This window comes from Vicia villosa, linkage group LG2 (assembly GCF_029867415.1).
Source record: "Vicia villosa cultivar HV-30 ecotype Madison, WI linkage group LG2, Vvil1.0, whole genome shotgun sequence".
NCBI classification, from domain to species: Eukaryota; Viridiplantae; Streptophyta; class Magnoliopsida; order Fabales; family Fabaceae; genus Vicia; species Vicia villosa.
Genome location: NC_081181.1, coordinates 138,782,826 through 138,847,728, shown reverse-complemented (window position 1 = coordinate 138,847,728; position 64,903 = coordinate 138,782,826). Strand labels below are relative to the sequence as shown.

Genomic DNA, 64,903 nt, shown 5'->3' with positions numbered 1-64,903 from the left:
AACCATATTCCTTGCTTTCTCTTTCTCTTCTCATGCTTATTGTTTTTCAAAGTTCTTTGGCAAGAAGAATCGTTTTCTTCAAACCAGAGCTTATCTTTGGAAAGTAAGCATTCTAACATCTCAAGGGAGATCATTTGAGGTGATCCAAGCACCTGGATCACTTCTGTAAGTGGAGGAACGCCATTGTTGCTCTCACTTTGGAGCTGTTGCAGTTGGAGGTCCATAGAGCAATTCAGAAGGTTTCCAACAAAGCCAAGCATCCAGGCACGTTCCATAGGAGGTAGTGAAGCTGTTCAGATGGCTGCAGCTCATCTATAACTCAAGAATCATCACTCTCCATGTTCACTTGAAGCTCAAATCGAGGGAGGTCCATAGAACAATTCAGGAGGATTGAGGTTACAATAAACATTCAGTTAGCATCACTGAGTCCCAAGGAAGCTTTTGGGATCATTCATACAAGCCCAGTTGCTCTCTATCATCCTCACGACCTCCATTTTCAGAGGTAAGTTTCTGAACTCCACCTCTTTAATTTAAGCACTCTTTGTGATAAAGCTCGATTCTATCTTGTTCAGCATCATCAGAGGATTGAAAACCCTCTATCATCATTCATTTATCTTTCAGTATAGTCATTTAATTTGATTTTCAAATTTTAGGGTTCTTCACGTTTTCTAGTAAATTAGTTAGATGTAGTTAATATAAATTCATATTAGTTACATATTTAGAATCGTGAGTGAATTTAGAGCAAGTTTGGTCTTTACATCTTCGCAAATGGTTGAGATTTGAGAGAATCAGAATTTCAAAAATGTTGGAGCTTGAGGTTGAAGACGAAGATGGAGGGTGGCGCCATTTTTCAAATCTCTGAGCAAAGTTTATTTTATTTTTAATGATAGGCGTTTCATAAACGACTGAATAACTTGCCCCAGTGGCCACACATGCGCTCTTAGTCTCCTCATGCCCAAAGTCTGGGGTTCGAATCCCCCTCGCCCCAGACTTTTTGTTTCTTTTATTTTTCCATGATTTAACACTTGTCTGAAAATATAATGTGTTGGATGTGTATCATAAACACCAAGCGCGCGTTGGCCCAGTGGTGTTGTTTTGAGTTGTTGACTTCAATGGCGTGGGTTCAAACCATGGTGAGGCCAAAATGTTATTTTTTATCACTTTTCCCTTTCATTTTCTTTACAACTTCACACCAATAATTCACCTATCAAATTAAATCATTTTCACTCCATTTTTCACACACTTGTTATTTAATATACTTATTTTATGAATAATCAAAAAATCATAAAAAAATATTATTTATTTCATGTATTTTAATTAGGTTTAAAATAGTATGTTTTAAATGTTTTCTTAAATACTTTAAAATATATATTTTTATCTTGTTACCTTTGTGAATAATTTTATGATAAAACCCTAATTGTTTAGGTCTTAATTAGGCATAGATCTTTATCTTTACCTTAATTAAGTTGACTTTTGTCAATTTTCAAAGCTGTTATCAGTCTCCGATTAAACGGATGATTAAGGTTTTCAAACAACAAAACCTTATATCATTTCAAATCATTTTCAAACTGCTTTTATAGCCAGTACTGTAAAGTACTGGGCCTCTAATAGAGTGTAAGTCCCAAACACCTTCTCTTCTTAGCTTGTTTTCAAAACTGTATTTTCAAAATCTTCTTTCTGTTTTCAAAACATTCTTCTGGTATTTGAAGGGCATTATTCCCGGTGAAACTCTTCAGATACATATGTGACCTTTGTCCATCTTCACTTCTTCTGTTTTCAAAAAAACCATTAACTGTTTATCATATATATTCAACTGTTATCCACCAATTACTGTTGAGGCTCTGTACATACTTCTTAAAAGGCCTCCACTCCATCCAGGTTAGGCTTTACAAGCTTTCAATTTACAGTCTTTATTTAAATTACTGTCAAACATAAACTGTGCATATATATTAGTTTAGAACTACGTTTGAGTATAAACCTTAGGACAGTTAAACTATATATATATATATATATTATAGGAATATGGCCTAGGATTGAGAATGTCTTCCCGGTGAAGGCTCTTTCCTAATTAGAGATCTGTAGTTCAAACCCCCAAGATGAATTATTCCCGGTGAAACATCTTGGCAAAAACCTTAGAATCCAAAAATATAGGACACATCCACCCAAAGAGGAATTATTCCCGGTGAAACCTCTTACCCATTTGCTTAGAGCCAAAATAAGTTCAAAACTACATAGCTTTCTCTTGTGCTATAACAAGGACCCTCGATTAGCCTCCTCTTGGGCTTTGTACAAGGACCCACAGGCTTCTTAAAAGCATTTCCAGCTTCCTCCTGAGCTTGTATACAAGGACCCATCAGGTTTCTTATAAACATAGGAACAGGTCTTTAGTCACCTTTTAGCCTACCCTGGTGAGTTTCTTCCAATTTAAACCAGACTTTAAACCAGCTAAGTTTGTCTCAATTTTACATTGAGTACATTTTTGGAATGAGAGACATGGACAGTCTCTGTCACCCTTATCTTCATCAATCTTCCTTAGCAGAGTCTAGGATCCTTATTTGCTTATCCTCAGTAAGTGTCAGCCTTCATCTTGGGCTTTAAACAAGAAGTCTCCACTAGATAATCTTTCTGCCAATCATTTCAATAAAAACCCTGGAAAGGGTTAGCCTCCACACATTCTTTCATTTTAACAAAAACCCCTGGAAAGGGTTAGCCTCCACACATTCCTTCATTTCAATAAAAACCCCTGGAAAGGGTTAGCCTCCAAAATCAGATCTTCATTTTAACAAAAATCCCTGGAAAGGGTTAGCTTCCAACATCAGTCTTTCAAAACCAAAGATTCATTCTCTTAGGAGATAATTTCCCCAAAAAGAGTCAAAACCCCTGGAAAGGGTCAGCCTCTAAAAACATGATAAAATCAGTCTTTTAACAGACAAATTCACCAGCTGAGTCAAAATCCCTGGAAAGGGTTAGCTTCCAAAGAAAAAAACAGTCTTTTAATAAATAAACTCTCCAGTAGAGTCAAAACCAACAAAAACAGTTAGCCTCAACCTTGGGCTTCATACAAGGCACCAAACAATAAAACTCCCCTGTCAAGAGTCATCCTCAACCTTGGGCATTGTACAAGGCAGATAATAGAGTCTCCCCAGTGAGTTCTTCATCATTCAGTAGCCACAACCTTGGGCTTTGTACAAGGCAGATTAAACCATATTTTCATGTGTCAAAGATTCCTAACACCTAGGATCTTTTCCCCATAGAGTCATCCATACTCAGTTTATTTAAGAGTCAGCCACAACCTTGGGCTTTGTACAAGGCAGAAAATAATGTTTTCCCTAGCTAGAGTCAGCCTCAATTCTGGGCTTTGTACAGAATACCAAATAAAAATCCATCAAATAAACACTCTCCAAATAGAGTCAGCCTCAATTCTGGGCTTTGTACAGAACACAAAAATACCCTGTAATTAATCCTCAGTGGAGTCATCTCCCAGAGTCAATAAATATATTAATAAATCAATCAAAAAGCCTTAAGCTTGGGCCTCATGCAAGCCAGCTAAAGTCAAATCTTTTATACAGTAGATAGACATAGCTTATCTCTATAGAGAGATATTTTTACTACTCTACCATATTCAAACAAACAAACATTTCAATTTCAATTTCAATTTTAATCAAGTCTCCCATTTAGGATTTTGAAAGGCATGAGCTGGCAGTAAAACCCAGACATGTGGTAACTTTCCCTAATTTGGATGAGCATCTTTCTTTCATTTAAGAGGCATTTGACTGGTATACTTGCACATACACAAGTAAGGTCCCCCTCTTGAATGAAATGAATTCAGTTATTCTGTCACTCCTTTAAATGTTTGTGGTAGAATAGTACAAATACCTCTCTGTAAAGATGATTTCATGTCTCTTTACTGTAAACAGAGATTTAATTCAAGCTTCAACCTTGAGCTTCAAGCAAGGCACCAAAAATAATTAATTTCCCTAGTTAGTTCCCCGAACTACATTAAGCTCTGACTTCCACTAGGGATATGTAGGCATGAGGTTCACAAGGAATCTCAGCGAGCTAATAAAATACCAAAAATAGTCAGTTTGTTTGTCTGTCTGTCTTTTAAAATCAATTCATTTCCTTCTCCTAACACAAAGGAGAAACTTTCCCAATCATTAGCAATAAACACAATCACAATGACATAGAGAAGGTTCCTGTAGAGTACTACAGATATGTAGGGTGTTTAAACACTTCCCTATGTATAACCGACCCCCCGGACTCCAGAATTTCTAGTCTAGGTGAAATCCCCACACTTAGCAAACTCTTAGGGTTTAGTTGAGATCTTTTTTTTCCCTTTCCTACTCGTAGGACAATAAGAAATTTCGTGTGATATCGTAGGAAGAACTGAAATAAAATTCATCCCACCACGGGCGCATTCTCCTTCCAAATTTCGCGTGAAGGGTCTAGCGTGCCGTCCTCCCAAGTGAAATGGGGAGGTAAAAAAAACGACACCACATATACCACCAAGAGAAAAAAAAACAGTTTAACTATTAGCACAATATGATAACATATAATTACAATTATAAAGAATCATTAATGTAATCACATAGATGAATTACATTTCAACAACATATATTGATAATTATGAACATGAAAGCAATCCTGCTAACTATTGTGCAACAATAACGTATTATAATAGTAAATTAGTAATAACTATCCAAACTGGATTCAAAACCAAAGGCCACGAGAAAAAATAGTAAAAAGGATGAAGCGAGCATAAGCATGCATCAACCAAGCTGGTAGACAATGATCTCGAAATAAAGAAGTATTACGTATTGATGTCAAGATCGACAATCTAGGTTTCAGGCGGAGGGAAGAAGACAATATCGGCGATATAGCTTTCAGGCAGAAAGCAATAAGATAAGATCGGCGATCTAGCTTTCAGGCGGAGAGGAATAAGACAAGATCGGAGATCTCGCTTTCAGGCGGAGAGAAAGAACACAAGATCGGAGATCTAGCTTCCAGACGGAGAGGTGGAAGACTTCGGACGGAGAGGTAGAAGACTTCGGACGGAGAGGTAGAAGACAAGATCGGCGCTCTATGGGTTTGCATCCCAAGGGTTCAGATCACTCCGTTCGTTTCCCCTCCGTTAGTCCCGTTCTTTCATTGATCTCTGCCACGTGGAAATTAAAATTTTAATGGTTCATTTGTGAACTTAACTTTGAAAAATAAAAACATTACAAAATAGAAGCACTTTTTCTTAACCAAAAATCCATTTAGCTTTGGGTTACTCTCCGAGTTGAGTATTAGATTTGGATGTCTTGAAAACTAGTGTTTTAAAAATTAGACCAGTCAGAACCGGTTAAAATTGGTGTGAACCGGTAAAATCGAAAAAAATCAAAGGTTTTTTTAATCGTAGTTTAATTGTATTTTAAGTTTTTTTATTTAAAAAATTAAATTTTGATTATTTTAATGAAAAATTAAATTAATAAATTAAAAAGTAAAAATAAAGATGTTGCGGGCGGTTGATTTTGTTGCAGATGGTTTTGTTTTTGCTATTTGCAGATGGTTTTGATATTGAAGAAGGAGATCTCAACATTGAAATAATTTTTTCCCTTAAAATTAAACTTAATAGATAATGAACTATTTTGTTATTTATTATTCAAGTTGATTGTGTTGCAATTAAACTTTGTTTGCAGTTACACTTTGTAATTTTGTACTATTTTATTATGTGTGATATCCATGTTTAAAATTTGAATTTAAATTATAAACTTGTAAATTTAATTAAAATATGATATTTTCAAAAAATTTAAGTGCTAGTTATATTTTATAGAGACTAAATCATCTGGTTTGACATGTTTTATACCTATATAATTTTGTTATAACGGCCGGTCTATTGAACCGAGTTATCCGGTTTAGTCATGCGTGTTATACCCCAATTTTTTACCACTGAGATCCCACCCCATTTCAAATAGTAGGATCATCATCATCATTATCATCATACATATATCATTTGCTAACCAAAATACCAAAAATATTGTTGCTTGTTGCTAGTGTTATAAAACAGGAGATTGGTCACGAGGAGACTGAGCAAATTAGGGTTTTGAGGACCACAAGGAAGTTCAAACATTCTCACATGTTCAAAGGATTTTATAATCAATATCAAGGTCCAAGGATGGGTCAATGCAAAATCAATCACTTTCAAGTTCATCAGAAACTCAAATTAGGGTTTTTGACTTAATTACAATAGAGAGTTGACTTTTAATCAGGACATGGCTCCAAGACTCAAACCATGATTCAAGGGCATCCAAATCAACATTATAATCCATTAACATCATTCATTTGAAGAGGTGACCTTGATTCATTTGGAAATCACAAAATTGCAGTTCATTTGAAAAAAGTCAATTGTACAAGTCAACCTTTGACTTTTGAGAAAAATGGTCAACTATGGACTTTTAAGAATCCAAATCATCATCATATGATTATTGAAGAAATTTGGCTAAAGAAAATCAAGAAAATTCACCAAGAATCAAAAAGTCAACAAAAGTCAAAATTATGGTTTTTAAGTTTGATCTAATTTTTGGAACTCCAAATTTTGCCTACAAACTCAAAAATCTCCATACATGAAAGTTGTAGAGCTTGAAAAAATAAACAACTTATCACAATGTAACTTTTGGCTAAAAGTGATTATTTTGAGAGACTTTGGATTAAGAAGGTTTATGTCTAAAAGACTTAGAAAAATTCTAAGTGTTTTCACCTAGTTTTTTCTTAACTTTAAGCCCTTTTTTCTCCATGATCCAAAAGGATTTTGAGGAAACTTTCAACAAGTGAATTGAAGTATGTATCAAGGGCTTTCCAAAGAGATCAATGGCATGAAAATCTATGGCTTGAGCTAGGAGATATGATTTTGTCAATATGGCTCCATGAAAACTTGAAAATGAGGAAGAACTTGACAAAGTTATGAACCAAAACCTTTTCAAATGCAAAGATTCTTTTCTTGCAGCCAACATAACTTGTTCCAAACACTATAAGAAGATTACACGCTCTTTTGAGCCATTACCCAAGTGTTTCAAGCTTTGTCCAAATATCCATTCCATTTCAAGACTAACGTGATGACTTCCATTTTTAAAAAGAAGCTTTATACACTAAGTCAACTCTCCTTGAGCCTCTCCCATATCTATTATGCACTAAAAGCAATCCAAACACCACAAGCAAGCTTTTATGATGCAGAGAAAAGTTATTGCCAACATGCTTGGACTTGTACTTCACCATGGGAACCATAACTTTCTCATTTTTTTACAAAGAAACAAGATGGCACAACTATCACATGTGAACATCTTTTGATCTGATTTTTCCCTCCATAAACCACAAATTATGCCTATAAATAGAGGTTTCTGCTTCTGAAATCAAAAACACCAGAATTCTCTAAGTCACCTATCACTTGAAATTCTCACTTTTCTTATCTTTGCATTTTCATAGTGATTTTGAGTTCCACAAGTTATGGGTGTCAACCAAAGGTTTAGACAACTTCTAAATACCATTTAGAAGGTGCCATACCTTCCACAACCTCTCAAAGGTCCCCTAACCAAAAATCACATTTTTACTTCCATTAAAGCTTCTTTCAAGCTCATAACTTACCAAATACCAAACCAAACACTTCCAAACTAAATTAGCCTTTCAAATAGCTTCTATATCACATATAGAAACCCTACAAAACCATAAAACCCTACCAAACTCATCAAACAGAAATTCATCATCTCACCACCATTAAAAAAACTCATAGAACCATAACTTGGCATCTTTGTTGATGTTTTTATTGGCTGATTAGCACCTATGTTTGGCTAAAACATAATAGCAGCAAAATATAATACAGTATATAAATCTTGCAAATATAAAAGAACAAAACAGGTACAAGCAAGATGTTATATGGAATGTCATGACATCAACTCATGACATCGCGCCTGTAGAATTGGAATGAAGATTCAGTTTGATTCTCAACAGATACAAAATATTCTATGAATATTATGTAATCCAATGTGGCGCAGATTTAAAGGTCAATAAAATCAAGTCAGAATATTAAAAAATCAAATCAGAATATTGAAAATTCAGCAGTTTCTAATTTAGGAGATAAATTAGGAAACTTGTGATTGAAGACCTTTCTTTTAGCAGAAGATATCTGGAGATTTGTAACAGCCAGGAGTGTTGCGATTTGTAAGCCCAAGTCCAATTGGGAATATGTTATAAATAGAAACCTTTGTAACCTAGTTTAAGCGACGAATGTAAGAAAACCTTGTATTGGAAATATGTATTCATTAGAGTTTGTATAGGTAGACCACTCAGGCCGTGGGATGGCTGCCATGTCCTTCTCAAAACCTATAGGAAAGAGAATTTAGTGTTCTCACTCGAAACTTGTAGGTAAAAGTTGAGTATTATGTTTTTGATTGAAGCTTTGAAGCAAGATAAAGTTAGTGTTCATTGTTAATTGTTTAAATAGTTGTTGCAGGGTTGTAACAGTTAGGTATCACTAGGGAGTGAGAAGAGGTTCTCTTGTCTTAGATGGAGTTCTAAAATAAAGGTTGCATTGGGTAGTGACTAGGTAAACTAGAGGTTGTTTATCTGTAAACCAGAGGTTGTTTACATAAAATAGTACTACTGATAGTGAAATCTTCTTCCTAGCTTGGTAGCCCCCAGAGTAGGTAGTTAAACCGAACTGCGTTAACAATGCACTGTTATTTATCTTCTGCATTGTATTGCCTGTTCAGTCTTGGATGTTGTAACATCGTGTATAACATCAGGTTCAGGTTTGATAGTTGTTCCTTGTACAGAACCAATAAATATTACAATCTAATTATGTTGACTAAACATACATGATCCCAGTACTCATGGACTCCTTATTAGGGGTAGTTAAAATCGGGGATCTTTCTGTCATACCAGAATTTCAATCTTCATTTTTGCCCGTGCATTTTGAGGCCTTTTGGTTCAAATACCTTCTATATTGTATATGGAAGCTATTCAAATGCTTAACCTTGATCTGTAACACCTAGAACATTTAGTTCTAGGCATAACTTTTTCTGTGTGTAGGTGGATTCGTGTTTGAAAAAGGAGAAGTGCTCATTCCAATCTGGTTGTCCAAAAAGCATCCTTAGGGATCATTGAAGCTACTTAAATCAAAAGGAACCTTCTGGAACAGCCTGAGGCACAATTTAGAGCTCCATTTTCAGAGGTAAGAAACTTGAATTCGAACTCTAATATTTAGGAATCAAATGTTACATTTCTTGTTACCAATCTTCTTAAATTTTGTAGGGAATAAAAGCCCTAAGCTTTTGGGGCCTAATTACTTAATATGAGAATTTAATTTGAAAATGTGTTTTTAGGGTTCATCACTGAATCTCAGAAATTCTCACGTTTGATTCTGTTTTAGTTGTTGTTAATTACATGGTTGAGTTTGTGTTTAAAAATGGATCAGAATGCATATTTATTTCGTTGAATTTGATTAAGTCTTAAGAAAGTTTGAAACTCATCCATGGCATTGTTGTTAGTTTGTTCCAACGAAGAAGATGAAGGCTCCGCGCAATTCATCCATTTTAAAAAATGAGTTTTTAATATAACAAATTGGAAACGAGTGTTAAGTGACTACATCATTTCATGACAATTGGTTACTAGCGCGCGCTTAAGTCTCTCTTCCCTTAGGGCGTGGGTTTGACCCCCCCTTTTGCCATTTTATTTTTCTTCATATTTTCACCATTTATTTTCATATATGTTGAACTGGGCGCAGCTGACTTGGTGTTAGTTTTGGTTAGTAAGCCAAGGGGTGTGGGTTCAAACCCCATTGTCCATACTTTCTTTATTTTTAATAACTTGTTTTTTTAGTTTTTTATTAAAACTTTGAAAAATCATAAAAAATAGGAAAATTAATCTTTTTGACTTGTTTTTTTATGTAGTTTATTTAACTTGGGTATTTTCATATCATGTTTAAAAAACTCAAAAATATTTAATATTTCATCATTTAAAAATTAATCAAAAACATGTCTTTTTATGTATTAAAAAATCAACCAAAATATCATTTTATTTTGAATATTTCTTCAAGATAGCTTTGTAAATTTTTGTGAATATTTGTTTAGGGTTAGGATAAATGTCTTTGACTTTTCCATGTACCCTTAGACCAATTTTCTTTTAGAATTTGGTATTTAATCATTAAAAAAATCAATTAGGTTTAGGTGTGATTTCAAAACCCTAATTTCAAACCCTAATGCAAAAATATCTTGTTCCTTGTTTATCCATGTTAAATGTGACTTATTTATCTTGATCATTGTCATTTGTTTATGTACATATACTTGTTGATTTTCATCCTTATATTTTGTACTTGTGATCCATTGTATTATCATTGAATATACTTTTTTTACTAACCCACATGCATGAGATTCATATCCATCATCCATCATATTCATTCATACATGAATTAATCCAAAGTATCAAAACATCTTTTACCTATTATCATTTGAGTTTGCATTGATCTTCTTTGTTATACTTACTTGCTTGTTTTTTATGTTATCACACACACACACACACACACACACACACACACACACACTTGAGGTATCCATTGATTAATTGCTTAAAGTTGTTTGTTGAAAATCCAAAAGAATGAGAATGGTATTGACTAAAATTTTCAAGGTACTCAAACTCTCTTCCAATCTCTTTTATTTTGTATTAAAATATTGTTAAATTTCAACTAAACCCCTTTGTTTTTTAAACCTTCGTACTAAGAGGAGAATTATTCCCGGCGAAACTACTCTTAGTCCATTGACCTTGTTTTGTTAAAACTCAACCACCCGTTTGTTTTGAAATCTTGGTACTAAGAGGAGAATTATTCCCGGTGAAACTGAAGGTTGAGAAAACACTTAGAAGGGGGTTGAATAAGTTTTTCGTTTCTGCTCAGAAATTAAAATGACACAAAGGATTTTTATCTTGGTTCACCTTCTCAATAAGGTTACCTCTAGTACACCCACCACCGGATGATTTGACTCTCTCAACCGAGGACTTAATCCACTATAATCAGAACCTGATTACACCCGCACGACCCACTGTTGTGACTCACAATACAATGCACGATCCAAACTGCTGGTGACTAACTTTCCTGCACAACCAAACTACTATGACTAACAAAACTTCTAAGACTTAACTAGTCCTAGACTCCCTTGAGACTTTTGACCCACTGGTCTCTCAAGAATTCAGTTACAATGTGTATAGAAGTTGCTTCTAAAAAGTTGTAATCACTGACGTGATATTTCACACATGTTAAATACAGTATATGAACTAAGACTTAAGAATATATGAGATTTTGCTTTTGTGAGTTTTCTTCACACTTGATGATTTCTCAGAGTTGTTATATTCTCGTGTGTGATTGTTGTTTTTGCTTCAAAATGATCATGATTATATATAGTTTGAGAATTTTTTACCGTTATCTTCAACATTTGCATGTAGCATTGAATGCTTTGTGTGTTCTTCTTGCTTTGCTTTCTCCAAGGATTTTGCATGTGGATAGCTTCTTACAACCAACCTTGGTAATTGTGCTTTTGGGGTGCAGCCGTTTTGCTAATGATTATGTTTGTAACGATATTGTTTCTGCTTTTGACTTCATGAATCTTCTATTCAGCCTTTGGATTCATCTCCTGTTCTTGTTTTCATCTTCTGATCGCGTTTTTATCTTCTGATCTCAGTCAGCTTCGCATCTTCTGTTTGGATATGCCTTGCAGCGTTTTGGTGCTATATCAGAAGTTGCTTTGAATATCTCTTTCTTTTTCCTAGCCTTGCTTGAAGCTCAAGGTTGAAGCTTGAATTAAATCTCTTTTTACGGTAAAGAGACATGAAATCTCCTTTACAGAGAGGTATTTCTACTATTCCACCACAAACATTTAAAAGTGACAGAAAAGTTAAGTTTGTTTCATTAAGAGGGGAACCTTACTTGGTTGTGTACAAGTATGCTAGTCACGTGTCTCTTGAATGAAAGATTATCGACCAAATTAGGGAAAGTTGTACAAGTCTGGGGATGTGCTAGAGCATGCCTTTCACGAGTCCTAAATGGGAGAATGTTTGAAATGATTGTTTGTTTGTTTGTTTGAAATGATTGTTTGTTTGTGGTGAGATAAGAGAAATATCTCCTTATAGAGATAAGCTATGTATATCTACTGTTTGAAAGATTTGATTTTTTAGCTGGCTTGTATGAGGCCCAAGCTTGAGGCTTTTTGATTAATTTTATTGACTCTGGGAGATGACTCCACTGGAAATTTGACTTAAACTAAAGGAAATTTGTGTTTTGTACAAAGCCCAGAATTGAGGCTGACTCTAGCTGGAGAGTTTTTATTTTATGGATTGAAGTATTTATTTTAGTGTTTTGTACAAAGCCCAAAATTGTGGCTGACTCTACCTAGGGAGACACTATTTTATGCCTTGTATGAAGCCCAAGGTTGTGGCTGACTCATAGCTAGGGAAGACATTATTTTCTGCCTTGTATGAAGCCCAAGGTTGTGGCTGACTGTTGAGGAAAACTGGGTATGGATGACTCTCTGGGGAAAAGATCCTAAAGGTTAGGAATCTATTGACACAGGAAATGTTGTTTATCTTCCTTGTACAAAGCCCAAGGTTGTGGCTACTTGATGGTGAAGGACTCACTGGGGAGACTCTATTATTTGCCTTGTACAAAGCCCAAGGTTGTGGCTGATTCTGGATATGGGAACACCTATGAGTAAGGTTTTGACTCTAAGAGGAGTATGTGCCTTGTACAAAGCCCAAGGTTGAGGCTGACTTTTTTAAATGGGGAAAAGATCTACCAGTGTGGGATCTTTTGACTCAGAGGGGATTTTTGACTCTGTTGAGGATTATCCTATTGTTTAAGAACTAAAGGTTGACCCTACCGAGGATTGTGCTTTTGTTAAGCAGGGATTGATGAATGAAAGACCCAGGTTTGAAGATTGACTCTACTGGGGAATTTGTTTGAGTGATTGACCTAGACTTTATTGGGGAGTTTTGAAGGTCTGAAAGATGATTTTGGAAGCTAACCCTTTCCAGGGAATTTGGATTTGAAGGATTGATTTTGGAGGATGACCCTTTCCAGGGTTTTTGGATTCAAAGGAGTGATTTTGGAGGCTAACCCTTTCCAGGGGTTTTGACTCAACTAGTGAGATTATTTTTAAAAGTTGAATTTTTGGAAGCTAACCCTTTCTAGGGAATTATGACTTTAGAGGACTGGTTTTGGAGGCTAACCCTTGCCAGGGGTTTTTGAATGATGGAAGAATGATTAATTATTTGAGACTTCTTGTTTAAAGCCTAAGATTAAGGTTGACTCTGACTAAGGATAGACAGATATGGAACCTAGACTCTGCTAAGGAGGAAAACTATTGGAGATAAAGGTGATAAAGACTGTCCATGTCTCTAATTCCAAAAGGTAAACTCAATACTGAGATTGATACATTCTTAGCTTGTGTAAAGTCTGGTTTTAAGAATAGAATAAACTCACTAGGGTAGGCTAAAAGGTGACTAAAGACTTGTTCCTATGTTTATAAGAAACCTGATGGGTCCTTGTATACAAGCTCAAGAGTAAGCTGGGAATATGCTTTTAAGAAGCCTGTGGGTCCTTGTATTGTAAGCCCAAGAGGAGGCTAATCGAGGGTCCTTGTTATAGCACAAGAGAAAGTTATGTGGTTTTGAACTTATTTTGGCTCTAAGCAAATGGGTAAGAGGTTTCACCGGGAATAATTCCTCTTGGATGGATGTGTCATATTTTGGTTCTAAGGCTTTTTTCAAGATGTTTCACCGGGAATAATTCATCTTGAGGTTTGAACTAAAGATATATAATTAGGAAAGAGCCTTCACCGGGAAGACATTCTCAATCCTAGGCCATAGTCCTATAATATATATATATATATATATATATATATATATATATATATATATATATATATATATATATATATATATATATATATATATATATATATATATATATATATATATAGTTTATCTGTCCTAAGGTTGTACTCAGACGTAGTTCTAAACAATATATATATACAGTTTATATTTGGCTGTAATTTAAATGAAAGCTTGTAAAGCCTAACCTGGATGGAGTGGAGGCCTTTGAAAGATGTATGTACAAAGTCTTACCAGTAGCTTGGTTGGTTATTGATAACAGTTGAATGTTTATTGATAACAGTTGAATGTTTATTAAAACTAATTAAATGTTTTTGAAAACAGAAGAAGTGAAGATGGACACTAGGTCACATAGGTATCTGAAGAGTTTCATCGGGAATAATGCCCTTCAAATACCAGAAGGATGTTTTGAAAACAGAGAGAAGATTTTGTAAATACAATTTTTTAAAACAAACTATGAAAAGAAAAAGGTGTTGGGTCTTACACTCTATTAGAGACCCATTGAAAATGATTTACTGTTTATGAAAAACAGTTGAAGAGATTTGAGATGATACAAGGTTTTGTTATCTGAAAAAACCGCAACCGTCTATTTAATAAGAGTTTGAAAAAAATTTGAAATTTGGCAGAAGTCAACTTAATTAGGGTAAAGACAAAATCTATACCTAATTAAGACCTAAGTGATTTAGGGTTTTATTACAAAAATATGTACAAGTGATTAGGTTTTGAAAATCAAGAGAAAACTATATTTTAAAGTATTAAAACATACTTAAAACATATGATTTTAAACCTAATTAAAACATATTAAAATAATATATTTTTTATGATTTTTTTTATATTATCAAAATAGATATATTAAATGAGAAGTGTATGAAAAATCAAGTGAAAATGATTTAATTTGATAGGTGAAATAATTATATGAAGTTGTGAGGAAATTAGTTGAGAAAAGTGGTAAAAAATTAGGTTTTGTCTCCACCAAGGTTTGAACACACGCTCTCAAGGTCACCGGCTCAAAATAACACCACTAGGTCAAGCCCCATTTGGTGATTATAACGCGCGTTCATTTGGTTATGTTTCAAAACAAGTAGTGAATTATTGAAAAATAAAAGGATCAACAAGTCTAGGGCGAGGGGGATTCGAACCCCAAACTTGAGGCATGAGAGGGCTAAGAGCGCATGTGAGGTCACTAGGGAAAACGATGAATTCGTTTATAAAACGCATACCATTCAAAATAAAATAATCTTTGCCCAGAGATTTGAATTTTGCACGCCACAGCCATGGTCGTCTTCAACCTCAAGCTTAGAAAATTTGAATTTTTTAACTTGCTCAATTCTCAACCAAACAGATGATGTAAACATCAAACTTGTTCTAAATTCACTCACGATTCCAAATATGTAACTAATATAAATTTATATTAACTACATCTATTGAATTATCTAAAATATGTGAAGAACCCTAAAAACTAAAAATGAAATTAAATGGCTATACTGAAGAATAAATGGATGATGATAGAGGGTTTTTAGTCCTCTGATGATAATGAATGAATTAGTGTTGAGTTTTAACACAAAGAGTACATGAATTAAAGGGGTGGAGTTGATAAACTTACCTTTGAAACTGAAGGTCGTGATGATGATAGAAAGCTTCTGGCTTTGAGTGAATGATTGCAAAAGCTTCCTGGACCTTGTTGATGCTATCTGGGCACTTAGATTGCTTTGAAAACCTCTGAAATGATCTACTCGACCCCTCTTGCTTGAGCTTCAAGTAGAAAATGAAGATGATGATTCTGCACTTACAGATGAGCTGCGAACATCTGGATAGCTTCACTACACCCTAAGGAATGTGTATGAATGCTTAGATTAGTTTGACACCCTCTGAATTGATCTACAGACCTCCAACTGACTTTGCTCCAAATTGAAAGTGAAGATGGTGTTGTTGCACTTACAGAAGTGTTCCAGGTGCTTGGATCACTTCTAATGAACCTCCTTGAGATGTAATAAGGCTTACTTTCAAAAGAAGAGCTCTGGTTTGAAGAATTTAATTCTTCTTGCCAAAGAACTTTTGAAAACCATAAGCATGAGAGAAAGGAGGAGAAAGCAAGAATTTGAGTTGCTTTGGTGTGTCTAATACTGAGGTATGCACTTGTATTTATAGGCAAAGAGTTCAATGTAATTGCAGAGGAGTGAGCTTGCTTAGTGAAGTCATTTTGGTTTCTTGGCCATGAAGAAATTCAAGGAATCCCCAAAATGCAATGATGGTGTTTTCAAGCTAGCTCCCCATACATTGATCTTTTCTGATCTTAGGGGACATACTTGAAGTGTAGAGCTCTCTAATTGGCTTAGAAAAGATTCCACTTGATGAATCACCATTTGCCATAAATTCACAAATGTAATGATTACATAATCACACATTTTGGTTTTGGAATATTCTCTTCAAATATTTGTCCAATGATGCAAATAATTCCATCCTATCCCTCACAATGTTTCTGAAGTTTAGAGGCATCTAGTGTAGGCATTTGCATAATTTGGCCAAAACCAAAGTTGGTCATGTCTTGAATTTTCACTCCATGGGCCTGACTTTGGACAATCATAACTCCTAGCTCAAAATGAATTTGGAGAAGGTTGAGCATAATCTGGAAATCCCTGAACATGTACTTCAATTCATTAATTTGGAGTTTCTTCAAAATCATTTGGGAAGATTGTGTAAAATGGGCCCAAAGTTTGAAGAAAACTAGGTTAAAAACACTTGGAATTTTTCTAAGTTTTTATGACCTATAACTTCCAAAGCTCATATCTTTTAAATGATTGATCTCTTGAAAAAAGTTCCAGAGTGAGAAGTTGTTTTATTTTTTGAGATCTACAACTTTCATGTTGGAAGTTTTTTAAGGTGTGTAGGTGAAATTTTGAGATCCATGAACTAGGTCAAAATGCACTAGTTTGACTTTTTGATCCTTGGTGAATTTTCTTGATTTTATTTGGTCAAAAGACTTTAATAATCACATATTTATGATATTGATCCTTAAAAGTCATGGTTTGACCCAAAAATCCTAAAAGTCAAAGGTGATCTTGTACAGTTGACTTTTTCCAAATGAAGTGAAATCTTGGACTTTTGTGATGAATCAAACTCTCCTTCTCAGATGAATGGTATGAATGGATTATATTGAGGTAATTGAAGTCCTTGAGCCATGTTTTGAGTTGTGGATCCATGTCCTGATTAAAAGTCAACTGTCCAGGTGAATTAGGGCTGAAACCCTAATTGTAGATCAGATGAAATTGATGACTGTAGATCTTGAATTGAGGTACAATGCCCAGTGGATATTGTTATATGGATCATTTAAAGATGATTGAACCCTTTGAGTGATGTCTTAGAGCTTTTAGGGTTTCCCAAATGTGGTCCCTGATTTTAGTCCTTGATGGGCTCAAAACCCTAGTCTGGTGAACTGAGCAAACCTGAGTCTTGATGACTGGTGTCTAATCAATCATAGGTGAATGAATAAGTCATTTGAGTCTTGTGATTGTATTAGAGGTTATTCTTATATTGATTGGTCCTTTGCTTGAACTCTTTTGTCCTTGAGCACCCTCGATGGAGTACTAGATGAACAAGCGACTGCTCTGAGTACCTGTCTTGAATCTGATGAAATGTCTGGAGGTGTGATATCTCAGGGGGGTCAAAATTAGGGTATGAAAGATGCCAATCAGCCAATAAAAACATCAACAAAAACGAAAAGAGAGAGCAAGAAATATACTTGAGCAAATGATCGGTTTCGCGTTTATTTCGCGATTCAAGCGTACACAGGGAGCAAAGATTCTCCTCTCTGGTCTTCTCATAGCTTGGTGCGTATCCTTCAAACAGGTAAGTCCCATCTTCTTTAATCTCTAATCAATTGCGGATTTTGTCAATTTTTGATCGAAGGAGAGATTGAGAGACGAAAGGATTTAGGAGGGAGGTATCAAATGAGAGTTGAGAAGATGAAGTGATGATGTCGGTTCACAGTGGTGAGGGTGTCGTTTCGCCGGAGACAGTGAACATTGCAACGACGTCGCGAGTCGTTGAGAGAAAGAGACGAGAGGGAAGGTTGAGTTGGTGAGAGCTGAAGTCGGATGGCCACATTTCATGAACCCTAATTCCCTTTTCACTGTTGTTATTAACGTTATCTCATTAATTGATTAATTATTGTTAATTATGTTGATTAAGTGGTATAAAATATGGATTTAATTTGATTAATTAATTTTGATGCATTAATTAATGTGATTAATTGGATCTTATAATAACCTGAAACCATGGGCCATACAAATTCACTTGGTACACCTCCCCTAAGGCCCGTTAGCATTTTTTTGGCTGAAAGCCTTTCCAACAAAAACCCTCCTTCTGGGCCTCCTTTGAATGGGCCTTGCGCCAGTTACTTGTTCATAAACCCATTTTCAGTATACACCCCCTGGGTTCACTTAGTTTCTTCTTTAGAATTAGGTTTTTAGACATATAATCACACCAATAAAAAATATATTAGTTTTAGGCTTCTCAATTTAGATTTTTGCTTGAATATAGAATTCATTTTCTTCCATAAAAACTCATGAAAAATCGTAGTATTTTTAATTAATTTTTTACCATATTTTGATGTGCTTTACTTGTATACCAATGTTTGTATTATCATGTTACTTACTTTTTGACCTATAATTATGATCTTCCTTTTGTAAATTCCCTTTCAAAATCCTATAACTTTAGGTAGAATCATTAACATAACGAATTAGGTTAGAAATACCCTTTTGTTCAATTAGACTAGATTCCCTTCCTTTTTCTTTTTCAACTTTAAAATACTTAATAAATGGCGATGCGAATCATACTAGTACTTCCTTTTATAGTGGGAAATAAATGATTGGGGTGTAGACCCCAGTGAATTTCTTTCCTACTTAGTGGGAGAGAAGTGATTGAGGTGTAGACCTCGGTTTATTTCTCGACTGCTACTTAATGAAATGATTGGGGTGTAGACCCCAGTCTATTTTCACTAACTTCTCAAACTTTTTTTGGTATGATTCAAATCACAAATAAATCTCCCCATAAGAAACACCCAATCAATAAAACACTTCAAAATGCTTAATAAAGGCTCTGACTTAAAACAAAGTAAAGAAGTGATGCGGAGCCCTGTAATAAGTTGTGTCCATCATGGAATTACAACTAAAAGATACAAACCAATTCTCTTCTCTCTCTCTCTCTCTCTCTCTCTCTCTCTCTCTCTCTCTCTCTCTCTCTCTCTCTCTCTCTCTCTCTCTCTCTCTCTCTCTCTCTCGCCTTCAGGGCATTCTTTCTCTTAATCGGACATATTGACAAGAGGAGGAAAGATTTGGAATTCCAAGCTGGTGATCATGTATTCTTGAGAGTTACGCCGGTTACCGGTGTAGGAAGAGCCTTGAAGTCGAAGAAGCTAACTCCTCGTTTTATTGGACCGTATCAGATTTCAGAGAGGGTTGGTAATGTGGCGTATAGGGTGGCTTTACCGCCTATTCTTTCGAATTTGCATGACGTGTTTCATGTGTCGCAACTTCGAAAGTATGTTTCGGATCCTTCGCATGTGATTCATATGGACGATGTGCAAGTGCGGGATAATCTCACGGTGGAGACTATGCCTATAAGGATTGAGGATCGCGAGACGAAGACGCTTAGAGGCAAAGAGATTGCTTTGGTGAAGGTCGTTTGGTCGGGGACTACCGGCGAAAGTATGACGTGGGAATTGGAGAGCAAGATGCGCGAGTCGTATCCTGAGTTATTCGATTGAGGTAATTTTAGAGGCCGAAAATATTCTAAGTGGGGGAGAGTTGTAACGACCGTTTTTCTTTAATTATTTATTTATGTGAGTTAAGTGAATTAATTGTGAATTATGTGTTAATGATATGCTTAATTGATTTTATGTTGTTTTATTTTGGAATTGTTAGTATATAATATAAGATAGTAAGTATTGTTGATTATTGGGCCTAAGTTGATATTAGTAAGTGAGGGGTGTCAATTAAAGCCCATTAGTAATTTAAGATAGTAAGGGTTTAACAAAACAAGCGTTTTAGGGGTTTTAGACTTAGAAGCTCATTTTGACAAAGTTGTGAAAGAAGAGAAGAGTAGAGTGAAGAGAAAGAGGGGAATCTCATATTGAAGATAGAGTTGTCTTCAATCCAAACCTAAGGTAAGGGTGGGATTCTTTCATGCTAAAGGGATGTATGATGATGTTTTGGGTGGGGTTTTGATTGTATGTTGTTATCCATGATTGTGTAGAAGTTGAATAGAGATTGTTAGGTTTTATGTTAGACTTCTATGAAATTGTGAATCTAAGCATGAGTGAAGATGTATTGATGTTAGAAGACCCGTAATAGGTGTTATAATTGTGTCTATAACATGCATTCTATTGATATTCGTGATGCTTGGTGTTTTTCCAACTTGATTGGGTTGAGTTTGGGGTTTTTTGGATGAGTTTCGTATGCTGTTTTCTGTGTTTGGGGTTTTCTGAAATCGCCAGTTCGCGCCGCGAACCCCTTGTTGGCGCCGTGAACCTCTTGGCAGAAACTTGGGAAGTTCTGGTTCACTCAGTTCGCGCCGCGACCCCTTGTTGGCGCCGCGAACTGCTTGGCAAAAAGTTGGGGATTTTTGGATTCGCTCAGTTCGCGCCGCGACCCCTGTTGGTGCCGGGAACCCTGTTTTGCAGAATTTTGTCTAAACTTTGAAATGCTGTATCTTTTGAACCGTAACTCCTTTTTAAGTGCCGTTTGGACCTACGTGAAGTCCTAATTGATGTCTTTCTATTGAATATGCTTAGTATGTCTTTGGAAACTCTTGGAATCTCCTTGAATTGGATATCCGGAATTGATTATGTCGTTTAAGTTGATCATGTCGTATACGTATATTATACTGTTTGAGTCGATTATGTCGTTAAGTGTGATTGCGAATGTGCATCATTGAGTCACATTCATTGCATTGTTTGAGACGACCCTAGTGGCAATTGTTTGAGACGGCCCTTGTGGCGAATGTTTCAGACGGCCCAATGGCAATTGTTTGAGACGAGAGTTTTACTCCAATGGTACCACATGCATTTGCATTGTTCGAGTTGCATAAGTAAAGTCGTGTGTTGAGTCGTATTTGAATAATTGTGCGTGCATAACATGAATGTTATCTTATGTCGATTTGATGGTTGTGTCGTTGAGCATATGTGCTAAATTCCTATGTATGCCTTAATTGGGGTTGATATTATTGTTGTGAATGATGTGAATATGAGTAAGTGATATATGTGGAGAAGTGGTGACCGATGTATGATTATTTCTCCGCTTTGAATATTATCATACGCTTCTTTATAATGAATGATATCTCACCCCTTCTGTTTGAATGTTGCCCTTCGTTGGTAACGTGCAGGTAATGACGCGGAGTAGTCGTGTACCTATAACTCGAGTCGGTGTGTGTCAATGCTCTGATACGTAGCACTCGGGGAACGTTGGATTACTTGTTTACGTCTTATTTCTTGAGTTTATCCTTGTTGAACTTTGTCCTTATGTTATGCTAAGACTTGTTAGATGTATTGTGCCGTGTTTGGCCTTGACATTATGAGTTGTATGGTTGTTGACTTGTGATTTTCCGCTGCGATGCAAGTACTTGATTTGATGGCAAAGACTAATGACTTCGATATTGTTCTCCTACACGTGTACTATGTATCTAAGTGATTGAGCAGGATATATGTATGCGATGTTTGTTGTTTAAAATGTGACGCTCTGAATCGTTATGTTCTAATTGCTTGAGATTTTGTACTCTGATATTCCTGTTTATTGCGGGGTAGATTTGGGGTGTTACAGTGTTTGGTAGTGGGAAAGGTGAATTGAATATGGAAGTTGAAGTATGTTCGTGTATCTCGAATGAAGGGAATCGATTAGGAGTAATTTGATTTGTGTGGGAAGAATCATCAATTTTAATGATCGCAAATTTCTCACTCCAACTCTCAATGCGACCTTTCACTACTCAATGCATTGAAAAAAGTGAAAGGTCCATTGAGGCAAGAGATTATTTATGGACAATCAAGAAAGAGATAAATAAATTTGAATTTGAAAATGAAAAAAATGCCTTTACAACCTCTTTCTACGTGAAATAAACTCTCAACTTCACACATCAACCACGTTTATTGCCAAAACTCTATTATTCAAACTTGGTGTATTAAGACCGTAGTACCCTTAAGATTAAGTTAATTTAAGCATAATTTAAGAAATGTTTAGTGATAAATTCAACCATCTTTTGTTTCAGTTTTTATAAAATTATTTTTCATTAATGTTTTAGTCCTTTGACAGAGAATAAAATTACGTGCATTAAATAAATACTAAAAATCAAATTTAATAATTTTGTAGAGACTAAAATATATTTAATCATAAATATTAAATCTAACTATTGTCCTTTTGAACTATAGTAGAATCATTCATATTCACTCATCATGTCTTGTCATAAGATCAAAGGTTTGGCTTTCAAGTATGTGAACGATCAAGAGTAATATATATATATATATATATATATATATATATATATATATATATATATATATATATATATATATATATATATATATATTTAAATTTATAAATTATAAAAAATAATATTTTTCTATAATTAAAAAACTCTAAATAATTTTAATTTTCTTTAAAAAATCATAAATTCTATTATATATTTTAGATAAACAAAATAAAAGTATGCATATATAATATGTAAATGTCAAAACTATCCAAGAAATTACATTTAATTTAATAAAAAATAAAATTAGTATTTATAATTATAAAATTTTAATAATTATTTTATTTTTAAATATATTAATTTATTAGTTTTTAATTTTTTATATTATATACAGTTAAAAGATCACCCAAATGACAATCATACATCTTTTTTAAAAATTATTTATTAATTTTTAATTTAATATTAAATAAATTTTTATTTATATTTTGTAATATTTAATTTTATTATTTTAAATTATAAAGATAAATTAATAAATTAAATTTTTTATCCTATCCTGTTGGATTCTAACTCAACTCATATTTAGGATAACAATTTGAGATAGTGAGACAAGATATGATACGTTCAAGATTAATATCATATCCTGTTGTGTCATCAAACACTGAATTGAGATAGGATATGATACTATCCTGTGTACCAAACGAGCCATTTGTGTATTCAATTTTTTAATTCAAGTTAGCATTAATATTAAGTGAAAAAAATAATTAATTAAGAGTATTTATTAGATGATACAATTGAAAAATTAAATATAACATTGCATTAGTAATTTAAATTTAAAGTGACAATTATTTTTTCAAAATCTGACAATTATTTTGCGTGACATTCAAATTACTAATATATATAATGGGCTTTAACCCAACAGACACATAAATAGGTGAATAGTAACATCAACAAGAAAGTAATCGAAGATACGACCGTGACGGCTAGGGCAGAAGAAGACATGAAATTCTCCAAATCAACGATGGTAACTGCAAATCGTTTCACTCCTCCCCTTCCAATCGTGCTGTAATCGATTTCGCTTCATGTGCATATCAATCACAACAAAATAGATCTCAACAAAATCACATACTTCAAATCCTTTTAGTATTGGTGTTTGCCTTCTTCTGTTTCATTTGTACAGAGTCTGAGGAAGGGAAAGAGGTGAGTAAATAACCTTGAGCTTTTGTAGTTTCAGATTATTGCTAGAGTATGCTTTTTATTTTCATTTCAAATCTACCGACCATATTAGATTAGGAGATTAGTATGTGTCATTGATTATTAATATAATTATTTTCTGTGTTTCATACTTTATTATTCAAGCAGGATCACCAACAATGGGAAGAATGGTAACTAGAAGCCAGCGACTTAAATTATTAAATCATGATTCACACTCCAACGACAACTCAAATACTAGTAGTAAGAGATGTAAAGTCATTTCAGACTCCAACAACTCAAATACTAGTAGTAAGAGATGTGAAGTGATTTCAAAGGTGCTGCTCCCTCAAGACTTGATGCTTCATATACTTACTTTTGTTCATGTCAAATGTCTTATTAACTCTGCAAGGTATGTTTGCAAATCCTGGGCCACTACTATTCGAACCTCCCAATTTGCTCTAGCATGCCTATCACATTCTAAACCCGGTATTTATGTTGATGATCGTGACTCTAGAAGTAAATCTTATTTCTTGGATATCAAAAGTTATGTGAATGGTCAGTTTGAATTTGAAAGGACTAGTAATTTCAGAACACCTTCAAGAACAGGAACTGTTATTGCCAGCTGTAATGGCATATTGCTGCTGTTTCGTCAGCGCAACCGCCCTACACGGACACAGATTTTTCTTTTCAATCCTGTCATCAAGTGTTGCCTTAGAACTCCTCCTTTACCCCTGCAACTTGACAAAACTCCTCCTCCTCATTTTCCCGGTTTACATGATCGACTACAACTTGTGTGTCAGTTTACTCTAGTGTATGTTCCTCACACTGCTAAATTCAAGCTGTTCTTCGCAGACAGCGTAGAGGTTGTTTCAGGTGCTTTTTATTATGTTTTCTATGTGCTAACAATTGGAATAGATGACTCGTGGAGAGTGATAGATAGAAAAGAAGCTCCCATTCAACTGCGTGGTATTTGGAAACCACTTTATGATGGAAGCAATTATCTTTACTGGACAAATATACATCGGGGAATAATTGTTGTGGATGTTGAGAAAGAGATTACTGTTGGAAATTTTTCACTTCCCCCTGTGCTAATACGTCCTAGTCTCACATTCTTATATGCGGCAAATCAGCTTTCATTCCTATGGATGGGAAATCTGCTTTCTTGTGTTGTGCGTAAACATGTTGATGACGGCGAAGCATATCATATCTACATTTTGGATTTTGATTCCGGAAAATGGTCTCTTTATCATGAGATGGAACCTTTTGATTTTGTGACTACTTCCGGCCGTAAGCTTTGTATTGTAAGTCTTTTATTTCGTTTCTGGATCCACGATCAAGTCATCTTTAGAGTAACTACACTGCATTTTAACAATGAAAACTTGCCTGAAGGAAGGTGCACCGTGCATTTTAGTTACAGTGTCAAGACTAGAAAACTCACAAAGATTGAGGCCATTGCCATGGCCAATAATGAGGTATGGCTTCACACCAACAGTCTAATTGCATTGCCGAGTAGGAGTACTCCAACATAGTTAGAAGTATTTATCTTTCTATTTAGTTATGAATGTTGGCTTTGCCAAACAAAAGATGAATTTGTAAGATGGTTAGTTTATTTTATTTATCAAACTTGGAGATGGAAACATTTGATGTGTGTTTGCCGAGTTAATCTACTTATTCTGTTTTGACGATGACTTAGTCTTGCGACAAATCTTGTGTTTTATATTTCTTTAATTTTCAATATTTTATTTATCAAACTTGTAGGTGGAAACAATTGATGTCTGTTTGCTGAGTTAGTCTACTTATTCTGTTTGATGATGATGACTGTCTTGCGACAAATCTTGTGTTCTATATTTCTTTTATTTTCTGTGTCTGCCAGTCTACTTATTATGTTTGTTGATGGCTTGATTCAAAATGTTGAGATTGGACTTATTATGTTTGTTGATGGCTTGATTCAAAATGTTGAGATTGGTATATGCACCAGGTTATTTTTATCAATTTTCCTCATAAGCATATAATACAACTGAAGTGGCAAACACGTTTAGATCATAGTTTTAAAACCCAGACCGTTCCGGCTGGTCGGACCGATTAGACCGTAAACGGGAGGGTAGAACGGTCCGATAAAGTTATAGAACCATTGTGGCAATTGTCTCTTTGAAAACCGGTAATTCGGCCGGTTCATGATTAGATCAGTGAACCGATAGGTTTCTTGATCTTGATCCGGTGGGTGACAACTGAACCCAAACCCAAATTCAAATCCAGTCAACTCGGATTTTTACCCGTTGACTCGGGTTCGAGTGAGTCTTGGGGGTTTGAGTCTTCCTTCCATCCCTAACAGATCTTAAGAAACCTACAAATATATAGTTTGTTTAAAAAAAAAATTAAATATCTATAACAATATATAAAGAGAATATTTTATTCTGGTATAGCCTATTTTTTAAAAATCATTCTTACTTTTACAATATTACAATATTGTATAATTTACACAATAACTTCCATTAAACCACTATTATTAATTTCCACATAACTCCTCACCCTACTATCAAATTTAAATAAAAAATATCGTTTATATTTTCACAGAAGCGCAATAAAAAAGCAGACAAACTGACTCGTAGTTTATAATAAATTCAAGGGTTAAATATATTTTTATGTACATAGTTTTAGTCTCTATTGTTAAACTAATGTGTATTTTTAAATGATTATTTTGCAGAAATTTTTAGAACGTTTTAGAAAGTTCGTTGAAAAAAAATCTCAAAATTTGATTTCTAAGTCGAGATTTTTATTATTATCTTTTAAAATTTTAAAAATTCATATTTAATTTTTCTCATTTTAAATTTTTTTAAAGTTTGTTAAATATTTTACAGTATTCTAAATGGTGAATTCTAATATGAGGGCTTAATTAAGTCCCTCATTGGTGGACCAGAAATTACCCACCTTTAGATTTGTTGAATGGTGTAGATTTGTTAAAAGTATAATTGAAAATACCTATACACTCCAACACAGGATAATCATTTCAGTTTTTTTATTTATTTACGATACTCTCTCTAGATCATGTTACATGGATGATGGAATGAATTAATGGAAGAAAAAAAAACTTCCTTTTTCTATCTTTAAACTTCCCTCGGCCCTCGGACATTAGTTTGATCTTTAAAAACTAATAACAATAATCATCTATAATTTTTTAAGAGTTCTCCAGTAATGCTTTTCCATCCATGAAGGAAATAGTAGAATTGAAAAAAAAAAACTATGTAAATATGCTTGTCAATGGTGAAAAGAGAAAAACTTTGAACAGAAAAGAGTGATAAAGTTTTTAAGAAGCTTTCAGCAATAGTAATAGAGAAAGTTCCAGATATTTCATTTTTCACACTATATCAAGCATTTCCATGAAACAAATGTGTAAGTCATTATCGTCATGTTATCTTCAATGTTCAATCCAACATCTCAGAAGTTCAACCTCTCCTCACTAATATGATTTTGACTGAATTCCATTTGATATCTTTGAGTTCTCGATTAATATTATCGAGGCATTTTCATCCTAGGTTTTAATTTCACAAACAAAACAAATTAATTTCTTACTTATGTGAGGATCTATAATATCCCTAAATAAAATTCACCATAAAAGAACATTGCTAAAACGAAAAATTATGTTACGGCAACCATATAGATTGGAATAAAGGTAGACATGATTGAGTGTGGAAAAGTTTACTGTTAGAACAAGATTTGTTCTGATCAATATTCTTAATTTTGATGATAACAAGGATATGAATTTTGTGTGAGATAATGTGGTACTCTAATACATTGCAATTTCCATTTCAGGAAATATATATAGAGTATGCACAAATCAGCGCTCAGAAGCTTTGTCTCAGAAGGTTCAGCATGCAACATCAGAACATGGTCTGGCAAGACATCAGAAGATGGTCAAGGCAGAATCAGAACATGGGTCTATGAAAGCATCAGAAGAACTTGGGATCAGAAGCAGAAGCACTGAAGTTCTCATGGTATCACGCTCAGAAGCACTTCAAGGTCAGAAGACAAGAAGATGCTATGCACCAAGCTGTTTGACTCTGATGATATTCAAATATTATATTCACAAACATCAGATCAGAAGAAAGTACAGGTGGCAGGCTACGCTGACTGACAAAAGGAACGTTGAAAGCTATTAAAGGCAACGTCAGTAGACACAGCGTGAACAAGGCTCGAGGTAGTTGACAAAAGCGTGAAACATTAAATGCAAAGCTGTACGGAACACGCAAAGCATTAAATGCGTTCAACGGTCATCTTCTCAAACGCCTATAAATATGAAGTTCTGATGAGAAGCAAGGTTGACGATTTGCTAACAATTAACTTGCTGAAACGCTGATCAAATCCAAAGCTCAGAAACTTCATCTTCATCAAAGCTCACTACATTGCTGTTGTAATATATTAGTGAGATTAAGCTTAAACGCTAAGAGAAATATCACTGTTGTGATTATAGCTTTTAAGAAGCATTGTAAAACTCTTATCTCACACCCCCCCTTTCTAAGTGTTTTTCTATCCTTCAATTGGCATCAGAGCGCCGGTTCTAAGGTGCAAGCACTTAACCGTGTTTAGAAAAGATTCAGGAAGAGAAAAACGCTTCAGTAAAAGATGGCTGGTGAATCTCAAGTAAATCCAACTCCATCTACATCTGGCTCTGCTGAGCAATACAATGGTAACAATGGTTATACTAGACCACCAATATTCGATGGTGAAAACTTTGAATATTGGAAAGACAAACTGGAAAGTTACTTTCTTGGTCTAGATGCTGATCTATGGGATCTTCTGTTGGATGGTTACAAACATCCTGTTAAAGCTACTGGTGTAAGGCTCATGAGAAGCGAAATGAATGATGATCAAAAGAAAGATTTCAAGAATCATCACAAATGCAGGACTGTTTTGCTGAATGCTATCTCTCATGCTGAGTATGAGAAGATATCTAACAGGGAAACGGCCCATGACATATATGAGTCCTTGAAGATGACTCATGAAGGAAATGCTCAAGTCAAGGAGACCAAAGCTCTTGCATTAATCCAGAAGTATGAAGCCTTCAAGATGGAGGATGATGAAGACATTGAAAAGATGTTTTCAAGATTTCAAACTCTGACTGCTGGATTGAGAGTTCTCGACAAAGGCTACACCAAGGCTGATCATGTAAAGAAGATTATCAGAAGCTTACCCAGAAGATGGGGCCCAATGGTGACTGCATTCAAGATTGTGAAGAATCTGAATGAAGTTTCTTTGGAAGAGCTGATCAGTGCCCTGAGGAGTCATGAGATTGAACTTGACGCTAATGAACCTCAGAAGAAAGGTAAGTCTGTTGCATTAAAATCTAATATTAAAAAATGCACTAACGCTTTTCAGGCTAGAGAACAAGATCCTGAAGAATCAGAATCTGAAGAAGAAGATGAACTGTCCATGATCTCCAGAAGGGTGAACCAACTCTGGTAGAGCAAGCAAAGGAAGTTCAGAGGCTTCAGAAGTTCAAAGAGATTTGAACGTGGAGAATCTTCTGGTGACAGAAGATCTGACAAGAAGAAGGCTGTCTGCTATGAGTGCAATGAGCCAGGACATTACAAGAATGAGTGTCCGAAACTTCAGAAGGAGAATCCCAAGAAGAAGTTTCATAAGAAGAAAGGTCTTATGGCAACATGGGATGATTCTGAATCAGAATCAGGATCAGGCTCTGAAGGAGAGCAGGCAAACTTTGCGCTGATGGCGACAGAAGATGATGGATCAGAATCTACATCAGAATCAGATTCTGAAGAGGTATTTTCTGAACTATCTAGAGAAGAGTTAGTTTCCAGTCTAACAGAGCTTCTTGAATTAAAAGCCCATCTTAGTATCAAATACAAAAAGCTGAAAAAGCAATTTGAATTTGAAACTAAGAAGCTTGAGTTGGAAAATTCTGAATTAAAAGAAAAAGTTTTAAAATTATCCAATAATGTTGGATCTCCTTCTGATTCAGAAAAATCCATTCCCAGTCTGAATCATATTCTGAAAGAGTATGATTTAAGTTTCAGGAAGTTCTTATCTAGAAGTATTGGCAGAAGTCAGCTAGCTTCTATGATATATGCTGTGTCTGGGAACAAGAGAGTTGGCATTGGTTATGAGGGTGAAATCCCATACAAGCTTGAATCTGTGGATGATATGAAAATATCATACAAGCCTCTGTATAACCAATTTAAATTTGGCCACTCCCATGATATTAATCACACATCACATGCACAAAGTTTTCACATAACACACACCAAGAAGCATGTGACACAACCTAAGAAATATCATGGAACTCAGAATAAGAAATATCATGCTGTTCCTCCTGTTAAATATTTTGCTAAACCCAAGTTCAATCAGAACTTGAGGAGAACTAACAAGAAAGGACCCAAGAAATTGTGGGTACCTAAGGAAAAGATTATTCCTATTGCAGATATCCTTGGTGGAAAAGAGGACAAGAAGCAAAATGTCATGGTACGTGGACTCTGGGTGCTCGCGACACATGACGGGAAGAAGGTCTACATTCCAAGACCTGGTGCTTAAACCAGGTGGAGAAGTCAAGTTTGGAGGAGATCAGAAGGGCAAAATCATTGGCTCTGGAACCATAAGTCTTGGTAACTCTCCTTCCATAACTAATGTACTTCTTGTAGAAGGATTAACGCATAACTTATTGTCCATAAGTCAATTAAGTGACAATGGTTATGATATAATCTTCAATCAAAAGTCTTGCAAGGCTGTAAGTCAGAAGGATGGCTCAATCCTATTTGCAGGCAAGAGGAAGAACAACATTTATAAGATTGATCTTTCTGATCTTGAGAAGCAGAAGGTGACTTGTCTTATGTCTGTTTCTGAAGAGCAATGGGTCTGGCACAGAAGATTAGGGCATGCTAGTTTGAGAAAGATTTCTCAGATTAACAAACTAAATCTGGTCAGAGGACTCCCAAATCTGAAATTCAAATCAGATGCTCTTTGTGAAGCATGTCAGAAGGGCAAGTTCTCCAGACCTGCATTCAAGTCTAAGAATGTTGTTTCTACCTCAAGGCCGTTAGATCTCTTGCACATTGATCTGTTTGGCCCAGTCAAAACAGCATCTGTCAGAGGGAAGAAATATGGATTAGTCATCGTTGATGATTATAGCCGCTGGACATGGGTAAAGTTCTTGAAACACAAGGATGAGTCTCATTCAGTGTTCTTTGATTTCTGCACTCAGATTCAATCTGAGAAAGAGTGTAAAATCATAAAGGTCAGAAGTGATCATGGTGGTGAATTTGAGAACAGACTCTTTGAGGAGTTCTTCAAAGAAAATGGTATTGCCCATGATTTCTCTTGCCCTAGAACTCCACAGCAAAATGGAGTTGTAGAGCGAAAGAATAGGACTCTACAAGAAATGGCCAGAACCATGATCAATGAAACCAATATGGCTAAGCATTTCTGGGCAGAAGCAATAAACACTGCGTGTTATATTCAGAATAGAATCTCTATTAGACCTATTCTAAATAAGACTCCTTATGAATTGTGGAAGAACAGAAAGCCCAACATTTCATATTTCCATCCTTTTGGATGTGTATGTTTTATTCTGAATACTAAAGATCATCTTGGTAAGTTTGATTCTAAAGCACAAAAGTGTTTCCTTCTTGGATATTCTGAACGCTCTAAAGGCTACAGAGTATACAATACTGAAACATTGATTGTAGAAGAATCAATCAATATAAGATTTGATGATAAGCTTGGTCTTGAAAAACTAAAGCAGTTTGAGAATTTTGCAGATTTTGATATTGATATATCAGAAGTTGAAGAACCAAGAAGCAAAGCTGCAGAAGCTGGCAGTCTCAGAAGCAATGGATCAGAAGATCAAGTTGCTGCATCTTTAGAGAATCTGAGAATTTCTGAAGAACCTACAGTCAGAAGATCACCTAGACTTGCTTCAGCTCATTCAGAAGATGTGATCCTTGGAAAGAAAGATGATCCCATCAGAACAAGGGCATTCCTTAAGAACAATGCAAAATGTCAATTAGGTCTTGTTTCTTTGATCGAGCCAACTTCTGTTGATCAAGCTCTAGAAGATCCAGACTGGATAATTGCCATGCAAGAAGAACTAAATCAGTTTACAAGGAATGATGTATGGGACTTGGTTCCTAGACCAAAAGGATTTAACATCATCGGTACTAAGTGGGTTTTCAGAAACAAGCTAAGTGAGAAAGGTGAAGTGGTAAGAAACAAAGCCAGACTGGTTGCTCAGGGTTATAGTCAGCAAGAAGGGATTGACTACACAGAAACCTTTGCACCAGTGGCCAGGTTAGAATCTATTCGTCTATTAATTTCCTTTGCCACTCAACACAACATCACTCTTTATCAGATGGATGTTAAGAGTGCCTTCTTAAATGGTTATATAGATGAAGAAGTTTATGTTCACCAACCTCCTGGTTTTGAAGACTCCATGTCTCCAAATCATGTTTTTAAATTAAAGAAATCATTATACGGATTGAAACAAGCTCCCAGAGCTTGGTATGAACGTTTGCGTTCTTTCCTTCTGGAAAATGGTTTCACTAGAGGAAAAGTGGACACTACTCTCTTTTGTAAAACATTTAAAAAGGATATTTTAATTTGTCAAATATATGTTGATGATATTATCTTTGGAACATCTAATGCTACACTTGGAAAGGAGTTTGCTGAGTCTATGCAGGCTGAATTTGAAATGAGCATGATGGGAGAACTCAAGTACTTCCTTGGGATTCAAATCAACCAAACTTCCGATGGAACCTATGTTCATCAAACGAAGTATGTGAAAGAACTTCTGAAGAAGTTTAATCTTTCTGAAAGCAAAGAAGCCAAAACTCCTATGCATCCAACATGTGTACTGGGTAAGGATGAGGTAAGTAAGAAGGTATATCAGAAGTTGTACAGAGGTATGATTGGATCTCTTCTATATCTAACTGCTTCTAGACCTGACATTCTCTTTAGTGTTTGCTTGTGTGCTCGATTCCAATCAGATCCAAGAGAATCTCATTTAACAGCGGTTAAGAGAATTCTAAGGTATCTGAAAGGTACTACTAATGTTGGTTTAGTTTACAGAAGATCTAAAGAATACAACTTAGTAGGATTCTGTGATGCTGATTATGCTGGAGATAGAATAGAAAGAAAGAGCACTTCTGGAAGTTGTCAATTTCTTGGAAGTCATCTGATCTCATGGTACAGCAAGAAGCAAGCTACTATTTCCCTCTCAACAACAGAAGCAGAATATGTTGCTGCTGCTGGTTGTAGCACACAAATGCTCTGGATGAGAAGTCAGCTGGAAGATTACCAGATATATGAGAGTAACATTCCTATTTTATGTGATAATACTTCTGCTATATGTTTATCTAAGAATCCTATTTTACATTCAAAAGCTAAACATATTGAGATTAAACATCATTTCATAAGGGACTATGTTCAGAAGGGTGTTATATCTTTAAACTTTGTGGATACAGACCATCAATGGGCTGATATCTTTACAAAACCCCTTGCTGAAGATAGGTTTAAGTTCATTCTGAAGAATATCAGTATGGATTTATGCCCAGAATGAGAAGATGAGAAGATCTTATGTATGAGTATCTTCTGAAATGAAATTGGATTATTTTTTTTAAGAAGTTCTGATTAAAATCAATTAGAAATTGTGATTCAGTTATTACTAACGTTTCATTGTCTAAGTTGATTCAGAATCTCTTTAAAAGCAAACAGCTGTAACTGGCTATCCAGATGGTAAACACGTGTTCACTATTTCTGGACAAGCGTTCGTGCAGTTGAGGGGACGTCTACTTAGGTAACTGTGCAAATCACGTCTTTTGTCATTATTATCTCTCCTCACGTCAAATAACATTAAATGCCTCTCATCATTTCTTTTATTGTCCTTCTTTTCTTTTTATATTCCTCGAACGTTTCCCTCTTCTCTTTCCCTCTATTTATTCCTTCATTTCGTTGCATCTTTTCATTAAGTCTTGGCTCTCTTTCTCTTTCCTTTTTCTCTCTTGTCCAACAAAGTTTTTCTTTGGCATAAACCCTAGTTCATTCATCTTCAACCTAGCGTTCATCATGAATCCTTTCAACTCAATAAGAACGGATGGAAGGGTTAATCAGTTACAGGATGTGAAGCATATCTTGGGATGGCTCTCCAAGTCTCTTTCAAGACAGATCTCTTCTTCAATGCTGTTATCAACATTTATCCAAAGGAAGAAGACCTTCTTGAGTGCCTGGAGCCCGTTTGCAACATTAGCTCTCTGTCTATGAACTGTCCCTCACTTCCTCTTTGGTCTCTTGGATCTCTCCTACAGTGGAGGTTCTAGTCTGGACAGGCATGAAGAGCTTTCAAGCTTCCATGGCTGAACAAACTGAAGACCAGAGGGTTCTTGAGTTGTTTGCGCAGTCTTTGCGTAGGATAGAGTCTTAGTTTTTGAGTCTTTGTAGCTTTCTTTCCTTGTTGCATCTGTTTTCCTGCATTCCTCTTTTGTAATCTTTCTTGTTGAAATCAATGAAAAATTATTTATGTTTCTTTCCTTTTGTCTCTTGCTTTACATCTGAATCTTTTTATGCTTTTTGATGTTATGACCAAAAGGGGGAGAAAATATATGATAAATGATCTGATTAATATTATCAGTTACCGAGTAAAAAGGCCCCACATTTACTAACAGAAGCTGCAAGCTTCATATGTTTTTAAGTTGTGTTGTTGCAGGAATCAAAGATTCAAGATCAACATAAGAATCAACAAGATGAATCAAGCTCTTGGATTCTTGAAGCAAGCTGAGTGCTAGGAAGCTTCAGAATCAGAAGCAAGAAGGAAGAATGATCAGAAATTCTGATAATAGAATATGATCCAAATCAGTGTCCATTTGCTCTGATACATTGTCTATTGGATCTGATATATTCTATATGGCCTATATGGCTCTGATACATATTTTGTGTTCTGATACACATTTTATGGCTATGATACATATTTTGTGTTCTGATACACATTTTATGTTCTAACTCATTCATGCTGACTTTTGTCATTTAGTTTTGTTCTGTAACATTTCAGGATGTAGAGAAGCTCTGATGATGCTCTGGTACATTCAACAATGTTCTGATACAATCTAGCATGAAGTGATGTAAGAAGAAATTCAAAGCTCTGAAGCTATCCGAGGGAAGCAGAAATCAGAAGCTGTGAATGTTCTAAAGATCCAGAAAACTCAAGTTCTGAAGCTGTCCTAAATGGAAGCAGAAATCAGAAGCTGTGAATGTTCTGAAGATCAAAGAAATTCAAGTTCTGAAGCTGTCCTAAATGGAAGCAGGAATCAAAAGCTGTGAATGTTCTGAAGATCAAAGAAATTCAAGTTCTGAAGCTGTCCTAAAAGGAAGCAGGAATCAGAAGCTGTGAGTGTTCTAGGGATCTAAAGAAATTCAAAGTTCTGAAGCTGTCCAATGGAAGCAGAAGTCAGAAGCTATGAATTATCAGAAGATAGAAGCTTATGTGATCGTCTCTACCGAAATAATTAGGGAAGTCTTTTATTATTAAAGTTCTTCGAGTATTTATTTCAGGGGGAGATTATTCATCTCAGGGGGAGATTGTTAATCTTAGGGGGAGACATATTCACATGCTTATGCTATAGCTGTGTAATTTGTCTTTAGCCGTCTGCTCTTTCTGATCGCAAATTCATATCATTTATATATGTTTTTGTCATCATCAAAAAGGGGGAGATTGTTAGAACAAGATTTGTTCTGATCAATATTCTTAGTTTTGATGATAACAAGGATATGAATTTTGTGTGAGATAATGTGGTACTCTAATACATTGCAATTTCCCTTTCAGGAAATATATATAGAGTATGCACAAATCAGCACTCAGAAGCTTTGTGTCATACCCCAAAATTTGCCCTCTTAAATTTTATCTGGCGTATGTTTATCATTTCATTTTGCATCATTTTAAAATTTCAAAAATAAAAATAAAAATAAATGTATATATATATATATATATATATATATATATATATATATATATATATATATATATATATATATATATCATTCTATTTTTTCCACTTGCATTTTGGTTTTTATCCATTACTTATTTATTTATTGTTACTAAATTTTCATTTTCCTTTTGTTATTATTATTATTATCATTGTTTTTTTGATCATGTCCAAAATAAAATAAAAAAAGAGCGAATTTGCATGGGACCACTAATTGAAAGACTCACGTTTTGCGGTTACGGAATCACAATCCCATTCTTCCTAATTTGCACCAATCATTCATCAATCAAATTATTCTCATTGATTTAACCTACAAATCCATCTATAAAAGGACATGAGAAATTCATCAGAAAGGATTCTTTTTTCTCGGCTGCAAAAGAACACTACTGAACTTTGAAGAAAACCGTGAACGAAGTGGAAATATCAGACCAAGTGGTGGATCGATTCACGCCATTCTAAGTGTAGCACGATAATCCTCGATCGCCCTTGAAGCTTTCCAGATCAATACCAGTCGCTAACACGTCCAAGAACTCTGCCCTGCAGTTTACGGTTTGGTCAAAAAATCTTAGATTCTAATTCATCCATACACACATGATAAATCGAATTTGATTACATATTTGTGCTCATAATCTTATTTGCAAACTATCTGTGATGTTTAATTTGAGTTTAGTTTCAGGTACTATGAATCACCATAGTTAGGGCTCACGTTTGTGATTTTGGGGAAAGCGGGTTAGAGCCAAAATTGGACGAAACCAATAGCGCGGTTGAATTCAGGGGTCGATTTCACATTGATTCATGATTTTATCTTGAAGTTATGCGTGGTATTTTTCTGGTTTTGATTTGCACAGGTCTACAGCAACATGAAGCAACTGTGGACGAAAGTTACAGTCTTCACGAAGAAGACAAAGTCTGGGCTTTTTTTTTAATTCATTCACGTCATTTAATGGATTATATTAATCTCGGACCAAATCAATATCAGCAATCATAACTGGCTCAGTTGGCAGCGCATTGTCTCCAAAGGCCTTCATACGCAAGTGCAGGGGTTCGATCCCTGCCACGCGCATATGGCGCGCTCTTCTCCCAACAACCATTGGATCATCTCATTATCCAATCCAACGCATCTAAGCACGCCGGTCCATCATAGACGTCACCAACGAGCAACACAGGATCAGCTAAGCATTTTCTTAATTTTTTTTAATTACGTAAATGCTTTTGTTTATTTTCTTTTTAGTTTTTCACTATTATTATTTATTCTAATTATCTACTTCATAACTATTTGTTCATGTATTGATTATTTCTTATAAAATTCCTTTTAAATATATTTTTTAATCAAACTTTTTTTATTGTTGATAAAATTTATTTTTAGAATTAAATAATTAATCATTAATAATGGTTTTTTATTTGGCTTAAATAATTAAATGTTTAATTTAATTTAATTGCTCAATTGTTTAAATAGTTTAATATTTTTATCAATGGATTAAAATACTTATTAGGATTAGATATTTAATCAAAACTCGATTTTCACCGACTTAATTAATTAGTTGAAAACCAACAATGAATTTATTCTATTACCTATGGTTAACTTGTGCCCTAATCAGGGTTTACGAAGATCGTGCGTGCACTAAAAATATTTCTTTGTTTACGAAGATCGTGCGTGCACTAAAAATATTTCTTTGTGTATGCAGGGTAATCATGAGATACCTCCCAACTACGCGCCATGCCTTTTACGAAGCTAAGTTCTAACTTTTCTTAATTAAATATTTATTTATCTTTTATTTTATTAAGGTTTAATTCCCTTTCCAATGGAACTCCTCCTACACTTACTTTTTTTCCTTTTATTCTTTTGCCAATTATTTAATGGTCAGGGTCAATGCTTCATGCTCAAGGCAAATCTTTACCCATCAACCTTCGTTAATCGAAGCTAAGTATTTTACCCTTTTTCTCGTATTTTTACTTTTTATTGATTAGGGTTAACCCTAATTGATCACTGAACCGATAATGCACTCACCCTACTATTTGTTTCTTATTTTTCCCACATTTTCAGGGTTTTCCCATTGCCAAAGCGTCGAATAGTCGGTAACCCTAAACCCTAAACTCTAATATCTTTTGTTATTTATTATCCCGCTGGTTTCAATTCCCCTCTCCCTCCGCTGGTTTCAATTTCCCTCTCCCGTTATTGCTTTAATTATAAATTGTTGTGGTTAGTAATTTTAGGGAGTGATAACCTTGAATTGAATCTAGAATCATTAATTTTACAAGATAAATGTCATCGAAGTTAACCACGTGATTGTTGCACCCACGCACACTTTTGGGGTAACCTCTCTGTTGCCTGTTGCCTTGTTGCCTGTTGCCTTTGTGTTTTTTTGCAGAATAGCCATGTCCCTCGAATACGAGGATACCTCAGCCATGCTGCCTCGATACAAATAACGGTCATAAGTCCCTAATGATGCTGCCATGCTGCCTCGATACAAATAACGGTCATAAGTCCCTAATGATGCTGCCTTCGATACACTAATATGACCTCGACCCTCGGAAGTTGCCTACGAAAAGGCTGAGGTATCCTCTGGCTGCCTACGAAAGGCTATTTTGATCCTTCCCTTTAGACTACCTGCCTTCTCTATGGCATGGGTCAGTCTTAAGGCGAATGATAACTCGATGACCCTTCAACCTCCAAACGAAAGGCTTCCTGCCCTCTATGGCATGGATAGACCCTTTCACCCTGAAAGGCTAAAAGAACTCTTCTTTCAAATTATAAGGTAATTGCCCCTAATTGCCTTGCTCTGACTAAAATGTCTTTTATCAACTTTTTCTTAAACAAACACTCTCAAGGCTACGCTCATTTACGAGCTAAAGCCCTTGTTTCTTCATCTTCTATACATTTCTAAACTTTTGGTTTCAAAATGAGCAAAGCAATTAAGAGCCCATGAAAAACCATGGATGCAAAGGGTGCCTTACACCTTCCCTTTGCATAATTACCCCCCGAACCCTATTTTATTTAAAAGGTTTTTTTCTGTTTCTTTTAGCCTTTCTAACTTGTTTGGATAAAATAAAAGTCGGTGGCGACTCTTGCTTACCGCGACATTTCAAATAAAGTCAGTTCACCGTGTAAAGGTTCAGCATGCAACATCAGAACATGGTCTGGCAAGACATTAGAAGATGGTCAAGGCAGAATCAGAACATGAGTCTATGAAAGCATCAGAAGAACTTGGGATCAGAAGCAGAAGCACTGAAGTTCTCATGGTATCACGCTCAGAAGCACTTCAAGGTCAGAAGACAAGAAGATGCTATGCACCAAGCTGTTTGACTCTGATGATATTCAAATATTATATTCACAAACATCAAATCAGAAGAAAGTACAGGTGGCAGGCTACGCTGACTGACAAAAGAAACGTTGGAAGCTATTAAAGGCAACGTCAGTAGACACAGCGTGAACAAGGCTCGAGGTAGTTGACAAAAGCGTGAAACATTAAATGCAAAGCTGTACGGAACACGCAACGCATTAAATGCGTTCAACGGTCATCTTCTCAAACGCCTATAAATATGAAGTTCTGATGAGAAGCAAGGTTGACGATTTGCTAACAATTAACTTGCTGAAACGCTGATCAAATCCAAAGCTCAGAAACTTCATCTTCATCAAAGCTCACTACATTGCTGTTGTAATATATTAGTGAGATTAAGCTTAAACGCTAAGAGAAATATCACTGTTGTGATTATAGCTTTTAAGAAGCATTGTAAAACTCTTATTTGATTACATTAAGTTGTAAGGAACTAGAGTGATCAAGTGTTGATCAGGATACTCTAGGAAGTCTTAGCTTGTGTCTAAGCAGTTGTAATTAGAGTGATCACGTGGTGGTCAGGATACTCTAAGAAAGTCTTAGCTTGTGTCTAAGCAATTGTTCCTGGAGTGATCAGGTTGTGATTAGGATACTCTGGAAGACTTAGTCGCGGACTAAGTGGAAAACCATTGTAATCTGTTGCGATTAGTGGATTAAATCCTCAGGTGAGGTAAATCACTCCGTGGGGGTGGACTGGAGTAGTTTAGTTAACAACGAACCAGGATAAAAATAACTGTGCAATTTATTTTTATCGCTCAAGTTTTTAAGACTACACTTATTTAAACCCCCCTTTCTAAGTGTTTTTCTATCCTTCATTTACATGTTACCAATTTAATTTAAAGTAATCTAAACCGTCAATTAAATCTAATGATGAAATTTTTATGTTCCACCGGTGAGAGACTTAATTAAACCCTCACCTTAGACACCACCATTCTAAATATATATAAAAATAATTAGTCATAAATTTAAAAGTTAAAGATTAATTAAACAATTTTTAAATTTTTTAAAATTAATAAAAAATAAAACTGAATGTATAAAAAAGTTTTAGAGAGTAAAATATATTATTTTTTAATAGAAATTAAAAATAAAATTAAAAACATTTATAAAGAGAAAAATATATTTAACCCTAAATTCAATAATAATTCTCTCACTTTTCTTATACAAAATTAAAAGAATATGTATTTGACCTTAAATTTAATGCAAATGTGAAGACGACTTTGGGAAATTACGGCATAAAAAAAATGAGATGATTCAAAGAGATTTACTTACTGAAATTGCATATACGGTAAACCCTTTGGAGATCCTGCAACTACTTTTCAACCAATAGCATCTGCGCCGATCCGATCCCATTTGAAACCGATGGAGGCACCACCAGCAGTAGCCGGCGGAAACCCCGCCCCCGACGACGTTTCCCAGGCGGAAACAGCGATATTACGATTGAAATTGGCGGTTTGGCAGCAATTTCAACACGTGCTCGACAAAACCACCCCGCACGTGCTACGGCGTTGGATAGGGTTTTCGGTTCTGGCTTTCCTCTACGTCGTCCGCGTCTACTTCTTGCAAGGCTTCTACGTCGTTTCATACGCTCTTGGCATTTATATCCTCAATCTCCTCATCGGTTTTCTCTCTCCTCAGGAAGATCCCGCCCTCGCCGCCGATGGTCCTACTCTTCCGACCAGAGCTTCCGATGAGTTCCGGCCGTTTGTTCGCCGACTCCCTGAATTCAAGTTCTGGTAATTACTTCACTGCTCTACATCAATTCATGCGATTACGGTCATAGTTTTGTTATGATCATTCATATTGTGAATAATTACTGTGATGTCTTAATCTGATTAGTTGTGATGATGGCGATATCATAAACCTTGATATTGCAATCTAGATTGTGGGGGCGGCAATAGTTTCATATGATCTAGAAAACAATCTTGTAGTTAATTGTATGAAGTTCTTTGTAGCAGCACTTACACCGCTGAAAAAAAGGCTGTTAGTGTCGGTGTCCGAACCCAACACAGACATTTGTTATTATATTTAATTTATTCACTTTTTTCTAATTCTTACTGGTATAGTGTGTCAGTGTGATATAGTGTTGGTGTCGTGTTAATAGATGAAGTTAGTGTCAAATTACTCAATTAAGTTAGTTATAACTTATGTTAGATAGTTGTTTGTTGGTTATGTTAAATATCAGCTAACCACCACTATATATTGGCGAAATAAAGTTTGTTACTGTGTTTTTATCATTCTTGAGTTGAATGAATTTCGGAGTTCTTAAACACGTTGTTCTAGTTCTCTTCATTTTCTTCATAGGGTCTGAATTGATTTATTTGAACTTATCCATTGGCTTAAGAACATGTGAGATTATTTGGGTGGATAAGAGATTATGCTGCAAGCACTTAATTATGCTCGTTAGGCAAATAGCTATAGGGCCATGGTCTTTGGCTTGGGTTACAATATCTTCCACATTGATATTTTTTTAGGCATCAAAAACTGCCTACCTAGATGATTTGGTTCCATTTTTTTGGGTTACTTTTACGTTATTGAATATGTTTCTTATTCACTTAGTAAGTCTTCAGAAGGTTGCTTTTCCTGAAGCTGCTTCATTTTTCTTTGTGGGCAGGTACTCAATCACGAAGGCATTTTGCCTTGCATTTGTGATGACTTTCTTTAGTGCGTTTGATATTCCAGTCTTCTGGCCAATACTCCTCTTCTACTGGGTGATCCTGTTCACGCTTACTATGAGGAAACAAATATCACATATGATCAAATACAGATATGTACCATTCACATTTGGGAAACAGGTAATTTAGATTTACATTGATTCAAAATTATTGTTGTGAATTGTGATTGTTGTGCGGTTATTGATTCGATGATGGTGTTGATCTTTGTTATAAGGATTAAATCTTTTTTGCTACTAAGCTTTTTTTTGTCTATTTTACTTTTAGCACTATCAGGGAAAGAAACCATCGGCAGAAGAAAGCACAAGTCTTCCCGTGGACTGATATTTTCAGCTTCTCAGTATATTTTAGCAGCTTGAGAAATCTGTTGATGTGGTGGCTGATAAAGATTGTTTTGAGGTCTAGCGTGGACATGGACATTGGATGTTCAATTCCATATTGGGCAATTATTTGGACTTCTTTAATGCCTTTGGGAAGATCACTCTTCTGTAAAATCCTTTTTTATTGTAAAATCCTTTTTATTGTTTTTCTATAGGTGGGTAAACTCATGTTCTTATTGCTGAATTCATAGTCCAATAACAAAAAAATTACAAAACCTGTGCAGAAGGAATCACCTCTATTATTTGGAAATGGGGTTAACACTGAACTGTCTTTTCCATTGTACTTTTTTTTCTTTCATTTCAATGATTTTAGGAATTCATTTGGCATTTTTCTCAACTGTTATTTTGTAGCGCCTAGCACTTTTTTTTTTTTATAAATTTAAATTTTATCTATTAAAGTTTCTCGTCTTCACTAGAGCCAACTAGTTGTACTATGCCAACTTTAATTTTGGATTTTAATGAAACGATCACTTGATACAATACAACCAGTTGGTGGTGGCTGGCACTTGAAAAGTTGTCTCCTTTTTTCCTTATGTTCAAGTACCCTTCTTTGGAATCTACTGTATTTTTGGAGATGCTTAGGCTAGTAGTACTTTGAAGTGGTGTTGTCCATTCCATATACCTTTATGTCTGGTGTATATCTTTGTTGAAACAACAAAAAATAACTTATAATCTAGTTAGTATTTAATTTACATACATTTTAGTGTAAAAGTTTTTTATATTATCAATTAATCAAAATCATCACATCATTGAAAATATTTGGCTTAAATCATAACTACTTTTAAAGTCACACAAGTGATTGTGACAGGGTAATATTTTTTCATCTTGTTTAATTTACTTGGTTTAATGTTACCTTGAAGACCTTCTAATTTCACCCTGGCTAATTGCATCAAGAGTTTGTTTTTTTTGGTGGAAATCAGATATCTTTTGACGCAAATGTAGAGATTAATCTCTTTAGTTGGGGAGGATTATCACACCAAAGGTTTTGTGGCAACCATTGTTGAAAAAAAAAATATGAGATTCAATGTGTTTTTATTATGAGTGTATGTTTAGTTCTCCGTTTGAAAGGTATCAAAATTGAATCTAGAAATGTATAATCAATTTTGATATGTTTGAGTGTTTTTTAAAAGAATTGATTTTGTTTTTGAATTGATTTGAATTTGAATTTAATATTAAAAAATTATTATTCAACCCACTTTTAGTGATGTGTATGCAAATAAATATAACTTTACATTGTAAAATCAAATTTTGTCACTATATAAGCAAACTTACACACTAGTTATTTAGATTATACTTCAAAAAGAAATTATTCATCGTCCCAAAAATATAAAATAAACAAAGAATTACAGTAATAGAATATGAAATAAAAGCTTTTTATGCAACTAAGCTAGAATTTGTATAACAGTAGTAGTCACTAGCCAGTATCTTCTGTACCAAAATAATTCAAATAACAAATACTTCAAGTCTTCACTCTTCAACCTTTCAAATCCACACTCATTTCTAGTCTCCATTCTTGAAAGTAACATAAACACATCAAATATCTCAAACTTAAGAAAGAATCAATAAAAGAAAATTGTAATGATAAATGTGAAATGAAAAAGCCTTCAAAGTTATCTGTATACCAGCTACTGTGCTGGTCTATAATATCCATAAACACTGTAATAGGTTTGTGCAAATGTCAGTAGCAACAAAACTACAGCAGCCACAAAAGAGATAATGGCCCAAGGATTATTGAAGTAATTGTGCCTCAAGCTTGCACACCAAGTATTCCATCTATGATTATAGTATCTATTCACAGACTCTGATAATGGAGAGAGGTAACTGTTATTGATGTCAAACACAACCTCTTGGCATAACCGGTTGAAAAGGTCCGCGACTTCGGCATCACTGCCGAGCCAGTGTTCGATTATCCCTTGGTAATGAAGGTACCCGACATCTTCCGGAGAGTTAATCAAGTTGTCCATGAAGATAACATACGATGTTATGTCATTGCTGCAATCAAGATGACACTGCTCAAATGCAATGAGGTTTAGAAACAAAGATTTTGTACCATCATGGATCAAGAGTCTCGGAATTCGCAGAATTCCGTCTTTGAATTTAATATCCCAGAAGCGATCGGTTTTCCGTTTTTTGAACTTGATTCCAGCCTCTTTTAGCTCGGTGACACAATGTATCAGTTGTTGGCGCCGTTTGTCTGCAACTCTATTAGCGTTCGACCTGCGTTTGATCCATATTCTAGTTGCCGGTTGAGGTCCCGTGCGCAATAAGCTTCTCCTGAATACGTCGAGACAGTGAAGGCCGCCTTGATCGGATAAAGGATCAAAGGTGTCCCTGGTAGTGCTTTTTCTAAATGTTGATTCGAGTTTATTTATATCACTTTTTGTTAACGGCTCATCTGTTGGCATTAAAGGGTCAAAGAATCTGAGTGCTAGATTCGCAACTAGTCCTTTCAAATCTGGTTTACCAAGCTGAATTCCCAGAAGCAAATCCAATATGAAAAGAGGAAGCTGATTTTCTAGCATGATCATATCTCGTTGAATTGAATGCATCGATCCACGCATCGCAAAAACAGGATCGTTTCTCGAATAACCAAGTTCCTTGAACCCTTCTGTAGCTCCTCTAAATAGCTCTAGCACGAAACAACCATCAAGAACCAACATTTCCACAAACTCATTGCTGCTAAACCCCACCATTCCTTCGTAACACGATCTCGCTCTTTCTTCCATCTCTTTCATTGCATCGAGATAAATCCTAATGTCATGTTCCGTCCTCTTAAGGACATGATTAATGGAACGCCATTTATGACGTTCCATTTGCCGAAGACGTTTCTTGCCATGATGGTAAGGTCCTATAGACACAATCTGAGGTGCATAAGCTTTATCGTCGCCACTACTATCTCTAAGATAATGAGGGATTTTATAGATTGATAGCTTGGTCCACGAACTCACTACATCGTCTTGATTCGCCTCCTCTAGCTTTTCCTTGATGGAGATCACCCATTCAGATTCCGGCGTGCTTGCTTCCTCTTTCAAATTTTCACCATCTTGGTTGGTATGAAGAACCTGCAATGATTCTGCAGGTTGTTGCTCAAGCTTTTGCTGCTGCTGCTGCTGCTGCTGAGGTAACTCGATCGATCGAGATGACGACGGTGGAATCCCTGCTTCTAAAGCTTCTCTGAGTTTAAGGGTGATAAGGTACCAACTCAATAGCTCTTTGTTGAAAACAGCTACCATTTTTTTTCTTCTTTCTTTTGGGAAACTGATATTTTTTGGAATATTTTGCTATGATCCAATCAGATATAAATGAATTGATTAGTTTCTGAATTGAATTAAAGGCCTTAAAGGATATTGACTTGATCAAATTGTGCAAGCTCATATGGGACCTCTTATAAGTGTGATATCATATCAGACTCTAAACTTTAATTTTTATTATTTGAATAAAATGTAGCACGTCATTTAATGTGGAAAAAATGCCATAGAATATTTATAGCATCATGTGATGGATAAATGTGGCCTAAACATGTTCACAAATGACAGAAACTGTTGTATCCAATGAGCAGTGAATAACTTGAAGGGTTTCTGAATTGAATAGCGATTAGCCATCCACATGAATGAGCAATGATGATTTTGCACAATGCACGTTTATAAATTATTGTGGCTAATGTCCTCATGGTCCCATTGGTTTATTTTATTTTAATAAATAAACAGGCAGTCATAAAAGGGTGGGAGAAACGTGAAAGAAATAAAAAAATTCTATCTACTTGTTAATCATGACTTTAAGCATGTCTTATCTCTTAATTGGGTACAATTAAGCTAGCAATGGGACTTGTGCTCAACCATGTTTATGAATATTGACAATTATTCGGAATTTCTTTTCAGACTAATTCTACTAGGAACATCTCAGAATTTGGGTCGAGTCTAAATCATCCTTACAAAATCGGTTTTTAGGATGAAGATTGTTCCCACTTATAAACACAACACGGGTCATATCTCTAAGCAATGTGCGACTAAATTCACCCCTTCAAATCCAACACAAGGTGTTGGAGTGGCAATTAAGGCAAGTAAAAGTGCTGCAATTAAGGCGACTAGGGGCGGACCGCAATTAAAATGAAAATTTCAACACACCCTCTCATGTTTGGGCCTCAATGACCTCGGACGATGGAGAAGCTCAACAATAGATCTATTATGGCTCTGATACCATCTCAAAATTTCGATTGGACCTAACTGAAATAGGCAATATACCATTCATAATTGGATGTTTGTTTTACAAATGTTAAATTTATTATCACAAATATAACGTGAGAAATATTTTTATTATGTTTGTTTCAAATATTTATGAATTATGTTTAGATACTGTTTATTTTTTAAAATTTAATTTAGATACGGTTTTTTGGGCTGTTAGAAGTTAAGAGCGGCAAGTCTAATTACTAAAGTCAAGTCCATAACTTCACCTAGTAGAATGGATTGACAAGTGGAGTTTCTTGGCAAAGGGAGACATTGGGTCCCAAATCAAGAAAATTAAGACATTTGGTCCAAACCCCTAAACATTTTCTACAGTTTGAAATGATCAAGGGACTTCACACGCCAATTTACACAAGGAACAGTTATAACCAAATGACGTATATAAATTACCCCACACACTGATTGCAGCTACTATATGTCCTCACTCTCAAACGATATTTCTAAACCTTCATTGATTTAGACATTGGAGTGTTAATCTTGCAAATCCTCCATGGCGGAAGCTCTGGCCACTACAAAAGAAGAGCTTGTTTCTGCATCACCCTTATTCTTTGTTCCCCTTTCGGAACAACAATTTCAAATTGCAAGGGCCGCAAATAAAGCCCCAATCATGAGGTCCAACATTGTTTACTTTTTAGCAAGTGAGCTAATCCACTTGAAGAAGTAATAAAATAAAGATTGTCCCACATGGATTGCGAATTTTAACAAGATTGTAATTGTGCTTTTGAAAGTAAATATGAGGTTTTCATATTGGTATTTGAAAGTAACAAAATTGATAAAATATACGATTATGAGAAAATAATTAGATCTTATTTGAATCCTTTAATTTTCCCATGTTGATGATTGTGCATTATTTGATCAATCCGAGTTATGAAACTCTAGATATGATCAAAACCTCGGTTCGAGAGAGGGACTAGCTCCTTGTGTCGAAAGTCTTTCTGATATGGTGGTCAGGCGCCGTGTTCCGTTGAAGTGCCCATGACGAGATAAGAGTGTCTCTCAATGACGGTACAAACATGTGGATGAAAGACTTCCGTTTAAGGGGGAACATAGTGGATGGACTCACACTTAACGGAGAGATTATTGAGAAACAAATGTGAGTTGTGTGGAGAAACAAGTGTGAGTTCTAAGTCCTACATTGCTTAGAAAAGTGGCGGTTAAGCACTTTAAAAATGAGAGGACCCGTACACTTATCACTTTAAGATTTTGGGTGATTATGGGGTGTATCTCTCATTTGTTTGAATGAGTCTTTGATCTTTAGGTGAGTCTCTGACCCAATGTGAATGCTTCCCCCTCATGATGACCCATCAATATAATAAGACCAATTCCATTGTCCACTAGCGGGGTCGGGGGATCCATTTAAAGCCACCTTGATCCAACAAAGAATTGTCAGCAACTAACGAGATTCAAACTTGAGATGTTGTATTTTGTGGGAGAACATGTTATGTTACGTTTATAAGTAAGTCAAACCAAACTCTCTTGACCAGTAACTAAAATACTCGTGGTCTTGAGGATTGACCTCGCATACTACATAAAAGAGACATGTACTTAACACCCATCTAATCATAATTAGTTTTGTGTCTAATTTTTTAAAAGTTGATTTTATTAGTATTTTCTCTTTATTTATGAACGACTAATTCAATAAGATCGATTCCACCATCCATTAGCGGGAGACCTATTTAAAGACAGAGCAAAACTTTTTATAGACTGATCCAACACAAAAATTATTTGCAACTATATAATTTAAAACCTTCACAAAAAGGCCAACCTTGACATATAATTGTATAGATATAGACTAAAGACCTGTTTGGATTGGCGGTGGAAAAATTGATTATAGCAAAATTAAGTTTAGTAGAATTGATTTTTACAAAATTGAGTTTAGCAGAATTGATTTATATTTTGATACATTTATGAAAAAGAGAGTTGAACAATAAATTTCAGTATAAAAATTACTCAAAATTAATTCTTAAAGCAAAAGGTACAAATTTTATCTTCAAGTAGAATCAATTCTGAAGGCAGAATCAATTCTACTTTTGATAACCAAACACCTTAAAATCACCGAGAATCAATTCTAAATTTTTAAAATTAATTCATAGCATTTCAAAAGTCAATTCAAACATTTTCTAAAAACAAAGAAGAAGAAAATATTTCTAGAATTAAAAACAAAAGAATAACATTTTAAAAGTGAAAATATAATTATCTCTATTTCATTTGTACAGTACTACAAAACCTTTTTTTGTTTGTTGAATAAGAAAACTATTTTAACAAATAAAACCCAAATCAACAAAAGCACCATCTCTATCAGCTTCACAAACACAAATTGGAGTCGCGCTGAACTCGCTTCGTCGTTAAAAAAACTTCCCTGAAGTCACCGCCGGAGTTTACCTTCTACCTCCAGAAACAGTGAGAAACTCCTCCATCTTTTCCATTTTCTTTTTAATTTTCCTTCCCCTCTCTCGAATGGATACGAATCCACCTCGATTTGCGTCCGCCATAGCCGCCACGGCAAAAGAGTCGCGTTGCTGCAGAGCTCCACTCTGTATCGTGATTCTGTGCTATAGCAGTGAGATTGGTAACATAGGAGAAACCCCAAACATATATTAAGATGCGTGTGTTAATGTTAATTTTTAGGGTTTAGTATAAATTAATGCGCGAAATATTTCTGAATCCTTGATTCGTGTTTAGTAGTTTTGGCTTTGTTTATGCTGTATATATGATCCTAATCTCTTGAGTTTCACTGGATCCTGATTTCCTGTTGAACTTACAATTGAGATTGTAGTTTAGTGGAAGTTAGGTTTACAATTACCGTCTCTTTAATTTGCTTGTTTTCATTTTTATTGCCATGCTTTCCGATTTTCTAATTTAGTACATGTTTTGATTCATGATCCGTTTGACAAAATCATGGTGAACCGCCTTAATTTTGCAAAATCTACTCTTTGAAGCTTTTACAAAACCATGTTGCCATTGTGATTTTGACAAACCTGGTGTTTTCTTTTGCTTGACATAGATCTGTGCAATTCTTGTGTTTCTTTTTAAGGGAATTGAGATAATCACAACCCTGCATCTGAGGGTTGCAACTGTTTGTTTTCTGCTATTGATTGGACATATTGTCTCTGAGGTGAATGACAGAGGGAATTTGTTTTAATTTATTTAATGTATCCTTGTATGAAAACTATAAGTTAGTAAGAAAGATCTCGAGATTAACAATTTAGATAAAGCATGGTCCTGGATAGAACATTCTGGAAGTAGCCGGCCGCTATGGCAGATATACATGGCGGTTTTTTGGGCTCGCCGCAATTGTAATTATCGGCTTCTATTGCGCGTTTTTCCGCCATAATCCGTAATAACGGCGCCGCAATGGTAATTATCGGCCTCTATTGCGCGTTTTTCCGCCATAATCCGTAATAACGGCGCCGCAAAGCGGCCGGTATGGTGGGATTTTGGCTCTCTGCCATGGACGCCATCCGCCATTGACAACACTATTCTGGTTTTTGAAACTCTATATTCTTTGACCATAGATCATTGACCCATCTCTTTTTCTTTCATAGTGATGATTTAATTTCTAATTCAGACTAAAAACACTACAAGGAGGATTCACATGAATATAAATAATGGGGTTACTGCATTGAAGCTTCATACTTGGTCTTATTATATTTTGAAGTTTATATATAAGATTCGTGTAAACAAAATTCCCACGAAAGAAAGAGTATTCACTCAAAGTTGGCATTAAATTTATTTATTTATCATATATACTAACTACTTTTTGTTATGTTTTCTTCTACAAGAGTGTCTATTCATTCTAATCCTTCTGTTTCTTTTCATTTAACAAAAAAATACTTTATTCATTCTACTTTTTTTGCTTTTACCTCTGATCAAGATGTCTCGAAGATATGATAGTCGTACAACAATCTTCTCTCCTGAAGGGCGTCTTTACCAAGTGGAATATGCAATGGAGGCTATTGGAAATGCTGGTACTGCCATTGGAATCTTGTCAAAAGATGGGGTTGTTCTGGTTGGCGAAAAGAAGGTGACATCTAAGCTTCTGCAAACCTCAACTTCAACTGAAAAAATGTACAAGATTGATGATCATGTTGCATGTGCTGTTGCTGGGATTATGTCTGATGCAAACATCCTAATCAATACTGCTAGGATCCAAGCACAGCGTTACTCATTTGCGTACCAAGAGCCAATGCCGGTTGAACAGCTGGTTCAATCTCTTTGTGATACCAAGCAAGGTTACACTCAATTTGGGGGTCTCCGTCCATTTGGAGTCTCTTTCCTGTTTGCAGGATGGGACAAAAACTTCGGCTTTCAACTTTACATGAGTGATCCAAGTGGAAATTATGGCGGTTGGAAAGCCGGGGCTATTGGTGCCAACAACCAGGCAGCACAATCAATTCTAAAACAGGACTACAAGGATGATATCACAAGGGAAGAAGCAGTTCAACTTGCACTGAAAGTGCTGAGCAAAACAATGGACACCACTAGTCTTACCTCAGATAAGCTTGAACTTGCAGAGGTTTTTCTTGCACCTTCTGGAAAAGTGAAGTATCAAGTTTGCTCCCCAGAGAACTTGACTAAGCTGTTGGTGAAGTCTGGGGTGACCCAACCAGCAACAGAAACTGCTTAACTTGCTGTTCCATCATGTCATGGGTAGTTTACTTATGGACATTTCCGAAGCTCTTTGTTTCAGGATAGATGTCAGGAACTGTTCCAAGTTTATTTTTATGTTAAAACCAGTAAACTTCTCATATCTTGGTGATGCTAAACTGCTGATGGCTTTTTTTATTTCATACATGCTTTGATTTTAAGGACACAAATCTATGATATTTGCTTCTGTTATTTGCATTGAACCTGGAACGTTGTAGAATCAGCTAACATGTCATTTTCAGGCAGTTTTCAATATGAGTAAAAAATACTCGGACATTTGTTCTCTAAAAATTCCAACTTGCACTTCAACCTTTTAACTGTTAAATTTTAAACTGAAAATAGAAAATAGTTTTTTTCTTTGCATTTACTGAAATACTTTGTTATACTTATTTCATTTTTCTATGAATACTTTTCTAATTTATTTGTTTTAGATTTCAAATTCTATAAAGAAAAACTCTGTGACATGTATATTGCACAAGGATTTCTACTGTGCTGCAAAGTGTGCCTTTCACATCATTTTTCCCACCTTTGATGATTAAAGTCTCACTATAGATCACTGGCTGTCTTTGCCAACATCACCAGAGCATGGCGTCCTCCACCACTCCTCTTCACCTCCATCATTGGCTTTATGTCTTCTTTTTCTTGTTTTCTTTTCACCTATCCAATACCAATACTAAGGCTTTTTTTGTTTGTTTATGTTATGAATCTAATTTCTTCCTGTTTGAATTTCATACAAGATTTTTGCCTCGAGGTTCTTTGCTAATTAGTTTTAAAATTTCAAAATGTAGCTTATTATTCCAACTGTTTTGCTCATATTTTGTTATGATATTTTCTTCTTTTTTTCCAAATTGGCAGCTGGTCTTTATTAATAGGATTGAGTGGGTAAGGTTTGTATTTGTTGTGGTGAAGAGAAAGAGAGGTTGAGTGAACTGGTCTATACAACTTATGAGCCATAAATTTTTATTAGATAGAGATGTTAGCCAACAAGATAACCAAATCGTGCTTTCTTAATTCTATGTAGTTATAGATATAAATAAATATATAGATAATTGATATAAATAAATATATAGATAATTGATAAAAAAAAAAAGATAGATAGGTAGATAACTTCAATGCAATGTATAGCTTCTTATTGTCGATGCCTACGTGAGAGTAGTGTTAGTCCCATTTTGGCACTTTCCTTTAATCAATCTGAGTTATACTCTTTCTCTATTTCTATGCCTGTGTATTTTCTCTAGGACTTTTTGGCATACCAACTCAACTTCAAGAGGTGTACAGATTATAGCTTTGTTTTAGTATTGGCATCACGTGCTCTTGTTGTATTTGAGAATTTAGTTCTTGGGGGTGGTATGTGAGGGTTTGTTTCTATTACAATATAAGTCTGTGAGAAACAATTCCAGCATGCCAAAGAATAAAATGGAATTTAATAATACTATTATTGAGAATATGTATTAACATAAGATAAAATTGAATACAGGCTTCCCCCACGAGACAGCCAATTCTGCAAAACTAAGTTGATATAAGGCTCCTCCAAGTAAAAAAAAAAAAAAGGAAAATAATAAAAGAAATGTAAAAAAAAAGGTGAAAATCAGGCTCGAATGCACATATGTTGGCCAACCCCAAAAAGCTTTGCGGCCGATTTATGTATCCAGGAAAACATCGGCTTCTCCATTTGATCAATTGAGTTTCTTGTCGAAGAAGGCCAGCAGGCTCGTATAAACACAAGATAGTAAATTCTCAAGTGGACTAATTTATATCCCAGTTTGTTCAGAATGTGTCGAGACTTGTACACCAATCACTTTCGTGTCATGCTTTCTCTTATTTCTACTACGCTTGGTTCTAGGTGGTTTAATCTTTGTAGTGTGCTTGTTTGGTTGCTCTTCTGTGGCGGCAAACACTTTTTCTTTTTCATTAGATGGGAGTTCAGGGGGAGCATCTGGCCATGGAGTGCGTTTTGATGGGACTGTGATGTCCAAAGGAGGGTCAATTATCCATCTGCATGAAATAACATATCATATAATCAGGGAAATGGGCAGATAATATTAAACATGCTAATAAATACTGAGCTAAGTTTTGATTTTACATAATCCATGCACTATTTGGATGACCTGTCAAAGACTAATTACAAAAAATGTGACTGATAAGAACCTAAAAATAAATTCCATGACATTCTCTAAGAAAACTGGGTAGATAGTATAGGAATAACACTTATATGTCAAAGAGCATTACAAAATTAATTTCATCTTAAAATCATATTTAAATTTGAAAAACATTCACCCGAACCAACGTGATGAGAGGTTATGAGACTGCACTAATGGAAGAAACAGGGCCCTGCCACGATGGCACTCCTTCCCCATTCTCTGACATAACCAATGCAGCATTCCTAATTGTTTTGGAGAAAATGACTAAATTGGAATCCAAACTATACCCGGAACATACCCCTGGCCTTGGGAAGTCATTGATAAGTTGTCAGCCTGAAGTGTATGATCTAAACAACATCGATCTAACTAATCCTATTTTTTGGCAGTTAGGTGCTACTGGAGTTCCTAGCACTCGCTCAATCATTATATTATACTCTTTCCGATCTTTTTAGTAAGAGACTGTTTATTTTTTTAGATTCATTGAATAACCAATGTATCTAGTCAATACATTAGACCAACTGCATTGGTTATTCAAGAAATCAAATGAAATAAATTGTCTCTAATAAAAAGAACCGGAGGGAGTATCAGTTAACCCAACATACAATTAGAGACTCCGGCTTCCTAGTACTCCAACTTCCCCGTGGATCATTTTTTCTAGTTCAAACAGGTGACTTGGAAAGTATGTAATCTATACTCCAACATAGTCCAAGTATTCAAACCGTGCATTGTAGTTTCAACAATAACCCCCTAATGCGGCAGAAAACCATGCATTTACTATGCAATCACCCTGTAGGCCTGTATAAAAAGTCATAAAAAGGAAAGGAAGCAACTTGCAAGCTTTGAGTATCATTTTTCAATGTCAGCATAATAATATCACTAGATAGTATATGATGTCTATAACAATTCTACCCCCCAAATCGGTAGCAGCTTGTATGCTTAGCAACATTCTTATAGGTCAGAGTGACTTGAACCATCTTAGCTGGTGCATACATAGAGCTACCTAAGCTGGAACACAATAGTCGTTCTAGAACAGCACATGATGCCCAATTAGCGCACGCAGCTATTCCTATTAGGATAATAAAGAATAGAAGTTCACATTAACCATAGAAATCGTAATTGTTCATTGTTCTTTTAGTTAGCAGAGTACCTAACACAAATAAACGTCACAAATATTGCAAGTTGTTAAACAATCCAAATATTGGCAGTAGTTTTTGGCTGTGCTTTTGGATGGATTGTTCGATGATATGCAGAATTTATTCTTACAGTGAACAACTGTGTCGGTTATAATTACAATTGACACATAGCAGTAAGACATCAGCTGGCAAGTGGCAAATGAAAATTAGGGGCATCGTTGAAATGTTTAAAATATAGAGCAGAAGACTCACCGAGCAGGGAATTTGCTGTCTGTGCGAGCTTCAACCCGCAACCACCAAAGCAAAACATGGCGTCCACAATTCCCTAGTGGTTCTACCACAGTGGCACTCTTGAGCAAGGACAGTGGACTCTCTATCTCCTCATCCTTCCCACCTAATGCGTCAAGATCCTTTATCCATTCTGGTTTATCATCAACATCCTTCCAAAGCAACCTCGAATTCAACACAAACCCAGACCATTCAAGCTTTCTCGGCAACACAGGTGCTCGGTCATCAATGTAAACCGCACTCTTCCCAGTATATCGTAACGAATTGAACGTGTGCCACCCAACCAACTTATCAGTACCATTACAAGCAGGACCTTGCACCGGCATCGGCGTGGAATGCTCCTCTCCTTCTTTTTGAACCACCGAAGAAATCTCAGCTGCATCAACCGAATGAAGGAGTATTCCAACCGAAACAGCACCAATCCATTTCACATTCTGAATTTCATCAAACAGCTCCATATTATGCATATTACTATCATCTGCAAACATCACAATTCCATCCAGCTTCTCTTTTCTCACAATTCTGTTTCATCACAAGGAAAAACCAACAAAATACTTCATATAAGAACGATAACCATTAAAAAAAACAGGAAAAATTCGTTCGCGATTTTCTGCAATAAAAGGGATTCATGATTCATGTCACAACCGTTACCTAAAAACCGCTGTACTAACAAAAAGGAACAGTAATTACAAGAGCAAAATAATTTCACTCCATAAAGATTCTACAAGCATAATAATAATTAAGATCATAAATGAATTTTAATAAAAGTTGCAAAATGAAACCAGTCAAAGCATAATCAAAAGTTGACCTTAAAGCATGAAGACGCATCAAAGACTCAAGCTTATGCCTTTCCTCCCAAGAATTCGGCATTCCCTGATGAAACCCAACGTGAATTGTTCTCAGCCCAGACTTAGCTATAAGAGAACCAGTCTCATTGGTAACACCACCAGCCTCCACCACGATCCAAACCAGATCGTAAGGCACCAGCATCAACGAGTGCATCACACCAGTCAAATGAAGCGCTTGAAAAGTCCTCACATGCGTCGGAGTAACCGCAATAACCTTTCTAGGGTTCTTCACTCCAAACAACGCTCTCTGTTCCCTCTGAACTCTCTCAATTATCCCATGCGCTTTCATCACCTCCACAGGATCCGGATGCGGCCACGGCCGAATCCGGATCCCGTGCCGGCCAACCACCACTCTACTAGCAGCAACAACAGCCGTCCGGTTAACAATCGGCTGAACATTAACATCCACCGGAACAGTAATTCCGGTACCGGAGCTAAACGGAGCAGTGTAGATATTACTAGAAGAAGTTGAAAACAGGAAGAAGAAAACAAGGCGAGAGAATCGGAAACCGAGAACCAGGCTGATTAAGCAGCAAACACCGTGAAGCACCAGCCAGAAAATCGTTACCGGCGACTTAACGGTGCCGTCACCTGACGAATCTAACGGCGTTGAGCCTCTGAAGCTGTTTGTTCGACGGTTTAGATAACTCTGCTGTAAAGCTGAGAGCTTCATTTTTTATTTATTTTTTGTTACATAAAAATTGTGAGTGTTTGAGGTTTGTGTTTTTTTTATATGTTTGAGAAATTGGTTTGGTTTTGCGTTTTGTAGCAACAAAGTAAGAAGCAAGTTGAAGAAGATGGTTGTGTTTTATTTTCTTTATAGTTTGGTAGTGGAATTTAATAAACTAACATTACTTTGAATTTAAGGAATAAAGCGCTTCGGTTTTTTATTTTTATTATTTATTAATTAATTTTCTGTTTATGACTGATGATTTGAAAATAAATGGAAAAAATAAAAACTGATATTACCATTTAGCACGCGTGGAAGGGAGAAAAATGGATAATTTTGTATAAAATGAAACAAAATAAAATATTATACATAAAAAAGAAATATTTTTTTATAATAAAATTTATTGAAATAATTGAATATGTAAAAAAAATTAAAATGATGATTAAATAATAATTTTTTTGTTATATTAAATAATAGTTTATACATGTGTGTGTGTGTGTGGTCTAATGATGAAAACTTGAATGTTAAAGGTGTGCTGCTCTCAAAATTTTGGGTTCAAATTTTGTTAGGCACAAATTATCTATTAAAAAAAATTTATACAGAAGAATGATTCAGAAAAAATCTTAAGTGGACACCGATATAAGAAATTATTTTACACACAACCAATTATAAAATTTTAATTAATTAAAAAATTAATCAAGAGTTTTATCTCTCCTTCATAATTTTAACCACCCCATAAATTCAATTAAAAATAAAAATAAAATAAAAATAAATTAAAAAATTACTCTCTTTTTATTAATTGTGCCTAAGAAATAGATTTAGAGTCGTCTCCTTCCAAGAATTTCACTAATAACTCAAAGGTCAAGTTTGTTTTGTTTCTAACGTGAAGTTTTTTCCCCTTGTTTTCCTACAACTTCAAAACAAAGTAAAAGGACTATTTGGACTTTTTAAGTAACACAACAAAAAGAATGATCTAAATTAAATGAATGAATGTATTTTTTTTCTTTCTATAAGAAACAAATTGTCTTATATATTTAATCTCTTTTAATTTTCAATATAGTATTAATATTTTTAATAAGAGACAACTTACTTTTTGTTACATTGAATAATCTATGTATCTAATCTATAAAGAGACTAAATATATTAGTTATTTAATAAATCTAAAAAATATTTTTGTCTCTTATGAAAAAGGTACTATCATTTAATTAAAATATATTTATTATAATTTATCTATTTTCAAAAGAATCTCTCATTTTAAACTTATCAATTTTAAAAAGTTCAATACCTTTATTACAACTTTTATAATCTATGTATCTAATCTATAAAGAGACTAAATATATTAGTTATTTAATAAATCTAAAAAATATTTTTGTCTCTTATGAAAAAGGTACTATCATTTAATTAAAATATATTTATTATAATTTATCTATTTTCAAAAGAATCTCTCATTTTAAACTTATCAATTTTAAAAAGTTCAATACCTTTATTACAACTTTTATAAAAATATAATATTTTTTTACTAGAGCAAAACTAATTTCTTTCATTATTAATCAAAAGTTTAATATATAGAGGAATAAGATAATGAGACTACGACTAGATCACGAATTGATTGCCTTCGCTAACGAGTGGACAATCATATTCGCTTGGTGTTTGATAAACTCAACCTTAAAGTGGAGAAAATATTATAACAACGATTTAATGACTCTAATGATAAAATTTAACTCAGAATTTCCAGTAAGTTTGGAACGTAAGGCTTGAACCACTCAAAGAGAATCACTTTCGAATATACCTCGATCAAGATGTATAACTACAATGCCCTGGATAACTTCTTTGAGTGTAAAGGCTTCTGCTTCAAGAATGGATAGATTATCGACATCCCAAGCCACTCCTGTAAGAACCAGAGTTATCTCGAATACACCATCCTTTGTTCGATGTTCCACAGTTTGTGTTAAAACCTGCATCCACGTTACACTTAAGCCAACCAAGAGATGGAGAAGTCCATGTTAATCCATTTCAATTACCAGTTTCGTTGCCTTGAATATGTTGGACCGAAAATCATTTCTACCACTTATGAAACACAAGTCAACCAAGTTTGAAAACCTCCTTATATTCATTCTTCCAAATAATATCGTTCATAGTCTTCCACATCATATCCATTATAATTGTAACTCTACCAGCAATCGTCCTATCCTCCCTATTGCATTTTTAAGAATAACCAACTTTACATCATGGAAAGAGTGTAAGCAATGTTCAATAAGATTATACAAACCTGCTGCCCTCCAACACTAATTCATTTCTAAACACACACAAAAAAAACGTGTCAGTCATCTTTATAACTATTATCACAAAACGAATATTCCACCTAGAAGGGGAAATAATGTTGACGAAGTCGCATCCTAGATGGTAAACAACCCCGACAAATTCTCCACAACAAATGTTTAACTCTACATGGAGCTTTAATATTCCACATATTTCTCCAATTCACCGACATGTCCTTATTTGATACTTTCTTTTGGGCGCTCCACCATAACCTATACTCAGAAGTCAGAACACATACTATAATTACCACTTTGCTCCTCCTTCCAAACCAGTCTATCTTCTATAACATCCTCCACCAATAGAACATGAATTATATCCTCCGCCGCTTGCTTCTGCGGTCCACTCAGATACCCCTCTTGATTCCCTAAAGTCAAGGTTCGTTCATCACATTGATATGACTTTCATCTCCTATACTCCACCTTGCATTAAAGATACGGGGGACTAGAGCATGAGGTTTATACAAAGGTACCATCCCTGTTTAGCAACCATAGCAATGTTAAACACTATAAAATGACGAAAACCCAACCCTCCTCCCTTCTTCGTACAGAGTTGATTCTCTTCCGAATATGGCCTTTAACGTAGGAAAATGTTGTTTTTTTCTTCTACATATCATCGAGGTCAGCCCTAAGTAATTATCGGTCTCGAAAACGCGACGAACTCCCATAATGTCAGCAAGATCCTCTATGGTTGGATTACTCAAATTATTGCTAAAGAAAACTTCAGACTTCGTTATATTTATCTCCTGACCTGACGCTTCAGCATAAGTTTTAAGCAACTTCATAAGAATTCTCACCTCCAATAGGTTGGCCCTGCAAAAAAAAAAACAATTGCCAGCAAAAAACCGATGGAAAACACTAGGTATCCCTCTACATATCTAGACTCCATGAATATCGCCCATAGCAACTTATCCCTTAATTAGGGCCGAAAGACCTTTTGAGATAAGAATAAAGAGATAAGGAGACCGAGGGTCCCCTTATCTCAATCATCTTCCTAATTCAATGGGTCAAACATTCTCCGAGTTAACTAAGACAATATAATATTTTAAAAAATATAAATTTTTAAATTTTTCTGAAGTTTTTTTTACAAATAACATAAAAGAATTTTTAGAAAGATTTTTGTCGCGGGCCTAGATTAATCTTTATAATTATGTGTAGAAGATATCTAATTTATATTAAAAATATATACAATAATTTATATATTTTTTAAAATTTGAAAATTTAAAATTTAAAATATTAAATATCAAAATCAATTTTTTTTATCATCCAGTAACAAATAAAACTATATGTTATTTTATGGATGTGAAATGATAGATTAAATCAATTATCTTAATCAAAATAAGTAATTTACATGAAAACTTGTTTTTTCTCTTCTTATACAAAACTAACATAGGAACATTTTTTTGTCTTTCTTTTTTCCATTTTGTTCTCTAGCTGTAATTTGTATGCCACGCCATACTTGTACTTTTACATGATACCTAAATCATGGAAATTAGCTTATTTTTTTGGTTTTTCCTAATTCACAATAAGGTTTTCCTAAAATGAGGAGAAATAGTATATTCAAATGGTTAAAAACCAACTAGAGTCAAAATCTTGTAAGGATAAACTACTGGTTAACTACCTAAACCGTTGCAACTATTTTTTGTCTCTGTCGGTTTTCCAATTATATAAATTACTAAAAAAATTGTCTCAAATTATAAATTACTTACAAATACTGAATATTAAGACTATTTTTTAGTTATAATTTTAAGTATATTATTTTATTTAAGTATTTTTATTTTTCAATTTTTTCAATTTATCTTTTTTATATGATTTATAAGCAGTTTTGACCACCTAAAATTAGTGACCACCTATGTTAATTTTAATAACTTTTTCTTTATTTAAAAAAATCGTTTTTTATCCCCTATTATCATTTTTTTTTTGTCTTCGTCTCTTGTAAGACTCATTTGCAGAGGTGATGTTGGAGCACATGAGTTGTCGTTCTTTTTAATGTGGCCATGTCATGTGTGCGTGTGTGCGATTTAGCGGTGAAACGTTTGGGTCTTGAGAGTGTGCTCCTCTCAAGGTCTCGGATTCGAAACCGCTAGATACAAATTGCTTATTAAAAAAAATATGGCCATGTCATTAAAAAATACTTATTTAATTAAAACATATTTTCAAATTAACTTTCTAATTTGTGATTAAAAATTAAAAAGGTGTAATATGGTTTCTTTTCCCCAAATTGTTAAACATGATACATGGTCCTCTTTCCCTAATTGTTTAATCTGAAATGTGGTCCCTTTTCCCCTAATTGTTAAATCTGAAATGAGGTCACTTTCCCCCTAATTATTTAATCTGAAATATGTTTCCTAATGTGTAATCTAATATGTGAATTATAATTGTTATTTAGACCAACTAAGATCCATAGTATCAGGTTAAAAATATACCATAGGGGTGAGCTTGTACGCACTTTTGTTAAATGGTATGTGGAAGGGGAAGTGTCACAAATGAACTAGAAATGGAATGTTGACTATATGTCTTATAGGTAGTTAAAGTCAATGATTAAAAAAGAGGGATATACAAATGTGAGGTGTGTGTGGTATTGGAACTCTAGTTTTAACTTTGCTAGAGGACTTAGACCCCTAAACTGTGATGTTGATGTGTTAAAATTCGTTGAAGGTATTAATGGAGTTGGGTTTGTCGATGTGTATGTGGAGCAATATGTTGATAGCTCTGATATTATAAACGATGGTCATGGATATGATGAAGGAGTTGGTATTGATGAAGGAGTTGATAAAGACCGTGATAAAGAAATTCATATTGATAAAAGAGTTGATAAAGAAGAAGTTACCTATTGTGTAATCTGATATGTGTATTATAATTGTTATTCATGCCAGCTAAGATCTATAGTATTAGGTTAAGAATACACCTTAGGGGTGAACTTGTACACACCCCTATTAAATGGTATGTGGATGGGAAAGTGACATAAATGAATTGGAAATGGGGTATCGACTATATGTCTTATATGAAGTTAGAGTCAATAATTAAAAAAGAGGGATATACAAATGTGAAGTAGGCGTGGTATTCAAACCCTAGTTTTATCTTTGCTAGAGGACTTAGACCCCTAAATTGTGATGTTAATGTGTTGAAATTCATTGAAGATATTAATGGAGTTGAGTTGGTTGATGTGTATGTGGAGCATTATATTGATAGCCTTGATATTATAAATGAGACCGAGTTAGGTCATAGATATGATGAAGAAGTTGATATTGATGAAGAAGTTGATATTGGTGAAGGAGTTAATAAAGATCATGATGAAGAAGTTGATATTGATAGTGGAGTTGATAAAGAAGTTGATGTTGATAAAGAAATTGATGTTGAAGAATAATGGAAAAACAAATGTGTTAGAGGTGGTCATTATGAAGCGGATGATGCAGGTGATGACTATGTTGGAAGTGAGGTTTGCTATAGTAAAGATAACACTAGTGACAATTATGTAGACTTGTATTGGACAACAATCATACATACTAATAAGGAAGCAACAAACCCACCCTGGGAGAAATGTTTAATTGAGTTTGAGTAGGGTCATGATAAGGATTCTAATCATTTACATACACCACCTACTAGTGAGGATGAGCAAGAGTATGAAAATTTTCCAAGTTACAAAACTGGTGAGAGATTTAAGTTTGAATTGGGCATGATGTTTAACAATAAAGAGTTAATAAGGAATGCATGAAGGAATATGATATGGAATCCAAGAAGAATGTTTTCTTTAAGAATAATGATGGAAAAGAATGGTAGTTAAGTGCATTGAAGGTTGCAAACTTCATATGAGGTTTAGTAAAAGGGTTGAGAATCAATATGTGCAAGTTGTAGGTTTATTTGATGACCATACGTGTCATAAGACAACACAAAATAGACAAGCAAAGACTGAATGAATTTCCAAGAAATTTGCACACATCTTAAGACATAATCCTGACACGAAACCAATTGTACTTATTGCTAAATTAGTTTATACGGCTAAAAGAAGAGTAGTAGAATTAATACAGGGTGCTGGAAGAGATCAATTCACTCATTTAAGGAGTTATGCACAAGAGTTATTGAAGTCAAATCCTAGAAGTAATGTTGGGATGCAATATTGTGACTCAACCTTTGGTCCTCCTCTTTTTTCTTGCATATTCAATTTCACATTTTCTTCACTTAATTTTTGGAAAGATTATATATCCTTGCCTCTTGGAGACATTTCTTCATCATACTAAAAAAGATGGCTACATCTCTAATAATCCTGTAGTTGGATTTATAGAATAATACGTGGGATTTGAAGAAATGTGGAAACACATAGAAAATTAAAAAAAAAAACAAACAAATTAATACCTTAAACATCTCACAACCATAGAAACGATGACATGGGTTCAAATCTGTTCACGATGTCATCAATGGAGATTCCAGACCATATTTGCACTCGTCTTGAAATGAATGTGAAGACTTTCGATAACTAGATTTGGAGCATTGGGACATGATGAATAACGATTGTGTACTTCAAATTGATGGAAAATGTAAACATTTTGAGCGAAATCAAATTTTTTTGTTAGGGTTTCAAAAAAGGGATGGAGAAAAACTCAAATGAAGAAGACGACACACTTTCACATTCTGATTCTATTAAAAAGTATTTATTTTAAATTAAAAAGATTTATTTAAATTGACTTCATTTTTAAAACAAATAAATTTGTTAGATTTTAATTACGCGGCAATATAAAAAAAAATGTCAACCCATAAATTTCAATGTCACGTATGCAAATGAGCATAACATAACATGTGAAGGGAAGCAAAAAAAAAAATAATGAAACCACCCTCTCATTTCAACACTCTTCCACTTCACTTCTAAATAACTTTTATCTCTCTCTTCAATAAAACCACTTTAGTAAAACCAATGTGATTTGAATTTCATAATAAAATCTTTTTTCAAACATTAAAATTTCCCCTCTTTTTCCTTTCTTTATCATACAAATTCCTTTTTTTAATATAACATTATTCAATACAGTTGAATTTAAATTATTATTATTATTCATTTTAAATTTAAATAATTCATTTTAAATTTATATTTGTATTTAAAGAGATTTTACCCTATATAAAATCTCTATTTATTTACTATTATTAAAAATATTAATTAATATATTTTTTTTTAAATTTACACGAAATTTTTATTTTAAAATATCAAAAATTCTCTTTTTCTCATGAACCATTGTCAGTTAAAATTTTCTTTTTCTCACACCTATTTTATTATAATTAACATATGTCTTTATTTGAGACATAAAATTTATATTTTCAAATGTCAAAATATTTTCTTTTTCTCACGGGCCACTATCAACAAAATACATATTTTATTTTAATAAACATTTGCCTTTATTTAAAACACAAAATTCTTATTTTCAAATGTCAAAATTTTTATTTTTCTCACAGGGCATTATCAGCAAAATACTTTTTTTTAATTAACAATTGTCTTTATTTGAGACACGAAATTCTTATTTTCAATTTGTGGCTAAATAAATATAAATATAACTTTTAATTTACAGTATAATTTTACACTACTAAATAATTTTTACCCGTGCGGACGCACGGGTATATTACTAGTTATTTGAAATTAGAACTAAAAAATTATCCAAATCAACATAGAGCAAAACTATATTTAAGTCTTTCTATTTTATTAATCTAAATTAATTTTGTAAGATAAGTTGTAAATTTATTTCTCATATAAAATTAACTACATTGTTTAATAAATATAAAAGTAATAAAATGAAGTATAATTAAAAATAAAGAGGGTTTTGATAAGCTGCTTATCTTGATAAGGACTAAGGAGGAAGAAGGGGGATTGAAATTTAAATCTATTAAAAAAAGTTATAATTATATAAATTAAATATTATTAAAAATTATTTGATATTTTATTTTGAATTTTATTTTTTATGTAAAAACTGTGTATACTTTTTTTTTCTCATTTTTATCATCATATATTTCATTAGTTTAATATTAATTGATTTCGAATTTTGTACTATTACTTTTTAGTTTAATTTTATACTATATTACTTTTAATATATATATATATATATATATATATATATATATATATATATATATATATATATATATATATATATATATATATATATATATTAATTTTTATCAATTTTTTATTTTATCATGTTTCTATAATATTTATAATAAAAAACTATAATTTTCATTTTGATATATCCAAAAAACATTACAAAATAAATTATATTAAATTGAATTAGATCAAATAAGATATTTTATTATTTCCCATTTAAAACTAAATTAAAATAAAATGATTTTTTTTTTAAATTGATCTAAATTTCATAGTAAACGGGTAGGTTTACTTACAGTTTTGATATCTTTATTTTAGTTAGTTTATAAAATTAATCTCTTTATTTTAAATTTAAATTGTTTTAATTTTTTTTATATATTTTTTTACTTAAAAAGATGAATTAAGTAAAATAGGGGAACAAAGATTTTATTTTTATGGATCTATTTAATATATTTAAAAAAAATTGCCCAATTTAATAATAGGACTTTTTTTCCAAATGCATTGACTAAAAACTTATTTAAGATTTTATTATATCATTATAATTTTACCTCATGGATTTCAAATATATATATATATATATATATATATATATATATATATATATATATATATATATATATATATAT

The 64,903-nt window shown here is 34.3% G+C and overlaps 5 protein-coding genes across 8 annotated transcripts; 3 read left to right on the top strand and 2 right to left on the bottom strand.

Annotated features, from left to right (window-relative positions):
• Nucleotides 1-23,256: 23,256 nt before the first annotated feature.
• Nucleotides 23,257-25,238, top strand: LOC131652223 (uncharacterized). 3 transcript variants are annotated; one of them, XM_058922030.1, is made up of 2 exons: nt 23,257-23,559; nt 23,704-25,238. In XM_058922030.1, exon 2 carries the CDS (start codon nt 23,733-23,735, stop codon nt 25,080-25,082), a length of 1,350 nt encoding a protein of 449 aa, XP_058778013.1. In that variant the 5' UTR covers nt 23,257-23,559; nt 23,704-23,732; the 3' UTR covers nt 25,083-25,238. The 3 variants fall into 3 exon arrangements, with proteins under 3 accessions (XP_058778013.1, XP_058778011.1, XP_058778012.1); XM_058922028.1 differs by having other exon boundaries at nt 23,258-23,559; nt 23,722-25,238; XM_058922029.1 differs by having other exon boundaries at nt 23,258-23,559; nt 23,719-25,238.
• Nucleotides 25,239-40,063: 14,825 nt separating this feature from the next.
• On the top strand, nt 40,064-42,236 carry LOC131652222 (protein RER1A-like). 2 transcript variants are annotated; one of them, XM_058922027.1, is made up of 3 exons: nt 40,064-40,602; nt 41,481-41,661; nt 41,815-42,236. In XM_058922027.1, the coding sequence occupies exons 1-3, from the start codon at nt 40,229-40,231 to the stop codon at nt 41,860-41,862; spliced, it is 603 nt and encodes a 200-aa protein (XP_058778010.1). In that variant the 5' UTR covers nt 40,064-40,228; the 3' UTR covers nt 41,863-42,236. The 2 variants fall into 2 exon arrangements, with proteins under 2 accessions (XP_058778010.1, XP_058778009.1); XM_058922026.1 differs by having other exon boundaries at nt 40,066-40,602; nt 41,806-42,236.
• A 940-nt stretch (nt 42,237-43,176) lies between these two features.
• On the bottom strand, nt 43,177-45,296 carry LOC131652221 (UPF0481 protein At3g47200-like). The gene has a single exon (XM_058922025.1). The coding sequence runs from the start codon at nt 45,149-45,151 to the stop codon at nt 43,544-43,546; it is 1,608 nt and encodes a 535-aa protein (XP_058778008.1). The 5' UTR covers nt 45,152-45,296; the 3' UTR covers nt 43,177-43,543.
• A 3,108-nt stretch (nt 45,297-48,404) lies between these two features.
• On the top strand, nt 48,405-50,998 carry LOC131652220 (proteasome subunit alpha type-4). Its single transcript, XM_058922024.1, has 2 exons — nt 48,405-48,559; nt 50,034-50,998. Exon 2 carries the CDS (start codon nt 50,034-50,036, stop codon nt 50,784-50,786), a length of 753 nt encoding a protein of 250 aa, XP_058778007.1. The 5' UTR covers nt 48,405-48,559; the 3' UTR covers nt 50,787-50,998.
• A 1,217-nt stretch (nt 50,999-52,215) lies between these two features.
• LOC131652219 (beta-1,4-xylosyltransferase IRX14-like) lies at nt 52,216-56,029 on the bottom strand. Its single transcript, XM_058922023.1, has 3 exons — nt 55,177-56,029; nt 54,333-54,890; nt 52,216-52,801 (listed from the first exon to the last, which is right to left on the bottom strand). Exons 1-3 carry the CDS (start codon nt 55,887-55,889, stop codon nt 52,558-52,560), a joined length of 1,515 nt encoding a protein of 504 aa, XP_058778006.1. The 5' UTR covers nt 55,890-56,029; the 3' UTR covers nt 52,216-52,557.
• Nucleotides 56,030-64,903: the final 8,874 nt, after the last annotated feature.

Bases quoted from the DNA above. Each gene is read 5' to 3' on its own strand.
- LOC131652223 (XM_058922030.1), top strand. From the start codon at position 23,733: ATGGGAAGAATGGTAACTAGAAGCCAGCGACTTAAATTATTAAATCAT.
- LOC131652222 (XM_058922026.1), top strand. From the start codon at position 40,229: ATGGAGGCACCACCAGCAGTAGCCGGCGGAAACCCCGCCCCCGACGAC. The intron at 40,603-41,480 runs GTAATTACTTCA...CTTTGTGGGCAG, and splicing joins CTCCCTGAATTCAAGTTCTG to GTACTCAATCACGAAGGCAT. The intron at 41,662-41,805 runs GTAATTTAGATT...TTTTACTTTTAG, and splicing joins CATTCACATTTGGGAAACAG to CACTATCAGGGAAAGAAACC.
- LOC131652221 (XM_058922025.1), bottom strand. From the start codon at position 45,151: ATGGTAGCTGTTTTCAACAAAGAGCTATTGAGTTGGTACCTTATCACC.
- LOC131652220 (XM_058922024.1), top strand. From the start codon at position 50,034: ATGTCTCGAAGATATGATAGTCGTACAACAATCTTCTCTCCTGAAGGG.
- LOC131652219 (XM_058922023.1), bottom strand. From the start codon at position 55,889: ATGAAGCTCTCAGCTTTACAGCAGAGTTATCTAAACCGTCGAACAAAC. The intron at 54,891-55,176 runs GTCAACTTTTGA...GTGATGAAACAG, and splicing joins ATGCGTCTTCATGCTTTAAG to AATTGTGAGAAAAGAGAAGC. The intron at 52,802-54,332 runs GTGAGTCTTCTG...TATTTCATGCAG, and splicing joins GACAGCAAATTCCCTGCTCG to ATGGATAATTGACCCTCCTT.